General features: G+C 46.6%; 1 protein-coding gene across 2 annotated transcripts; it reads right to left on the minus strand.

Annotated features, from left to right (window-relative positions):
* Window positions 1-28,418: 28,418 nt before the first annotated feature.
* OGDHL (oxoglutarate dehydrogenase L) lies at window positions 28,419-58,216 on the minus strand. 2 transcript variants are annotated; one of them, XM_023240673.2, is made up of 24 exons: window positions 58,154-58,216; window positions 55,713-55,784; window positions 54,446-54,650; window positions 51,743-51,901; window positions 44,988-45,090; window positions 44,478-44,593; window positions 44,176-44,330; window positions 43,195-43,341; window positions 41,297-41,387; window positions 40,054-40,233; window positions 39,716-39,844; window positions 37,948-38,127; window positions 37,494-37,646; window positions 36,852-36,954; window positions 36,206-36,334; window positions 35,095-35,245; window positions 34,487-34,614; window positions 33,683-33,861; window positions 31,867-31,938; window positions 31,653-31,778; window positions 31,477-31,549; window positions 29,951-30,114; window positions 29,623-29,777; window positions 28,419-29,167 (listed from the first exon to the last, which is right to left on the minus strand). In XM_023240673.2, the coding sequence occupies exons 3-24, from the start codon at window positions 54,647-54,649 to the stop codon at window positions 29,044-29,046; spliced, it is 3,021 nt and encodes a 1,006-aa protein (XP_023096441.2). In that variant the 5' UTR covers window position 54,650; window positions 55,713-55,784; window positions 58,154-58,216; the 3' UTR covers window positions 28,419-29,043. The 2 variants fall into 2 exon arrangements, with proteins under 2 accessions (XP_023096441.2, XP_023096440.2); XM_023240672.2 differs by having other exon boundaries at window positions 58,065-58,158.
* Window positions 58,217-60,948: the final 2,732 nt, after the last annotated feature.

Consider the following 60,948-nt stretch of genomic DNA (forward strand, 5'->3'; position numbering starts at 1 on the left):
CCCTCCCCTCCCTCCCACCCCCCATCAACCCTCAGTTTATTCTCAGTTTTTAAGAGTCTCTTATGCCACTCTAACCTCTTTTTTTTTTTCCTTCCCCTCCTCCATGGGTTTCTGTTAAGTTTCTCAGGGTCCACATAAGAGTGAAACCATATGGTATCTGTCTTTCTCTGTATGGCTTATTTCACTTAGCATCACACTCTCCAGTTCCATCCATGTTGCTACAAAGGGCCATATTTCATTCTTTCCCATTGTCACGTACTACTCCATTGTGTATATAAACCACAATTTCTTTATCCATTCATCAGTTGATGGACATTTAGACTGTTTCCATAATTTGGCTATTGTTGAGAGTGCTGCTATAAACATTGGGGTACAAGTGCCCCTATGCATCAGTACTCCTGTATCCCTTGGATAAATTCCTAGCAGTGCTATTGCTGGGTCATAGGGTAGGTCTATTTTTAATTTTTTGAGGAACCTCCACACTGTTTTCCAGAGTGGCTGCACCAATTTGCATTCCCACCAACAGTGCAAGAGGGTTCCCGTTTCTCCACATCCTCTCCAGCATCTGTAGTCTCCTGATTTGTTCATTTTGGCCACTCTGACTGGCATGAGGTGATATCTGAGTGTGGTTTTGATTTGTATTTCCCTGATGAGGAGTGACGTTGAGCATCTTTTCATGTGCCTGTTGGCCATCCGGATGTCTTCTTTAGAGAAGTGTCTATTCATGTTTTCTGCCCATTTCTTTACTGGGTTATTTGTTTTTCAGGTGTGGAGTTTGGTGAGCTCTTTATAGATTTTGGGTACTAGCCCTTTGTCTGATATGTCATTCGCAAATATATTTTCCCATTCCGTTGGTTGCCTTTTAGTTTTGTTGGTTGTTTCCTTTGCTGGTTGGGTTTTTTAAAAAATGTTTATTTATTTATGTTGAGAGAGAAAGAGGGAGAGAGAGAGAGAGAGAGCAAGCACATGAGTGGGGAAAAGGCAGAGAAAGAGAGAGAGAAAATCCCAAACAGCTTCTACGCTGTCAGCACAGAGCCTGGGCTCGAACTCACGGCTTATGAGGTCATGACCTATTTGTGGTTATTTGGATAGCAGTGTGACCAGATGCTCCTGTCCTGGCTGTAAGCAGATGTTCTGAAAGGAAGGAAGACCTGAATTAACCTCCATGTGGGCCAGAGGTCACATACCCCCAGCCCCCACCGCCATCCTGGAGGCCACAGAGTGAGGACAGCACAGGCTAAGTGGCACTAGGCAGGTAAAAAGAAACAAGACGGCTAACAGCATAATGACAACCTTGGACACTGGCCTTGTGAGGGACACGGTGGGGAGTAAGGGCTGGGATGGCCTTACAGGGCCATGCTGCTATGAAGCCAGCGGAGGCAAGCCCCATGGTATCAATGCTCTGAATTTGCCCAGAAGAGTCGAAATCTAGATTTTTATTTAAAACTTTTGGTTTTAAAGTGTGAACTCAGGGCTCCTGGGTGACTCAGTTGGTTAAGCGTCTGGCTTTTGATTTGGGCTCAGGTCATGATCTCGCAGTTTGTGAGTTCGAGCCCCACCTCAGGCTCTGCCCTGGCAGCATGGAGCCTGCTTGGGATTCTCTCTCTCTCTCCCTCTCTCTCTCTGCTCCTCCCCCAATTGCACTGTTTCTGTCTCTCTCAAAATAAATAAATTAACTTAAAAAAGTTTTTTAAGTGTGGGCTTAATTCTTTGAAAAACACAGTCTCAACCAAACACCAAAAAGAAAACAGAAACTACCGCATCTGGCCCATTCATAGGATGATCATCTATCTGTTCCTGGTTGCCTGAAACTCTCCGATTTACACCTTCAGTCTAGCTGTAATTGTCCCCCAAAACGATGAGGCCCACGGCCCTCCTGTCCTAGTGAAACCACTTGACCCTACTATTTGATTACGCAAATGCAAAGCAAAGACTGTGACATGAAGACATTTGAGAAGCTGGGCCTCTTACTCTGTGGTCACATACAAGGGGGCCCAGCTGTGGGGAGAGCTGCACACCCCGGATCACATTTACTGTGGGAAATACTCCTCTAAGTGAGGTATTGGACTACTTTTGCCAGCATCATGATGGACCTCTTTGAAAGTAAGTGTTCCTGTTTGAGCGGCTGTTCCAAAGAGGTCAAGAACAGAGACCCAGAAGACTAAAGAAGAATGGTAAGCCCCAACCTTTGCTTTGCATGGGAGTATCAAGTTAGGGGAAGCTCACTCCAGCCTGTGTTAGTCATGCCCCCAGCATATAATATTTCGAACCAAAACCTTCTGTCTCCTTCAAGGAATCCACTGATGTTGTAGTCTCTGATCCTCTCCTGTGCTCTGATTTAATGAGTTTGCGATGGGACCCAGGATCTGCATTTTAACATAAGCGTCTATTGATTCCAGTGCACATAAGCCAACTGCAACTCTGAGAAAGGCGGTACTGGAGTGTTAGGGAGAGACCACATCACTGTAAGGAGAGGTGAGGACTCCCCCATGAGGGGAATGGAACTTCCCTCCCTCAGTCATGCTGGGCAAGAATAGGAAGGCAAGTGAGGTGGAATTTTCCTTCCTTCTCAGCCTCACAGAGTCCAAAGAGACTAGCAGGGCTAGTCTCACACTCCTGGAGTGTGAGAGAAGCTGGTCTCCAGGGCATGGAAGCAGGTTGGGGGTTAGGCTGGGAAGCATCCTGTGGCCAGTACTCTGTGAGTGTGTCCAATTATCCCAGAGCCATCAGCAAGCCCTTGACATCTGAGCTGTGGTATAGGGAGAGGAATCCATTCTTCTTCTCAGTCTGTGTCTACTCTTGGGCTGTGGGGAGGGTTAAGGGGGAAGGGCATATAACCCCAAGGTGTATACAGCAGCAACAGAGGCCTTAGAAGGCAGTGGCCCTGGAACCTTCTGGAGGTGACTGAATATGGAGAAAAGCCTATTAAAGGCTCAGAGCAGTGGGGGAGAACACTGGGGTTCATCCCCCATCACTCCTGTCTAGAGAAGAGGGCACATTGAAGGGCACTTGTCCTTCAGCCACACAGAAAGACACTTTGGAGCAAACTTGGCCTTTTGTTGCTAATAGTTTAATTGCACCCTTGAACCAAAAAAAGGCAGGTAGCATTTGGGTTATGAATACAAAAATAAAATAAAAAATAAAAATTACTTGCCCTTCTCTATGTATATCTGTTTATTAAAACCCCACACTCACGTTAGTAGGTCTTTTACTCTGGATAAAAAATCAATCCAGGTTCTCCTCACTTGGTGGAGTACGCAGGCTCCAGCCCAGCATGGTAGTCAAGGAGGTTCTGAGGGCAGAGGAGGATGTGAGGGAGAGGCCACACCTCCCAAAGGCTGTAGCAGGCTTCGGCCTTGTTCAATCTGCAGACACCTTCTGTGGAGACTGACGTAGTATGCTGTGTCCCCGGCGGGGCGGGGAAATTGCAGCCAAGTGAACCTCTCGCATTGATGTGAGCATATCCTATATGGGGACACCTCGGTTTAGAGAACCCCAGCCAGAAATGTTTTATAAAGTGCTTCTTTCTCCATTAACATTTATGTTAAACCTAAAAGTGTATTTCTGAACTACAGTAATTACTGTACCCCAAGTTGTGCCCCAGATTCATTATGGTCTTTCACGCTTTTTTAGCCCTACCACCGACCTAGACCTTGCCTATACACACCCAATCTGGTTACCCCAAATTTCTCACAGTTCCTGAATGTAAACTGCGCCTTTCTTGTTTTTGCCTTTTTCGTGCTTCTTTCTCCTTCTGGAATGCCCAGGCTGTGTTCTCTGGCTCACAAAATCTTGCCTAGCCTTCAGGTCCCACTTAGCCATCAAGCCCTGCTCTGAGCCTTCCCTGCCCCCTATAGCAGCAGTACAACCTCATGGGTGCTTCCTGTCATGTGGCGCTCTATCCTGAGGATGCCTGCTGGTCTCCCCACTCCTCTGCAGGAAGAGCCCCTCAATGAAGACTCTCTTTTCTTGCCTGTGTGCTCAAGATGAATGGAATCAAGTTCAGCGGCACATCGGAGACAAACCCAAAGTAACAGCAGTTGAAAGGAGTTAGAAGCAGGAAGCTGTGGTGGTTAATTTTAGGCGTCAACTTGGCTGGGATACAAGGTGTCCAGATATTTGCTTACATGTCATTTTGGGTGTGCCTGTGAGGGTGTTTCTAGCTGAGATTAACATTTGAATCTGTTGACTGAGTACACTGGACTGCTCTCCCCAACATAGGTGGACCTCATCCAACCTGGTAAAGGCCTGAATAGGACAAAACGCAGGGGTGAAGGAGAATTCACACTCTCTGCCTGACTCTTTCTGACATGGGTCATCAGTCTTATGCTGCGCTTCAACTAGAACTTACACCACTGGCTCTCCCGGGTTTCCAGCTTGCAGGTGGCAGATCGTGGAACTTCCCAGCCTCCATAATCACATGAGCCAATTCCTTATAATACATTTCTCTGTCCCATATATGTACACAAATGCATATATATCTCCTCTTGGTCCTGTGTCTCTGGAGAACCCTAATATAGTAGTCCAGGCTGTGGGTGCTCCTCAGTCACCAGAGACCCTGACTCCATCTACCTCCACCATCTTAGCATTGGGTCTCCTGGTCCACAATGGCTTCTGAGTCACAGCCATCAGGTTTGTGTTCCAGGCAGCCAGACAGAGGAAGGGACAAGAAAAAGGGTTTTCCCCTTCCTTTTAAGAATTCTCAGAAGCCTCACATGATCCTCCATTCACATGGACAAACCTTGCTGCAAAATGGACAGGAAAATGGAGATGTTTAGCCAAGCAGTAGCAGGCACTAAAACATCTTAATACTAAGATGGGAAGAACAGCTAATTCGAGGCCTCAGCCACACATGGGCACAAAACAGACATTCACAGGATGTCTGCTAAACACATTAAAGGGGGCTCAGTCATCACTGAAGGGTTATCATGCCTGGTCTTGTGACAAGCTGTGCTGTAAATCCAGGAACATTTCTAGGCAGTTCAAAAGCCCCTCTCCTCATACCTCCCTCCTTGTCCTAGACACTACAGGCAGGCTCATCATAAAACATCAACTCTCCCTAAGTTAATCTATAAATGTCATGTTAAATTAAATTAAAATGCCAACAGGCCTTTTTAGAAACAAGAAAAACTGATTATAAAGTTTATATTGAAATATAAAAAAGCTGTAGTCAAAAATAGAAATCTGAAATTGACAAACAGAGCAATGTAGGGTATGATAAAGGGCTTTTCCAATCAGTGGAGAAGAGTGTTTCTTCTAAAATTGTTATTGCAGACAATTGGGTAGCCATCTGGAGGAAAGCTGGATTCCTATCTAGCCTTATCCTAGAATAAATTCCAGATGGATCAAATATTTAAATGTAGTAAATAAAATCACAAACTTGAAATATTTTTTAAGCTTGGAATCAAGAAGGACTTCTTAAGTATGACTCAAAACCAAAAGACGTAGAAGAACAAATGGATAAATTCAACTCCATAAGAATAAAAATGATTTTGTGTTTTTTTTAAAAATGCAAATAACACTGAAGTTAAAATGCATATAGGAAAAAGCCTTTTCAACTTGTATCTTTTATCTACAGAGAGCTTCCACAAATCCATGAGAAAAAGGCCAGAAACCCAACAGAAAAGAGGCAAAGGACATGAAGAGACAATTCACAGAAAAGGAAATATGAAGGGTCCTTGAACATAGGAAAAGATGTTTCACCTCATTTAATAGATTCCTCATATCCTAAAGACATACATTCCCACATACAAATTTCTACATGTACAAAAATTCTTTGCAGGATGGCTTATAATAACAAGCTGACCCATGTCCACTAACAAGGGATTGATTCAATACATCATGGTTCATTCATACAATGGAGTCCTGTGTGTCCTAGAAAAGATCTTTGGAGTACAGTAATGGAAGAATCTCCAACACATACTGTTTAAGTAAAAAAAAAATCATGAAAAACATGACTCAGAAGAGTATATGTGCTATACTACAATTTGTGAAGAAAAGAGAAAGTATGTATAAGCATATGTGTGTGTGTGTGTGTGTGTGTGTGTGTGTGTGTGTGTGTGTGCATAAAATAGCAAGAACCAGGAAGTAACTACCTTTACATTGGGAGGCCTGGGGTAACAGAGGGACAGCAGTGAAAGGGAGACCTTTCCACTATACAGCCTTTTTATCTATTAACTTTGTATTTAAATTTAAATTTGCATATATTATATTACCTATTCAAAAACATTTAAAAAAATAAAGCAGTTGGGTTTAGATCAACAGAGAAACCAGATTCTAACATAGCAGAGGGTCATTGGAGGCATGAAAACCAAGAAATAACCGGAAGGAAAAAAAAACAACTGAAAGAGTGTTTGGACTAAAGACAGAATTCAGTATAGGGAGAAAGATCCAAAATTCTGTTCCCTTAAGAAATGGTGCTGGGACACTAGATAACCACATGCAAAAGAATGAAATTTGATCCTAACTTCAAACCATATACAAAAATTAACTCAAAATAGATGAAAGGTCTGTATGTTAGAGCCAAAGCTATAAAACTCCTGGAAGAAAACATAGGGTAAATCTTCACTACTCTGGATATGGCAATGGTTTCTTAGACATGACATCAAAAGCTCAAGCAACTGACAAAAAAAAATAAATTGGACATCATCAAAATTAAAAACTTTTGTCTTTCAAAGGACACCATCAAGAAAGTGAAAAGACGACCTACAGAATGGGAGAACATATTTTTAAATCATAAATCTGTTAAAGGATTTGTACCCAGAATACATAAAGAATTCTTACAACTCAATAATAAAAAAAAAACTCCAATTTTTAAATGGGCAGAGAATCTGAGCAGTTTTTCAAAGAAGATATTACGAACGGCTGACAGCCCATGAAAAGATGTTCAACATCATTAGTCATCAGGGAAATGCAAATCAAAACCACGGCGAGATACCACTTCTCACCCATTAGGACAGCTATTATCAAAAAGTCAACAAGTGTTGGTGAGGCTACAGAGAAATCAGAATTCTCAGACACCGTTGGTGGGAATGTAAAGTGGTGCGGCCACTTTGGAAAAAAACCTGACAGTTCCTGAAAAAGTAAAACATAGACTTCCCAGCAATATTACTACTAGATATATATCCAAGAGAAATGAAAACCTATGTTGATACAAAAAGTGGTACGTGAATGTTCATAGCATATTTATGCATGATGGCCAGAAGCTGGAAATAACTCAAATGTCCATCAACTGATAAGTGGATAAAAAAAAATCTTGTATATCTGTATAATGGAATATTGTTCAGCCATAAAAAGGAATGAAGTGCTGATACATGCTACAACATGGATGGACTTTGAAAACATTATGCTAAGTGAAATAAGCCAATTATAAAACACCATATATTATATGATTCCATTCGTATGAAATGTCCAAGTAGGCAAATATAGAGAAATAGAAAGAAAGTATATTAGTGGTTACATAGGGCTGCAGGCTGGAGGATTGAGGGTGTGATAGAGCGTGGGGTTTCTTTTTGACATAATGAAAATATTCTGTAATTGACTGTGGTAATGGCTATACACAAGTCTGTGTATACACTGAAAACCACTGAATTGTATGCTTTAAATGGGTGAACTGTATGACATGTGAATTATACATCTATAAAACTGTTATCAAAAGTGGGGCGCCTGGGTGGTTCAGTTGGTTAAGCATCCAGCTTCAGCTCAGGTCATGATCTCTCAGTTCATGAGTTCGAGCCCCGCGTCGGGCTCTGTGCTGACAGCTCAGAGCCTGGAGCCTGTTTCAAATTCTGTGTCTCCCTCTCTCTCTGACCCTCCCCCGTTCATGCTCTGTCTCTCTCTGTCTCAAAAATAAATAAACGTTAAAAAAATTTTTTTTAATTAAAAAAAAAGTCAGTTGCCCCATCCCTCCAAACTATTTGAACAAATTTAGAAAGAACGAGATTCTATCTACATCCACCTATAGGAGCTGGTTTTGTAAAGATGTTCACATCATATACACATGAACAACTGTGCCATGTGTGTATAGTGTGTGTACATACATTTGCACAAGTAAAAATATGTCAGGACTCTTGACCAGGTTTACCTGAGAAAGGCATACTCTATACACTTCTGTGTTATTTGAGTTTTTTACAATGAGCACTTGCTATTTTGTTAGGAAGCAATAAAAATAAGGAAAGGCAAAAAGTGAGCTCCTTTACAGACAACTGTTAATTATTGAGCCCCTGCTACATGCTATACACGGCTCTGACCTCCTTGTCTACCTGATCTCATCTAATCTTCAAAAGACCCTTCCACAGCCCTACACAGTAAGCATTCTCTTCCTGGGTGGGAAGACTGAGTCCCAGCACTGAGGTGAGGGACTCGGCCAGGCTCTCTTACACAGGCGAGTGGTGGCCACACCTGGGAGCAGAGCACTCACAGATAGGACCCCAGGCCCAAGCATTCCACCTCCACCCGCTCTTTGCTGGAATGAAACTCAAGCTTTTTTTGTTATATTCCCAAAACTGACCTCTTGGGAGTCTACTTCAACAACAGTGGATGACAACAATAACCCAAAGTGCACATATGAAATCAACCACGTTTGTGGAACAAATTACAAAGTTCACCGAAATTAAGCAAGAGCCTAAGTAACAGCAAGAGGCTCAGAGCAGCCGGTGATCAGGCTCCAAGGCTTGACTGATTCTTGTCCTTAAAATGTTCCAGTCATTTAAATATTCATTAGGAATTCAGCATCACTGGGGAAATGGATTCAACGAGATAAACACCACAATTCACAATGGAAAAATATCCGAAACTGCTTGTTGATCCCTGTCCTTTCTGAAGCAAGCAGTGGAGTGGCACTAAAGCCAGGCAGCACACTGGCATTTAAACAGCGTGTGCCTTCTTGGAAGGCGTCCTTGGAGAGACCTCTATTTTTCCTTCTTTTGAAAAATGTTTCCAAAGCACCTAATAGTATCTCAGTGGTTTTCTGTAGAAATTTAAAAAACAAACACTTGCCTTGGAGAAAAGTGCTTAGTACAAATTGTTGCTGACAACTTATCATCTACCTTTGGGGATCAGTTGACCCGCTGGAGAAAACTGCCTCCCTAGGTTTTTTGGGAGCTGGAAAATCTCTGAAACTGTGGAGCAGAGAAGACTTACTTCTCTCGTTTGGCGACCATGGTGAACAGTGGCTTTTCACTTCTGCTGCCTCCCTTCCAGCTTCCTGCAGTAACAGCCCTGTTGTTTTAGGGACCCACCTATCCCCTACTCTTGGTCTATCCGGCCCAACTGGGATGCCACTCTTTGCCCTGTGGCAGCTGAAATGTTATGCCTAGCTAATCAGAGCACAGCACGTCCAAGGCCACAGTGATTGGCTTTTCTTAGGCTAGTGTGAGTTTGGTTTCCTGTCACTTGGAACCAAAATGGTTTTCACTGGATCAGCCACCAAACACAACAGTGCATGCTCAGAAAAATTAAATAGCCACTTCTATAGCAGCTAATGGAAACTGGGGGGTTGGGGAGGGGCCTGGGACACCTCTCGCACATGAACTGGGGCAGCTCCCTGCAGCTCCAGGCACACACCACTCCAGCGTGGGGCTTGACCTTCCCACCCATGCAATAGCCGACTTGTCACTCACCTTATCTTCCTCTTAGGGCACCCCCAAACAAACTCACTCACCCAGAGGTGACCACGTACAAAGTAGAATTTATAGAAGCTTCTCTAGGAGAGAGGGGAGGGCTTCTATCACATACCCAACAACAATGACTTTAGAAGTCTTCATCACTTGTCTGTACTCCCCACAGCTCTTCTCTGTCTCCCCTGGCCTGCACATCCTCCTCTTCCTCCCCCTCCCTCCCAGGAGCTCTGCATTCTTACCAGCCACCCCCCACCCCCACCCCGCGCTGACAGAAGCAAACATTTTCTTATTTTGTCAGGCAGCAAACTCCTTCCTTGTCTCCATTCCAGGCAAAAATGGACCACAGGCTGTGAGGCTTCACCGTGGTACCTGTTTTGAGTTAGGAAACCATGCCATGCTCATCATGTATGTTAATGAGCTCTCAGCAACCTGTGAGCTAACGAGCCATACTATCCAGACTTTTAAAACAGCGTTTCATGGAGTGAGGCAACTTGCTCCTGGCCACAAAGCTGGCTGGGGGTAGAGTCAGCACTCAAACCTAGTCTGCCTTTGCAATCCAGATTAAGCTAAGTAACTGGCATGGACAAGCCATGTGCTGATGGATAAGGGAGAGAGGCAACGGAGGAGGCTGAGAGCATTAGGATCCGCTTCATTGGATGTGAAGGTGTCCAAACACGTTAGGGTTTTGGCAAAGGTAATATATGAAATACATGTCTCATATATGGCAAATATATGTTGTGGAGTTTTTTCTGAGAAAAATGATTGTAACGTTGATATGTTTAGGAAAATTGCATATTTCTCAATTTGTTCTTCTGTTTGTCACAGCAATTGTTGCTATTTTCCAAACAGGTTGACTCATAACGTGAGTTATGCCTGCCCTGGCATGCAGACTTACAGCGTGGATGGAGCCTTTGTTGTTTAAAGTGTACATTTCAACAGGCTGTAAGATCCCAGCAAAAGGTGCCCCCCAAACCCCCTATTGCCATCCATCTCCAGGCCACAGAGTTCCCCCAACTTTGGGGACAGTATTATTTCCAAATCTCCTTTTGACTGGAGCATTCTCTGCACAACCAAGGAGCCCCATCTAAGTGTCTATGGGGACTGGTCTTCAAGGGAAGAGGTAGTGGGGTCTTTGGTTATAGATCTCCCCAGCTCTGACTGGGCCCCAGGTGGCAGCTGTGTAAATTAAATCTCCCTTGGCAAAAAAAAACAAAACAAAACATGCCCCCAATCCCTTTCCTGAACAAGACAACCTTGGGCACACGTGTTTAAGAAAATGCCTTGAAGGTTTGTCAAATAGAAGCATGTGAAAGAAGGAAGGAAGGAAGGAAGGAAGGAAGGAAGGAAGGAAGGAAGGAAAAGAAAGAAAGAAAGAAAGAAAGAAAGAAAGAAAGAAAGAAAGAAAGAAAGAAGAAAGAAAGAAGAGAAAATAGAAAAGAAAAGAAAAGAAAAGAAAAGAAAAGAAAAGAAAAGAAAAGAAAAGAAAAACATGTGTATCATTTTATGGACTGGAGGCATAGAAAAAAGAAAAGATTGCTATTTTCTTTGTCCACAATACCATATGCACAGTTTGGGGTGGAGAGTCAGAGATGGTGTGAAGCCCCCTCTTAGGGTTTATATAGACAAAAATCTACTCAACCTCACAATCCTCAGTTTTCTCATCAATAAAATGGGAGTGGTAATAACACCTTCCTGATGCGACTATTATGAGGATAAAAATGAAAGAATATAAGGAGCTGAGCCTAGATCCTGGCACACTGTTAAGCCATCAAGAAATGTTAGGAATTATTATTCCTTATTATTATCCTGAGTGTCCCTTTTATTCAAAGGTCATATTCTTTCCCCATGAGGAAAAAGATCAAGTTTGGTTTTGAATATCCTCTGCAATAAAGCAGCAGCATCTGTATTCCTTGGCCTTTCCTTTGGGTCCAGTGGTTCTAAGAAGGAAGTGACTGCAGGGTATTTTCATTTTGCACCTCAGCTGGAAATAAAGGTGACAAACAGCATGGGAGGCAGATAATTTGTAACACAGTTCAACTCTGGCCTCCGATTTTGAGAATTCCCTCTTATTACAAAACTTGCCCTGGGGATTCAAAATAAAAGCAGCTCACATTATCTCCTCTCTCTCCTCACATATGGAGCAAACCCAGTGAGCCCCATTGGACCCACAGTGACCAACTTGGTTGGACACTGAACAGTCACCCTAGACCGAGCAAGCACTGCTAGGTATTCTCCCTGCATTGTCTTAATTCTCAGTCAACCATATGAAAAGGCAGTTGAGTCCAGAGGCAGTGTGGCTCAGTGCTCAGGATAAGAACACTAGACCCAACCAACTGGATACAAATCCGAGCTATGTGACGTTAGGAAAGTTACTCAACCTCTCTGACCCTCAACATCTTTATCAGTAGCATGAAAGTTATACATGCCTCATGGGGTATAGTGACGGTTTAGAGGTGCTATTAGGTGGAAAAGACCAACAACAATGACTGGCACACAGTAAGTACGTGAAAGTACTTGATAAATACCAGATGTTATTGTTCTCACACCTACGTCATGGCAGAGTAAGTAAAATGGGCATCTCTAGTTTGTGCTGCCCAACATCTATATTCCTGTCTTCTGGAAACCGTAGTCCAGTTTTATTTTGAAGTTCCTTCTCTATTCATCGCACATGGTCTTGGATAGGCTGTGAAACAAATTACTCCAAGAAAGATATGGATGGTCCAAGAAATGCCAATCAGATATTCTTTTCTGGAACTGACTCAAGGATCGTGAAAAAATGACTGCACATGATTAGAAATCTAGGAATTCATCTTAGGAACAACGTGGACCCGGGTCTCCATTAGTTCCTGCTGCCCAAATCTGCATATCTATTCCGGCCATGTCTTTCTACCCCACGAGCCCCATCTTAGTCTTCCTATGTGCAAATTCCAGAGGTAAGTTCTGTAGCTTACAAGGAAAGAACTCTAAGACATCCTTCAAGATTCTTCCAACTTCAGCACTCTAATATATAACAATGACAGATAAAACTTTAAAAGAGAAGCACTCTAAGATATGGTCAGCTCAAGAAAAGATATATATGTTTGGGTCCAAAAACAAGACGGGAATGCAACACTATAGATAGTACAGAAGGTACAAGTCTGCTGAGCACTGGAGCCCAAAGCAGGCTAGGGATCGGGGAGCTTGGCTTTTTTTTTTTTTTTTTTTTTTTTTTGCAAGTAAGACAACTAAAAATATTTCATGTGACATGGGGGACTGGCTCCAATCCCTGTGCTTAAAGTCAGGTGTCGAGATGTGGATCCCTTGGTTGGGAAATAAGCCTGAAACAAACTCTGGCCTACTCCCTGGAGCATTGATTTGTTTGAGGTTCTGGATCTCAAGAGGATGCTGGACAAAGAACACAGAATTAATTACTGACTTTTGTCTGGACCTGGAATTCCTCTAGCATTACCAAAGAATAGGACATGGAGAAAACAGATAACATTCAAACACAAAGAAAAAAAAATAGAGTAGTTATATTAATAATACCCAAAATAGAATTCATAAGAAGGAATATTAGCAAGAATAAGGAAAGATATTATGATGATAAAGGAATAAGTTCATTAAAAAAAAATCCAAATATGAAAACATCTAATAACAGAGTTCTAAAACATAAAAGATAAATTGATAGAGCTAAAAGGAAAAATAAACTAAACCGCAATTGTATTTGGATATTTTGACACTCATTCATTAACTGACAACAAAACAAAACAAACAAAAAAACCTCTTAACATTATTAACGAACATGTCCTAATTGGTATTTCTGAAAGAGTCTACCCAACAACAGAATAAACATTCTTTTCAAATTTTATGGAATATGACCAAAATAAACTATATTCTGGGCATGAAACAAGTCTCAATAAATCTGAAAAGGACTGAAATAATACAGATATATTCTCTGACCAAAACAGAACTAATCTAGATATCAAGAACAGAAAATTATAAAAAAAAAAAAAAACACCCAACATTTGGAAATTAAACCATAAATTCCCAATTAACCAATGGTCAAATTAAAAAAACACAAAGGATTTAGAAAATAATTTTCACTGAATCAAAATGAAAATATAATATATTAAAATTTGTGGGATGCAACTAAAGCATTGCTTAGAGGAAAATGCATAACATTAGTTATTTATATTAGGAAACAATAAAGGTCTAAAATCAGTGATCTAAACATGTACCTAAAGGAACTTTTTAAAAAGGAGCAAATTAATATTAAAATAATAAGAAAATAAAAAATGAGAGCAGAGGGGCGCCTGGGTGGCTCCGTCAGTTAAGCAACTGACTTCAGCTCAGGTCATGATCTCACGGTTCATGGGTTCAAGCTCTGCATTGGGCTCTGTGCTGACAGCTCAGAGCCTGGAGCCTGCTTCGGATTCTGTGTCTCCCTCTTTCTGTCTCTCCTCCACTTGTGCTCTGTCTCTCTCTCTCTCTCTCTCAAAAATAAATAAATGTAAAAAAAGAAAATTAAAAAAAATAAGAGCAAAAATCAATGACAGAAAATGAAAAAAAAATAAAATCAATAAAACTCTAAGTAGGTTTTTTGAAAAGTACTTTTTCAATTGGACAATTCTAGTCAGACTTTCCAGAAAAAAAGAAAAAAGACACATATTCCCAAAATCAGGAATGAAAGAAGAAACACAACAGAGTCTACAGACCTAGAAAGAATATTAAAAGAATACTGTGAACATTTCTTCCAACTTTTTAAATTGTGGTAAAATACATAAAAGCTATATATCTTAATCATTTGTAAGTCTACAGTTAAGTCATACTTGAATACATTTATAATATTGTACAATCGTTATCATCCTATCATCACTATCATCAGAATTCTTTTCATCTTACTTTTTAAAAGATTATTTAAAGGGGCGCCTGGGTGGCTCAGTCAGTTGAACATCCGACTTCGGCTCAGGTCATGATCTCACAGTCCATGAGTTTGAGCCCCTCATCGGGCTCTGTGGTGACAGCTCAGAGCCTGGACCCTGCTTCAGGTTCTGTGTCTCCTTCTCTCTCTGCCCCTCCCCCATTCATGTTCTGTCTCTCTGTGTCTCAAAAATAAATAAACATTAAAAAAAATTTAACAATTCTCTAAAAAGTAATCTCTATACTCAACATGGGCTGAAACTCACAATCCCAAGAACAAGAGTTACATTCTCCAACTAAGCCAGCCAGGTGCCCCTCTTTTCATCTTATAAAACGGAAACTGGGGGTGCCTGTGTGGGTCAGTTGGTTAAGCATCCGACTCTTGATTTCAGCTCAGGCCATGATCTCATGGTCATGGGATAGAGCCCTGTGTCCATCTCTACACTGAGCAGGGAGCCTGCTTAAGGTTCTCTCTCTCCTCAGAGCACCTGAGTGGCTCAGTTGGCTGGGCGTCTGACTTCAGCTTGGGTCATGATCTCATGGTTTGTGGGTTTGAGGCCCCCATCAGGCTCTATGCTGACAGCTCAGAGGCTGGAGCCTGCTTCGGATTTTGTGTCTTTTTCTCTGCCCCTCCCCCATTTGTGCTCTGTCTCTCTCTCTCTCTCTCAAATAAATAAACATTAAAAAAAATTCTCTCCTCTCTCTGTCCCTCCCCTGCTCATGCTGTCTCTCAAAATAGACATTTTTTAAGAACAAATATTTTTTAAAAACCTCTATATGTATTAAACAATAACTTCCCACTTCCCATCCCTCTAGCTCCTAGTAAACACCATTTTACCTCTGTCTCTATGATTTGGGCTACTCTAAGTATCTCATATAAGTGAAATTATACAGTACTTGCCTTTTGGTGACTTGCTTATTTCATTTAGCATAATGTCCTCAAGGTTCATCCATGTTGTTGTGTATGTTAGAGTTTCCTTCCTTTTTAACGCTGAATATGCCATTACATATATATACATTTTTAAAAATAATTCGACTCTTTTTAAAGTTTATTTATTTGGGGGGGAGGGGCAGAGACAGGGAGAGAGCAGGCTCCACTCTGACAGCACGGGTTGGACACTTACCCAACTGAGTCACTCAGGAGCTCCAAGTTTCTTTTTTAATTCCAGTTAGTTAACATATAGTGCTATATTAGTTTCAGGTGTACAATATAGTGATTCAACAATTCTACACATCACCCAGTGCTCATCATAAGTACATTCCTTCATCCCCATCACCTATTTAATCCATCCTTCCAACATACCACATTTTTCTTATTCATCCATCCACCAATGAACACTCAGGGTCCTGTCACGTTCCTACCAAAGTGCACAATGTTCTAATTTCCCCGCATCCCTACCAACACTTGCTACTTTCTTTTTTTTTATGTTTATTTCTGAGAGAAAGAGAGAGACAGACAGAGAGACAGACTGTGAGCAGGGGAGGGGCAGAGAGAGAGGAAGACACAGAATCTAAAGTAGGCTCCACGCTCTGAGCTGTCAGCCCAACACAGGGCTCGAACCCTCAAAGTGCAGGGTCATGACATGGGCCGAAGTCAGACGCTTCACCCACTGAGTCACCCAGGCACCCTGTTTCTTTTCTTAGTAGTACCCATTATAATGAGGAAGGAGCCAAGATGGCGGAACAGCATGGAAGTTTTTTATATGTCTCGTGTCCATGAAATACAGTCAGACCAACACTAAACCATTCTACGCACCTAGAAAACTGATTGGAGGATTAACACAACAATCTGCACAACCTGAACCACAGAATTCAGCAGGTACGCAGTGCAGAAAGGTGAATTTGGGGAGCAAGAAGCCGCAAAAGGTAGGGAAAGTGGGCAGAGAGAGGACGGAGACTAGGGAGGAGAGGAGAATACGGAAAAAGCACCCCTCCCCAAAAGCAGCTGGAGAGAAAGTGGAAAACTGCAAACAGCCACAGGGACTAAACTAAAAAGGGAAAAAGGAGAAAGGAGAGGGTTTAAATTCCATTAATACTGTAAACAAGGGGAGAGCAAAGGCTGCAACTCCATGGCTCAATACCTGGCGGTGCTCTGGTGGGAAGAGCGAATCCCCAGGAACAGAGTGGGGTCCGGGAGCTTCTCAGGCCACACAGGGAAAAGCGGTTCCACTGCTGGAAGACATGTGGTAGAGACTGTTGAAGCCACCTGGTCCCAGCAGACCCCGGAAGGCAGCCACATTTGCTGGTGCTGGGGCAAGGTCATTAAATGGGTGAAGCCTGGTGCCGGATGTGTGTTGTGATTTTCCATAATCCCTGAAACGCTGCTGCTACACTGTCTCGCGAACTTTTTCTGGGACAGGCTGGCACCTGGCCGCAGTCTCCAGGCTCCGGCAGCAGCAGGGTCCCGCAGGCGTTCCTCGCTGCAGCCGATATTCGGCCATTGCTCATTCAGCCATTGCACGGTGAGACCCTCCCGCAGAAGGGCAGAACTGGTCAAAGCCGCAGTCCTTCGGAAGTAAGGGGCTGGGGGAAAACAGCCGCATCTGAGACAAAACTCGTGAGAGAGGTACTGCCTGGGGCTTGGTCATGAAGAGTGAAAAAGCGGGGAGTGGACCAGAGCTGAAGACAGAGAACGGGTGCGCGATTGCTGATGGGGAGAATGGCCTGGGTAGCTGGGTGGTGCCATTTTTGTCACTCCCGCGCATGTGCATACACACCCCAGTAGGCTAGTAGCGCCATCTACTGGGGAGTGAAGCTGTTACACTGAGCCCCGCCCAACTGGGCCAACTTCGCTCTTCAAGAACACATGTCTCACCGCCAGCTTAATTTATGGACTCTAACGAGCTACGTAGACTGACTTCTAGGGGAAAACGAAGCAATTTCAGTCCTACTTCAATCTGTTAGCAGGTTCATCTATTCAATTTTCTTTCTTTTTTTTCTTTTTTCTTTTTCTCTTTTATAATTCTTTTTTTGAATACATAAAGAGAAAAAATTCATTTTTATTTTCAATTTTTATTAAAAATATTTTTCTTTAATTTTTATTACTATATTTCTTACTTTTGTGTAAATTTTTTCAAGTTCTACTTTACTTCCATCATTTTATTTTAGTCTACTTCAGGGTTTTCACCTTTTCAAATTTTCAAACAATTTCTTTTTTTTCCTTCTTTTTCTTTTTTTCTCTTTTTCTTTCCTTTTTCTTGGATGCAGGAAGAGAAAAACTTCATTTTTACTTTCAATTTCTATTAAAAATATTTTTATTTAATTTTTATTACTATTTTTTTGCTCTTATGTAAATTTTTTCAAGTTCTATTTTACCTCCATCATTTTATTTTAGTCTACTACGGTGTATTCACTTTTTCAAATTTTCAAATGATTTTTTTTCTTTTTTCATCTTTTTTCTTTTTCATTTCTTTTCTTTTTCTTAAATACAGAAAAAGAAAAATTCATATTTATTTTTAATTTTTATTAAAAATATTTTTAATTTTTTTCTACTATATTCTTTACTTTTGTGTATATTTTATCAAATTCTATCTTACCCCCATCATCTCATTTTAGTCTACTTCAGTGTATTCATTTTTTCAAATTCTGAAACAATTTTATTTTTTTTCTCCCCCCCCCACTTTTTTTCTCTAATCTGTCAAACCACTTTCAACACCCAGACAAAACACACCTAGAATCTAGCATCATTTATTCGATTTTGTGTGTGTTTGTGTTTTTAATTTTTTAATTTTAACATTTTTTAGTTTTAATTTTTTTTAATTTTAATTTTTTTAATTTTAACTTTTCTACCTCATTAATTCCTTTTCTCCCTTCAAAATGACCAAACAAAGGAATTCACCCCAAAAGAAAGAGCAGGAAGAAATGATAGCCAGGGATTTAACCAACATAGATACAAGCAATGGTCTGAACCAGAATTTAGAATCACGATAATAAGAACACTAGCTGGAGTCGAAAATAGATTAGAATCCCTTCCTGCAGAGATAAAAGAAGTAAAAAATAGCCAGAATGAAATTAAAAATGCTATAACTGAGCTGCAATCACAGATGGATGCAGCAGCAGCAAGGATGGATGAGGCAGAACAGAGAATCAGCAATAATAGAGGACAAACTTATGGAGAATAATGAAGCAAAAAAAAAAAAAGGGAGATTAAGGCAAAAGAGCACAATTTAAGAATTAGAGAAATCAGTGACTCATTAAAAAGGAACAACATCAGAATCATAGGGGTCCCAGAAGAGGAAGAAAGAGAAATAGGGGTAGAAGGGTTATGTGAGCAAATCATAGCAGAAAACTTTCCTAACCTGGGGAAAGACACAGACATCAAAATACAGGAAGCATAGTGGACCCCTATTAGATTCAACAAAAACCGACCATCAACAAGGCGTATCGTAGTCAAATTCACAAAATACTCAGGCAAGGAGAGAATCATGAAAGCAGTAAGGGGAAAAAAGTCCCTAACATACAAGGGAAGACAGATCAGGTTTGCAGCAGACCTATCCACAGAAACTTGGCAGGCCAGAAAGGAGTGGCAGGATGTATTCAGTGTGCTGAATCAGAAAAATATGCAGCCAAGAATTCTTTGTCAAGCAAGGCTGTCATTCAAAATAGAAGGATGGATAAAAAGTTTCCCAGACAAACAAAAATTAAAGGAGTTTGTGACCACTAAACCAGCCCTGCAAGAAATTTTAAGGGGGGCTTTCTGAGGGGAGAAAAGATGAAAATATATATTTATATAAATAAATACATACCAAAAGCAACAAAGATTAGAAAGGACCAGAGAACTCCACCAGAAACTCCAACTCTACAAGCAACATAATGGCAATAAATTCATATCTTTCAGTACCCACTCTAAATGTCAATGGACTCAATGCTCCAATAAAAAGACATAGGGTAACAGAATGGATAAGAAAATAAGATCCATCTATTTGCTGTTTACAAGCGACCCACTTTAGACCTACAGACACCTTCAGATGGTAAGTAAGGGGATGGAGAGCCATCTATCATGCTAATTGTTGACAAAAGAAAGCCTGAGTAGCCATACTTATATCAGACAATCTAGACTTTAAAATAAAGACTGTAACAAGAGATGAAGAAGGGCATTATATCATGATTAAGGGGTCTATCCACCAAGAAGGCCTAACAATTGTAAACATTTATGCTCCAAATGTGAGAGCACCCAAATATATAAATCAACTAATCACAAACATAAAGAAACTCATCAATAATAATACCATAATACTAGGGGACTTCAACACCCCACTCACAGCAATGGACAGATCATCTGATCAAAAAATCAACAAGGAAACAATGGCTTTGAATGACACACTGGACCAGATGGATTTAACAGATATATTCAGAACATTTCATCCTAAAGCAGAAGAATATACATTCTTCTCCAGTGCACATGGAACTTTCTCCAGAATAGACCATATACTGGGACACAAATCAGGCCTAAGTAAGTACAAAAAGATCGAGATCATACTGTGCATATTTTCAGACCACAACGCTATGAAACTCGAAATCAACCAGAAGAAAAATTCTGGAAAGGTAACAAATACTTGGAGACTGAAGAACATCTTACTAAAGAATGAATGGGCTAACCAAACAGTTAAAGAGGAAATTAAAAAGTATATGGAAGTCAATGAAAATGATAACACCACAACCCAAAACCTCTGGGATGCAGCAAAGACAGTCATAAGAGGAAAGTATACAGCAATCCAGGCCTTCCTAAAGAAGGAGGAAAGATCTCAGATACACAACCTAACCTTACGCCTTAAGGAGCTGGAAAAAGAACGGCAAATAAAACCCAAAACCAGCAGAAGACAAGAAATAATAAAGATTAGAGCGGAAATTAATGCTATTGAAACCAAAAAAACAGTAGAACAGATCAGTGAAACCAGAAGCTGGTTCTTTGAAAGAATTAACAAAATTGATAAACCAGTAGCCAGTTTGATCAAAAAGAAAAAGGAAAGGACCCAAATAAATAAAATCAAGAATGAAAGAGGAGAGATCACCAACACAACAGAAACAAAAACAATAATAAGAGAATATTATGAACAATTATATGCCAATAAAATGGGTAATCTGGAAGAAATGGACAAGTTCCTAGAAACACTACACTACCAAAACTGAAACAGGAAGAAATAGAAAATTTGAACAGACCCATCACCAATAAGGAAATCGAATTAGTAATCAAAAATCTGCCAAAACACAAGAGTCCAGGGCCAGACGGCTTTCCAGGGGAATTCTACCAAACATTTAAGGAAGAGTTAACACCTATTCTCTTGACACTGTTCCAAAAAATAGAAATGGAAGGAAAACTTCCAAATTCTTTCTTTGAAGCCAGCATTATCTTGATTCCAAAACCAGACAGAGACCACACTAAAAAGGAAAACTATAGGCCAAGTTCCCTGATAAACATGGATGCAAAAATCCTTAACAAGATATTAGCCAACCAGATCCAACAATACATTAAAAAAATTATTCACCACAACCAAGCGAGATATATGCCTGGGATGCAGGGCTGGTTCTATATCCGCAAAACAATTAACGTGATTCATCATATCAATAAAAGAAAGGACAAGAACCACAGGGTCCTCTCAACAGATGCAGAGAAAGCATTTGACAAAATACAGCATCCTTTCTAGATGAAAACCCTCAAGAAAGTAGGGATACAAGGAGCATACCTCAAGATCATAAAAGCCATATATGAACAACCCAACGCTAATATCATCCTCAATGGGGAAAAACTGAGATCTTTCCCCCTAAGCTCAGGAACAAGACAGAGATGTCCACTCTCACCACTGTTATTCAACATAGTATTGAAAGTCTTAGCCTCTGCAATCAGACAATACAAAGAAATAAAAGGCATCCAAATCGGCCAGGAGGAGGTCAAATTTTCACTCTTCGCAAATGACATGATACTCTATATGGAAAACCCAAAAGATTCCACCAAAAAACTGCTAGAACTGATTTATTAATCAGGAAAGTTGCAGGATATAAAATCAATGCACAGTAATTGGTTGCATTCCTATACACCCAACAATGAAGTGACAGAAAGAGAAATCAAGGAATCGATCCCATTTACAGTGGCACAAAAAAACATAAAATACCTAGGAATAAATGTAACCAAAGAGGTGAAAAATCTATACACTGAAAACTATAGAAAGCTTATGAAAGAAAATTGAAGAAGACACAAAAAAATGGAAAAAGATTCCATGCTCCTGGATAGAAAGAACAAATATTGTTAAAATGTCAATATTACCCAAAGCAATCTACATATTCAATGCAATCCCTATCAAAGTAACACCAACATTCTTCACAGAGCTAGAACAAATAATCCTAAAATTTGTATGGAACCAGAAAATACCCCAAATAGCCAAAGAAATCTTGAAAAAGAAAACCAAAGCAGGAAACATCACAATCCCAGACTTCAAGCTATACTATAAAGCTGTAATCATCAAGACAGTATGATACTGGCACAACAACAGACACTCAGATCAATGGAACAGAATAGAGAACCCAGCAATGGATCCACAAACATATGGCCAACTAATCTTTGACAAAGCAGGAAAGAATAGCCAATGGAATAAAGACAGTCTCTTCAGCAAGTGGTGCTTGAAAATCTGGACAGCAACATGCAGAAGAATGAACCTGGACCACTCTCTTACACCATACACAAAAATAAACTCAAAATGGATGAAAGACTTCAATGTAAGACAGGAAGCCATCAAAATCCTCGAGGAGAAAGCAGGGAAAAACCTCTTTGATCTTGGCTGCAGCAACTTCTTACTCAACATGTCTCCAGAGGCAAGGGAAACAAAAGCAAAAATGAACTACTGGGACCTCATCAAAATAAAAACCTTCTGAACAGCGAAGGAAACAATCAGTAAAACTAAAAGGCAACCGACAGAATGGGAGAAGATATTTTCAAATGACATATCAGATAAAGGGTTAGTATCCAAAATCTATAAAGAACTTATCAAACTCAACACCCAAAAAACAAATAATCCAGTGAAGAAATGGGCAAAAGACATGAATAGACACTTCTCCAAGGAAGACATCCAGATGGCCAACCGACACATGAAAGAATGCTCAACATCACTCATCATCAGAGAAATACAAATCAATACCACAAAGAAATACCACCTCACACCAGTCAGAATGGCCAACATTAACAACTCAGGCAACAACAGATGTTGGCGAGGATGAGGAGAAAGAGGATCTCTTTTGCACTGTTGGTGGGAATGCAAACTGGTGCAGCCACTCTGGAAAAAAGTATAGAGGTTCCTCATAAAACTAAAAATAGAACTACCCTGTGACCCAGCAATTGCACTACTAGGTATTTATCCACGGGATACAGGTGTGCTGTTTTGAAGGGACACGTGCACCCCCATGTTTATAGCAGCACTATGCACAATAGCCAAAGTATGGAAAGAGCCCAAATGTTCATCATAGATGAATGGATGAAGAGGATGTGGTGTATCTATACAATGTAGTATTACTCGGCAATCAAAAAAATGAAATCTTGCCATTTGCAACTACGTGGATGGTACTGGAGGGTATTATGTTAAGTGAAATTAGTCAGTCAGAGAATGACAAAAATCATATGACTTCACTCATATGAGGACTTTAAGAGACAAAATAGATGAACATAAAGGAAGGGAAACAAAAATAATATAAAAACAGGGAGGGGGACAAAACAGAAGAGATTCATAAATATGGAGAACAAACTGAGGGTTATTGGAGGGGTTGTGGGAGGGGGTATGGGCTAAATGGGTAAGGGGCATTAAGGAATCTACTCCTGAAATCATTGTTTCACTATATGCTAACTAATTTGGATATAAATTTTTAAAAATAAAAAATTAAATTAAAAAAATAGTACCCATTATAATGAATGTGAGGTGGTATCTCTTTGCATTTTGATAAACAATTCTATGCTAATAAATTCAACAACTTGGTGAAGTAGACAAAATTCCTTGAAAGATCTTGTATTACTTGCTAGGATTGCCATAACAAAGTACCAAGACTGGATGCCTTAAACAATATAAATTTATTTTCTTAAAATTCTGGAAGCTAGAAGTCCAATTCAAAGCATCAACAGGGTTGGTATCTTCTGAAGCCTCTCTCCTTGGTCTGTAGATGGCCATCTTCCCCCTGTATCTTCACATGTTCTTCCTCTGTGTGTGTCCCAATCTCTTCTTATAAGGACACCTGTCATATATTTGATTAGGGCCCACCCTAATGTCTCTTTTTAACTTAATTGCCACATCAAGGGCCAGATCTCTAAATACAGTCACATTCTAGAGTACTGAGGGTTAGGACTTAAACATTTTAATTTTGGGGCAACACAATTCGGCCCATAACAAACTATCAAAACTCACTCAAGAGAAAACAGATAATGTGAATAGCCCCAAATTTATTAAAGAAATCGAATTCATAGTTTAAAACCTTTCCACAAAAAGAACGTTCAAGCCCAAGTGGCTTCACTGGTTAATTCTAAAACATTTAAAGAAGAATTAAATGCCATATCTACACAATCTCTTCCAGAAAATAGATGATGGAACACTGATATAAAAATCTGACGAAGACACTACAAGAAAGAAAACTATAGGAACAATATCCCTCAAAAACACAGAAACAAAAATCCTAAACCAAAATTTAATAAATCAAGTCTATCAATAAGCAAATTGATAACACATCATAAACCAATGAGTTTATTCCAGGAATACAAAGTTGACTTAATATTCAAAAGCCAATCTGGGGTGCCTAGGTGGCTCAGTTGGTTAAGGGGCCAACTTCGGCTCAGGTCACGATGTCACATCTCGTGGGTTTGAGCCCCGCGTCAGGCTCTGTGCTGACAGCTTGGAGCCTGGAGCCTGCTTCAGATTCTATGTCTCCCTCTCTCTGTGCCTCCCCCACTTGCACTGTGTGTGTCTCTCTCAAAAATAAATAAACATTAAAAAAAAATTTTAAGCCAATCTACCATATTAACAGACTAAGAAAGAAAAATACGATGTCAATAAATGGAGGGAAGAATTGCTAAAATCCTACATCCATCCCTTAGAAAAACTCTCAGCAAACCAGAATAGAAGAAATTTTACTAACCTGTTAAAGGGACCCAAGAAAATACTTTGGTTAACATCATGCTGTATGATGAAAGACTAAATGCTTTCCTTCTAAGAACAGGAAGAAGGTAACTTCTTACAACTTGTATTCAACATATTACAGGAAGCCCTAGACAGTGCAGGAAGGCTAGAAAAATAAAATATATAAAGATTGCAAAGGAAGACATAAGACTTTCTTTGCAGATAATATGATTGTTTTTGTAGAAAATCCAAGATCTATTTTTAAAAAGCCATTAGACGTTAAAAAAATTTTTTTTATAGGGGCGCCTGGGTGGCTCAGTCGGTTAAGCGTCCGACTTTGGCTCAGGTCATGATCTTGCAGTTTGTGAGTGACAGCTCGGAGCCTGGAGTCTGCTTCATATTCTGTGTCTCCCTCTCCCTCTACCCCTCCCCTGCTCACACTCTCTCTCTGTCTTTCAATAATAAATAAATGTTAAAAAAAAATTTTTAAGCCATTAGAACTAATAAGCATGATCACATCATATAAAAATAAATTTCATTCCAATATAAACAATGAAAGAGTATAAATTTAAAATTTTACTACCATTTATGATGGCTAAAAATATTTCACAGATAAACTTAATTACATATGTGATATACCTGTACACTGAAAAACTACAAAACACTGCTGAGTAAAATTTAAAGATATAAATAAATGGAACATAGATATAGAATATATTCATAAACATAGAACATATTGATTGGAAGGTTTTTTCCTAAAGTTGATATATACAATCAACACAATTCCATTCAATATCCCAGCAGACTTCTGTTATAGTTTATAACAAATCTTGAAACTATATAGTGTTCTTCTATGTTCTTAAATATTTACATATAAATTTTAGAATCAACTTGTCAATTTCTACAAAACAGCTTAATATAATTTAGATGGGGATTGTATGGAATATAGATCAATTTGGGGAGCACTGGTGTTTAACAATATTAAATTTTTTCATCTCTGAACATGGCATAACTCTCCATTTGTTAGATCTTTTTTAATTATCTCAGTAATTTTTTATACATTGATAGTGTGTCTTTTTACGTTTTCATATTCTTGATGCTATATAATTAACTATACTTTCACAAAGGTGTGAAGTTAATTCAATGAATAAAAAGGATAGTCTTTTTAAAGGTGTTTGAGGATCAGTTGGGTATTATATAGAAAATACTAAGGTTTGACCCTTACCTCATACCACCTGCAAAGCAACTCAGAATGTATGTTTATAGACTTAAATTTAAAACTATGAACTTGGGGCACCTCAGTGGCTCAGCTGGTTAAGTGTCTGACTTTGGCGCACGCCATGATCTTGCAGTTTGTGAGTTCAAGCCCTGCATCAGGCTCTGTGCTGACAGCTTTGGATTCTGTGCCTCCCTTTCTTTCAGCCCCTCACACTCTCTGTCTCTCTCAAAAACAACTAAACATACATACATACATACATACATAAAACTATGAACTGTCTAGGAGAAAATCTTTGTGACATCAGGTTAAGGAACAATTTTTTACTTAGAATACAAAAATATTGTAAACCATTAAAAATGATAAATTGGGGGCGCCTGGGTGGCGCAGTCGGTTAAGCGTCTGACTTCAGCCAGGTCACGATCTCGTGGTCCGTGAGTTCGAGCCCCGCGTCAGGCTCTGGGCTGATGGCTCAGAGCCTGGAGCCTGTTTCCGATTCTGTGTCTCCCTCTCTCTCTGCCCCTCCCCCGTTCATGCTCTGTCTCTCTCTGTCCCAAAAATAAATAAACGTTGAAAAAAAATGATAAATTGGACTCCATGAAAATAAAAATATTTAACTATTAGAAAATATTAAACTACCAGCCATAGACTGATGATGTTCGTAAAACATATATCTGACAAAGGATTTGTATCCAAATTATACAAGTTTTCCCAACTTGATAACTAGAAGCAAATAATTCATTTTTAAATGAAACTCCTTTATTTCTTATAATTCTCCAGCTGCATGCAGTTGTAAGAAATATATCCCATGTAGCCTTGATCAAATTTCTCCGATGATAACATCTTGAAAAACTACAGTAAAATGTCACAACCGCACTCTGACATTGTACAGTCAAAAGAATGTTTCCATCACAAGATCCCCTCGTGCTTTCTCCTCCTGGGACTCCTGTTACATGTATGTCAGAACTGCAATCTATACTTACTCTTTAAAGCACTCTTTTAAATACATCTTTGTTCACTGTTCTGCATTTTTTGGAGAGTTCCTTGGCCTCATCTCCAAATGTGTTATTTCGCATTGCAGCTGTGTCCGTTCTGCTATTCAGGCCATCCATTGAGGTTATTTGGGCAATATTTGGTATTTTCTAAATATCTATATAGTCATTGTCTGTTATTGTTTCATAGTAGCAATATCCTCCTTGCCCCCCAGAAGTTATTTCAGTTCATTTGAAGCCTTTGTTTTGTAAGCTCAATTTCACTTCCCAGCATTAGTTCTTGTTTGTGGAGTTTAGACCCCTCGTTTCATGAGGTTGGTTTTCCTCAGGTCAGTGATCTCACTAGCTGGTCTTCACCAGCCTGCGTATAGCCTTTCTACACTTGAGAGTGAAGAAGGGGCAATGTGTGCTATAGGCAGGACAGCCCAACTATCCGCCTCCTGAGTATGAAGGCACTCTGCCCAGCTCAGGTGCATCCCTGCTGGCCACGGCCTGACTGCAGGGAGAGCCCAGACCACTGGGTCTCCACAGAGCCAGGAACACATGATATGGGAAGAGCTGATTTCCCAAGGGCAGCAATGCGGTCTTATGGGCAGAGGCCAAGTCCACTTGGCAAGTGACCCTGGGCAAATAATTTCATGCGAACCTCAATTTCTTCGTCTATAAAATGGGCATATTCCCAGCATGCAAAGCCAAGATGAAGGTTAAACAGTACTTAGTAACATATGCAAAACCCCGGCAGTGGGTCCAGGACACAACAGACACACGATACAGGCAGCTGTAATTATTTTTACTTTATGTCACTTAGAATGCTCCTGTGGTATGGGAATGCCTGGGTGGCTCAGTTGGTTAAGCATCCGACTTTGACTCAGGTCATGATCTCACAGTTTGTGAGTTCGAGCCCCGTGTCGGGCTCTGTGCTGACAGCTCAGAGCCTGGAGCCTGCTTCGGATTTTGTGTTTCCCTCTCTCTCTGCCTGTCCCCTGCTCATGCTCTGTCTCTCTTTCTCAAAAATAAACATTAAGAAAAGAATGCTCCTGTGGTGTGGTTCAAAGCATATCCCAATAAGCTCTATTTGAGGCTGATGGAACTTAACAAACTGTTCTCCAACTTCAGGTTGATTGTTCCTTTAGGCTACCCCACCCCAACTCTGTGGTATTTCTAGGTCTGCTCCATGAGAGGTTCATCTCTCCTGGTTCTCCTTTAAGACTCTTCTTCCTTCAAATACCACCTCCTCTAGGGAGGCCTCCTTGACTCCCACAACCCTCCACAGTTACCTCCAACATAACTTTCACCCAGGCCCCAGAGTGTAGCACAGAGAAAGTACTCTAAGAAGAGATAAATGAATAAATGCTTTGCAGAAAGCAAAACATCCCTCCTGTGTTGCACCTTTCCCAGCATCTCTGCGGGGAAGCAAAACCAACAAAAGCTAGAGTGGACATGCCAACAGATTTGCAAACAACGCCTAGTGCTCCAGAGAAAATCTGTCCAATGGAGACAGATATTTCATCCTCTACATGTTTAGTTTGTTCTCCCTCCGCATTCCCTACCTTCTCTAAACCATATGCCTCTTCCCCAGTTTTACATGAAATGAAAACAGAAAAACTCTCTTAAGCACTTTTTTATTTCTCTGTTATTTGGTTTTCTGCTTTGGTACACTTGAGCTGCGGCTGTATTTCACACAGAAGCTGGCATACCTCATTACGACACGCTCCATAAAACAGAGCACATTTAAATCACCTGGCATGGTTTTGCTTCACCTGGTTGTTATTGCTGAAATCTTTATTTCTAAGAGCACAAAACAGAACATTCCTTGAATCTACAAATGAACAAGGACAGGGTAAGCAGCAACCAGATCTACCAGGATGGGAGACAGGGGCCAAAGACATGGGCTCCTGGGTGGCTGTCTGCAGAGACACGAACAGCACAGATGGAGAAGTCACACAAAAATTTCAGGAAGACCAGGGCAAGCGGGGAAACACTCCCGAACTACAGCCCATCTATCAGAGCCCTGTGGCTTGCTCAGTCCTAACAGATTCTGACATAAACAAACACCAAGGTCCAAGGTAGCATAATACTGAAGCCAGCAGCACCTACCTTTGGCCTTCATCACTTATGTGAGTATTGTTTTATCCTGGGGCTCTGGACAGCCCCTCTCCTGGGCAGGAGCACACCCGTCCCTCCCCTCACCAGCCAGTCCCACAGCAATACCCAGCCAGGCCTTGCCAGCTCTAAAATGTCTTGCCCTCAAAGGCCTGGAGATTAAAGGCAGTATCCAGAAACTTCTTCAGAGAAACCAGGTGAGTGTTCCTGTTTCCTGTGGCTGGTGCAGCTGCTGGGTCACGGCCAACGTACCTGGGGGAGAAGAGACACGTTAAAAGGAGGTCTGGGCCTGGCCTGGCCACTACCCCAGGACTGCATCGGGTCTAATCCTGATCATCATCCTGCCATAGAGGTGAAGAGCCTGAGGTCCCAAGAGGCTAAGTGACTGGCCTATTATCAAAGGAGCTCTGAGATATGCAGCAAGTCTTCTAGTTCAGTTCCGGCTGCAGAATGAAGACAAAGGTTTAGTCTCTGTAAGGTGGAACTGATGGGGTCCCTGGTCTGTCCCCAACAGCCATAAAGCCAGCAGGGACTATGAAACTATCCCCTTGATTTCCAATGTGGTCCAGAGAAGGGCAGTGGCCAGTTCTGGCTCACACAGCAAATGGGCCGGGCAGAGCCAGGACGAAGCCTCAGGCCCTCAGAGTCCCTTGGGCTCAGCAGAGGCAAGGGGTAGGTGGCAGGCACCCGTACCCCAGCCTCGTTACCATATGGGCCGTGCCCGACTCAGGATGGTCATGAAGCGCGGGCTGATGTAGTCATAGTAGCCCATGTTCTTGTGTTCTTCCTGGCACCACACCAGCTCTGCGCCCGGGTACTTCTCTGCCTCTTGCTTGATCAGGTCGAAGGGGAATGGAGAGATCTGGGACAGGCAGGGAGAAAGCAGAGTACAGCCAGGAGAAGGAGGGTGTGCCCACAGCCCCAGCTCCCCTCGTGGGGCCTAGTCCCAGCCCTGCCTGGCATGCTGCCCAAAGCCCGGGGGCCGGTGCTTTGACCTTGTCCACCACTCCGACTGGGTGAGGGCATGGGGTGCACCTGCTCCAGGCGGGTGATGGCCACTTGTTCCTCCAGGCCCTGGCTGCTCCGCTCCTTCACCAGGTCGTAGTACACCTTTCCAGTGCAGAAGATGAGCCGCCGCACCTGCTCAGGAGTCTGCGCCGCAGCCCCATCCTCAGGAATCACCCGCTGGAAGCTGGCCCCTGGAGGTCCAACAGGGCATGGCAGGGACATCACCTCCCACAGGTGCATCAGCTTGGCCAGAACAGCTCGAGAATAGGACCCGCATCCCTAGCCACCTCCATGCTCTCCCTGGCCACTGAGACTAACCCCCCAGGTTTGGATCTGTGGCCTCTTGAGCCAAACCACAGAGCAGGGGACAGATGACACCCTGAGATGTCACAGGAAAGGGACAGAAATGGGCTGGAGCCAAGACGGAGGGGCAGGTATGACAAGGAGAGCCCTTGGAGAGGATAGAGAAGGTGACATCAAGTCCTCATCTGATAGCATCAACATCTGCCCCCAACCTGCTCCCCATCCAGTCACGCTTACCTTCTGCATGCACTCCAGCCACCTGCTCACCAAGCTAGAAGGTGAGCTGTCTGAGAGGCTGCACACATTTCTCCCTTCCTCCCTTAGGCCTGCAGCCAGGCCACCATGTCCCAAGTTCTGAACATTTTTCCTCCCTGGGCTCACACCACGTGCCAGGCACCAAGCCAAGAATGCTCCAAAAACCTCTGAGGAAGACACTATAGTGTCCCCAAATCTCAAGTGAGGACACTGAAGCCCAGAGGGTACCTGGCTGCCAGGCCTCAGGAGAGAAAAGCCAGCACCGGGTGTTCAGCCTGGGAGGTCCGCAGTGCCAAGGCCAGAGCTCTGAACTGCCGGCTCAGTCACCTGCCCACACCAGAGGGGATGCCCCAACACACACAGGTGACAAACAAACACCTGTCCACACTGCTGAGTCCCTTCCTGGCCAGCACCTGCCATTCTCCCTACTACCCAGGACTGTGTTCCAAGATGGCTCTGCTCTCCCAAGCGTCAGGGCCCCACATCTGCCCCTCCCTGGTCCTCCCCTGGGTCACATCTCAATTCCAACACCTGGTCCTTCAGATGCTTTATCTGGCCCTCAACTCCTGGGTAAAGGAGCCTGAAAGCTCCTGGAAGGAGCACTGGGTCCCCAGGGCCAGTAGTATCTATTTGGTTCATGAGTGAAAGAACACTGAATGAATAACTGAATGATACTCCGTGCCCTGCTGTACTGGTCAGACCTCCACCAGGCCTCCCACATCTCAGCTCCCCCAGCACAGTCAGGTGGGCCCTGCTTTGTAGCTGGGGGAGCACTCAGCGCCCTGCTCTGGCCCTGCTTCTCAGCCCAAGTGACCCAAGCCAGACCATGTCAGGCGGCCACCACGCTAAACTCCCAACCCAGCCACCGGTGAGGAATGAGCCAGGAGCTGTTGCAGAGGCACAGACAGAGGCGAGGACGGAAGAGTCCCGGGAGCAGAGGGCCATGGGCCACAGGCCCCCCATCAGCCACCTCCCCAACACACTTGGGCACTTACCAGATACCATTTGGTCAAAGCTGGACTTGGCCTCCGGGTGCCTCAGCAGAGACTTGGGTGTGAAGATGATCAGCTAAGAGGGAAACATGTGCCCAGCTGCCAGCTGCCCTGCCTGGGCAGGGCTCCCACAGCTGGGCCCAGCACTGCTATGGTGGTGAGTAAGACAGGCAGCTCACCGGCTTGCGGAAGGGCAGCAGGACCTGGCGGCGCAGCACGTGAAAGTAGTTGGCCGGTGTGGAGCAATTGACAACAATCCAGTTGCAATCGTAGAGCTGGCTCACCTCGAAGTCCTCGGTGAACACCTGGGGGGGCCGGGGTATGGCTGGGAGGTGGCCGGCCCATGGCCCCCGCGCCCTGGCCTTGCCCCGGAGGAGGGAGGGCACTACTCACGGGGTAGGCATCAGAGTCATCGTTGCTCATCTGCAGGAACCTCTCAGGCCTTGCTGAGGAGTGTTCCGGGCCCTGAAAACAAGTGCTACATGGCACAAGCTGGCCTAAGTGTCACACAGGACAGACCCCTGGCCCTGCAAAGGCCCAGGGCTCAGGGGAAAGTCTGGGTGGCTTCTTGGAGGAGATGCCCTCTCTCTCTGGAGCCCAAACCACAGTAAAGGACCAGGAATGTGGAAGAAGAGTAGAGAGGACATTCTCAGAAGAGGGTCTGGCTAGGGCCAGCACACGTGAATGTGTAGGGCAGGAAGGACAGGCAAAAAGGCCAAGGTGAGATGCTTTTTCCTGAATGTTCTGACCTACAGCAGTTACCATTTACTGAGTACCTGCTGGGTGCTAGGCACAGCTCTATGGACCAAATACACATCACTCACTAATCTTGAAAGCAGCCCCATGGTGTAGACATTTGTTTCCTCGCTTTGCAGATGAAGGTGAGTGGCAGAGAGATGAAGGAACAACCCCACAGTCACTCAGCCACAGGAGGCACATTCGAACCCTGACTCCTGCTCCTGCTCTCGCCCACATGGGCTGCTCCGCTCCATGGCAGCAGCAAGACAACACCACACTGACCTCCAGGAGGTGGCTCCCCATGAGATGAGGGCGACCTGCCCCACAGCCCCAAGGACCCGGTGCCACAGCAACAGGCAGGCCACCGACCCTCCCCACCCAGCCTGGCTCAAGCTCCACCCTGTGCCTCTCCAGCTAAATGTCCTTGGGCAGGGCCAGTCCACTTCTTTCAAGTGTGAAACGGGCCACAGGACTGACCACCCAGTCCAGTAGTGAGAATCCCACAGGACTACACACGGTGCTCAAGACGCTCAGCACAGGGGCGCCTGGGTGGCTCGGTTGGTTAAGCAGCCAACTGTTGACTTTGGCTCAGGTCATGATCTCACAGTATGTGAGTTCCAGCCCTACAGCAGGCTCTCTGCTGTCAGTGCAAAGCCCACTTCGGATCCTCTGTCTCCCTCTCTCTGCCCCTCCCCCACTCATGCAGTGTGCGGGTGCTCTCTCTCAAAAAAAAAAAGATGCTCAGCACAGGGAGTCCTGGCTCTGAACAGCCATTCGGTGATGATAATAGTGATCGGTCCCTGACTAGATGACCAGTCCAAGCTGAACAGGCCCTCAAGGGACATCCACTGTAGCCCAATCATCCAGGGTGGGGAAGGCCCTGCCCCAGGTCACAGAGCCAGGCAGAGGTCACAGAGGCTTCCCTGGAGCCAGTGCAGCCCTCCCATCCCCCCAGCTGGTCAGGCTGAGGGCTCTGCTCCTCCCCTTCCCTCCCTCACGGGCCTGCACATCCTCCCTCTTCCCTGTGGGCGGCACACACACTGGTCACTCAGGAGAAGACCACAGGACTGGCAGGACGGCACAGCGTGACATTCAGACCTCAGCTTCTAGCTGTGTGACCTTGGGCAAGCCACTCGATTTCTCTGTGCCTCAGTTTCCCTCATCTGGAAACCGGGAGCAGTACCTAGTTCGTTAATTTGTTGTAAGCACTGGAAGAGCTCACAGAGAGGGTTTTAAACAGCACCCAGCCCAGAGCAAACCCTCAGATATATCAGCGACTTTACTGCTAGTGACAGCAATGTCAGCACAGCAGCAACGCAGACCTACGCAGGCCCCAACCTGAGCAGACCCGTGTGTTCCAGGGGCCCGGAAGAAAAACACCCCCCAACCTGGCTGGAGGCCAAGGGTCCACCCACCTTCTCCCAGGAGTGCCACAGCCCACCCAGCCCCCAGCCACCACAATGGCCCTCACCATGCCCTCCATGCCATGGGGCAGCAGCAGTACGATGCCGTTGTGCCGCACCCACTTGGCCTGGCCGGTGCTGATGAACTGGTCGATGATGCACTGGGCCGTGTTGTGAAAGTCACCAAACTGAGCCTCCCAGAGGACCAGGGCATTGGGGCTTGCCATGGCATAGCCCAGCTCAAAGCCTAAACAGAAGGCACAGACACAGAGCCTGCCACACATTGCCATCAAGTGGCAGTGGCTCCATTCAAACCCAGCTCTTCTTCATACACTCTCCCTGCCCCCACCCATCCTTCCCAGCGGGCCAGCAAGAGCCAGGGGACTCCTTGGGCCCAAAGGCCAGAATCTTTCTTCCTGGGAGATGACAATACGCCCAGAGATGCCCACCCTCAGCTCCGACCTCACCTATGGCCAGCTTTAGCATTATCTAGACAAGGAGCCAAGTCCAAAGATACCTTGGGGAGGCAGCAGGAGCCATCTGCCAAGAGGAACCCCCCAAAATATTTGCAGTGATGTTGAGGGGAAGGGAGGGAGTGGGGGGCTGGTCTCTTCAGGGTTTCTGCCTCTGGAAGGAGACAGTGAGGGAGGAAGCAGGCCAGCTAAAGGTCAAGCCAAGGGAGAGAGAGTACAGGGGACATAGTCCCAGGAGCCCAGAGCCTGGAGAGGGGCTCTGGAGATAGAACTGTTGGGTGCAGTGCAGGGGTGGTCATGGTCAAAACAATAAAGCTAGGATAGCTTGGGGTGCAAGACCCTGTCCAGTCCCCAGGCATCTCAGGGCCCATCTGACCTGCAGGCAGAGTTCTGACCCACCCAGGACTCCATACTCTGAGAGGGAGCTGTTGCACACAGTGTAGGGGGCCTGGTCAGGCCAAAGGTGGTTCATGGGGACACACGTCCTCCGGTCAACTTCCTGGTCATGGAGAACATGGTGCCGGTGACTAGAGAGAGACAGATGGGGAAGGGATGGAGGGCAGGTGGATTACCACCTGTTCACCCACAGCAGGTGGACCAGGTAACAGGAGGCAGGCAAGCCTCTGTCACTGTGCCAGGAAATCAGACAGAATTCCATAGGATGGCCACACTAAGAAGATCCTGGGAAGCCAGAGCAATCTGGTCTCTCCTCCAGGTAGCCTCCCTTCCCAGTGGTAATCCCACAGGGTCAGAGAGGTGGCCCAGCAACCTTCTGATGGCTTGACCCAAGAGCAGGGGCTGGGGATGCTGATGGCTACCTCAGCCATATAAGGCCTCCCCAGACATGGTCCAGGAAGAGAAGGAAGCGCCAACTCCACTCTGGAGCTCCTGGGCTGACTCAGAGACTCCGAGCAGCACAGACGAGCTCCCAGAAAGCCCGTGGGGTCAATGTGGACAAGGCTAATGCCCATGGGGCCCAGGACCCAGAGAATGTTCCCCACCCTCACCTGAACGTGCCCCTCTCCACATCCTGCCCGCTAAGCCGCACGTGGATACCCTCCTTGAGCAGGGAGCCAAAGGCCATGTACTCTGCCAGTGCCCAGTCCACCGTCCGGTTCTTGATCATATCTGCACGGCCCCGCAGGATTCGAGAGAGGCCTGCGGGAACAAGCAGCTGGCCTGAGGGATTCAGGGACTTGGCGACCCCACCTGGGACAGCCCAGGTGTGTATGTACTCCACAGACATCCCTCCCACAAGGCCACAGAGCAGGGCCTTGGCAGGCCGCAGGAAACCCACTCTATGAGCAGAACTGAGCATGCCATCCCCAGCTTCCCTCCCTTCGGGAAGGAGCAGGCATCACTAGGAGAGCACCTGCCACATGTAGATGCCACATGCACTGAGGAACATTCACCACAGGTCACCTGCCACTCTAGGAGACAGAGGCTCAAAAGAGGGAATTATCTTATGCATGACCACAGCACTATAGAGATGTCTGGATCTGAGCCCAGGCACCCAGCCCAAGCGGGGCTCCTGTTGGTCCTATACCCACATGGAACCCATGTGACACGCGCAGAGAGTGGGCACCCCAAGACGCCTGGGCTGCCACGCACACTGTGGAGGAATCCCCTTGGAACTCCCACAGGCTGGTCCGAGGGTGTACAGGCACCCCACACCATCTTGGGGGCCTTCCAGGCTGTCCAACCAGGATGGCCACAGCCAGGAGGTACAGCTAGGCTCACCCAGGAGTGGCAGAGTCGCCCTGTCTCATCCATCCAGGTCAGCAGCAGGCCCAGCACTCCTGCCCACCCCCCTGCCCACCCCTGACATTCCAGGTCCAACTACCCACTCCACGGGAGCCCCTGCTTCCCTGCTCTCCTTCTGTTTGACCGCAGACACCCCCAGCAAAGGTACTGGGAAAATCCAAGGTGTCCAACGTAAGCCTTGGTCACTGGCATCCAGCAGGGAGCGTGGCTTCTACATCTGCCCACCCTAAGAGCAACTATTATCATGGACACCTCACAAGAGGTTCCAAGAGCTCAGCCGACGTGCCAACAACCAAGTGGGGACACGGCCAGCCCTCCCCGACCCCTAAGCACCATCCTGCACAGCAACCTCACCTGTGTGGATCTTAAAGTCCTTCAGGGGCACGGAGCTGGCCACTTCACCAATGTGGGTCAGCACGTCCTCCGGAATGCCTGTGGCCGGGCACGTCATGCTCTTGGGCTCCCCGTCCACATTGAAGAAGCCTGAGAGAGCGGAGTCTGAGTGCTTCTGGGTGGTGATCGGGCCTCAGACCCCCTGGTCATTGTGCCTCCCCAGGACGCAGGGACCCACATCTTCCTTAACCCCACCTCCACTCAAACCCTGACCCACCCTCGGGACCTGCAACAGCTCACAGCCGCAGCTCAGTTCCTATCTTCCCCTGGGCCCCTGTGGGGACCACTCCCTGGGCCCAGGGTCACAGCCATCCAGCTCTATCCCACGGAGGCCCTCTGAGCACCCCTCCCCCAGGCTCTTTCCACTCTGGAGTCCACCAGCTTTGGTTCAGCCCTCCCTTTCCAGAGAATAGCTGGTTACACATGCCATCTCTCCTGTATCCAGGCCCATCCCCACCTGCAGGAATCAGCCCCCCAACAGCCTCAGGAGTCTCATGGATGGAGCCTGCAGCCTCTGGGCTGGGCAGTGACTGCCCTTACCAGGGCCCACTGCAACCTTGGTCCCAGGCCCTGGCGAATCACTCTCAGCCACACACCACCCGCTCACCGGGCCAGGGGGAGTCCAGCCAGTGCTTTATATGCAGAATCTTTTTATCCTTGGACCTGCCATACGCCTCCTCACAGATCCGGTCATATTTGGCAATTTCTTCCTGAAATCAGGGGGAATGTGGGGATTGAGGTATTGATGGCCCAGACAGCCAGAGGCTGGATCAACCCAGACTCGTAAACCCTGGTCCTCCTCACTACATTCTAGAACTGTCTGTCTGCTGGCCTGCAGGAACCCCGTGGCCAGAGGCCAAAGTCTCAGAATTAAGGGGGATCCCTCCTGCTTAGCAAGGGACTTGGAGGCGGCTCAGAAAAGAGTCACAGTGCTTCCTCTCAGAGCTCCCTCAAGGCGTGAGGACCAATGCATCCACAGATAACTGTGAGGACAAACAGTTCAGGCCTGCCTCCTGTAGGAAGTCTTCTGGACTCCTGCCTGAGGCTGAGCTTCCCCCACATGGCAGCATTCCCTATGCCCCACCAGGCTGTAAATGTCTTTGGTTCTCTGTCCTTGACAGCTAGGGGATGTTAGGGACAAAGGCCATATTGGCTACTTCTTTAAATCATTGCCAACATCACCAACTACCCCAGGGTCCCAGCTCTACTGGAGGCTTATCCCAGGTGTCCATGATGCTAGCCTGCCCACCTCGAACTCTTGCAGGGTGACGGTGCCCTCAGCAATGAGCTTGTCCGCGTACTTCTTCAGCACAGGCACCTGTCTGTGGATCTGCTTGTACATGAGCGGCTGCGTGAACATGGGCTCATCCATCTCATTGTGGCCACGCCGGCGGTAACAGACCTGCAAGGACAGCATGGGGAGGAGCTCAGTCCGTGTCCCCAGGCAGTGCAGGCCTAGTCACTGCACAACTGGGGCACAGCTGGCAGGGTACACCCTTCGAGGCCCCTGAAAGCCCCCCACTACCACCTATCACCGAATGCCCCACCTCCTGGCCTTTGTACAGACTGTTCTTGGGGGCACCAAACCTTCCACCCGAGAAGCACTCCCAGCCCCCACTGCCAAAGATATGGCAGACATGGCCCACGTGGCACAGCAGGGACAGGTTATATACTCCCCACCATGCTCACAGCCCCAAACCCACCAAGTCCACCACAACATCTTTATTGAAGGTGTTCCTCCACTCAGCTGCCACACTGCACACATATATCACGGCCTCTGGGTCATCTGCGTTCACGTGGAAGATAGGCGCGTTAACCACACGAGCCACATCGGTGGGGTATGGTGATGAGCGGGCCATGCGGGGGTCTGTGGTGAAGCCGATCTGCAGAAGCAGGAGGAAATGACAGCACCTCTGTATTCTTAGAGCTAGACAGGCAGTGGGTCAAGGAAACTGCCTGGGAGACCGGTGGGTCAAGGAAACAGGGGTTGTCTTTGCCTTGAGGTCCATTAGGTGTGACCAGGAGATACATGGCACATGAAGGGCTGACAGTCAATGGCCCTGGGGCACCTGGGTGGTTCAATCAGTTAAGCGTCTGACTTCAGCTCAGGTCATGATATCATGGTTGGTGGGTTCAGGCCCTGCATCGGGCTCTGTGCTGACAGCTCAGAGCCTGGAGCCTGCTTCGGATTCTGTGTCGCCCTCTCTCTCTGCCCCTTCCCCGCTCACGCTGTCTCTCTCTGTCTCTCTCTCTCTGTCTCTCTCTCTCAAAAATAAACATTAAAAAAAATTTTTTTAAAGACTAAATGGCCCCTAAATCAGGCGTAGCAGCAGGCCCAACAGGGATGGCAGCAACACCAGGGAAATCATGCTTTTTTTCCTGCATTTTACACAGAGGTAGTAAGAATGCAGGCGTGGGTAACTGCCAGTCCCATCAGTTGCTATGTGTGCAATTCTGAGCAAGGTACTTAAATTCCCAAAGCCTCAGTCTCCTCATCTACGAAAAGGGCTCATTAACTACCACCTCACAGGGTTATTCTGTGAAGATTAAATGACTTAATGCAAATAAGGCAATTAACTCAGGGCTTTATAGGCTCAGAAGAGCTATTAGTAAGCACAGCTGCCTGAAGAGCAAAGGCCTGTGACAGCTGTGTTCTAAGACTGGTTCCTATAGAGCTAAAAGCAGCAACTAGTTTCATGTCCAGCCTCTGTGCCAGTTACACCTGTATACCTGTCCTTACAACGTTCTCCATGGTGCGTATTTATGTATATGTATATGTATATGTGTATGTGTATGTGTATGTGTATGTATATGTGTGTATATGTGTGTATGTGTATTGTATACATGTGCATATGTATATGTATATGTGTATGTGTGTATATATGTATATGTGTATGTATATGTGTATGTGTATGTATATGTGTGTGTATATGTGTCTGTATATGTGTATGTATATGTGTATGTATATGTGTATGTATATGTGTATGTGTATGCATGTGCATATGTATATGTGCACATACATGTATATGTGTATGTATATATGTATATGTGATTCATATACATATGCATATGTATGTGTATGTATATGTATATATGTATGTGTATGTGTATGTATATGTGTATGTGTATACATGTGCATACGTATATGTGCACGTACATGTATATGTGTATATGTGTATGTATATGTACATGTGTATGTGTGTATGTGTATGTGTATGTGTATGTGTATGTGTATATGTATATGTATATGTATATGTATATGTATATGTATATGTATATGTATATGTATATGTATACATACAGACACACACCAATTTCACAGACCAGGCTGGTCTGCCTGAAGTCATACACTGGGGAGTGGCAGAGCAGTGGGATTAAAACCAGGATCACCGCACACTTCCCCCAAAGTGCTACCTGAATTTCAGGAATGGGGGACACTGACAAGGCCTGGCAAGCAGCCCAGGCACTCACCTGGTTGTTGACGACGACGTGCACAGTACCATTGGTGGTGTAAGAGGGCAGGTCACTCAGGTGGAAGGTCTCATACACCACGCCTTGGCCGGCGAAGGCAGCGTCCCCGTGAACCAGGATGGACATGACCTGCAGGGCAGGATGTGAGCCAAGAGGAGCCCAAGCCTGTGCAGCCCATCTCTGTGCACTATACTGCAAACATCCAGGGCCTGTTCCTCAGGGACCATTACTCACTCAGAGCCCGGCCCTCAAAGGCCACTCCTGAGAGCCCAGCCCCCCGGAGCCCATTCCTGAGCCCAGCCCTCAGAGCCCACCCCTTAGGACCCAGGCGAGTTCACCTTCTTGCCCTGGGCATCCCCTCGGTAGAACTGTTCTGCCTTCGTTTTTCCCTGCACCACAGGGTCCACAGCTTCCAGGTGGGAGGGGTTGGCCACAAGGGACAAAGTGATATTTCTGTTGGTGACCCGGTTGATTCTCTCATGGTACATGCCGAGGTGATACTTGACGTCTCCGGAGCCCTGAAAGTTGAGGTGGGCCATGATGAACCCACTCCTCTCAGCCGCACAGGCAGACACGTGGACATGCAAGCTCACAGCGGGGCTGGGACGCTCCCTGGATATGCTCCCTGGGAAGACTGCTATTCCTGACCTACACCCTCGTCCTGCCCTCCCACCCCACATACTGCCCCTCTTTGTGAAAGGCAGGCAGGTTCCCCCAGGCCTCAGAGGCCAGCCAAGGCCCCTCATCAGAAGCCCTTCACATGATCAACTACTGTCCTCAGCATTAATGACGGTGCAAGCAGAGAAATGAAGGGGGTGTTGAGACCGGTGGCAAATACTGGAGCTGGACCCCTACCTAACTCCTTGCACCAAAGCAACCGACAATGTACACATGACAGATGAGCCTACAGTACAGCAGAGAAAAACATTATATATGTTTCAAGACCCTTCAAAAACAACGTACAAACCTCAGAAGCCATAAAAAATAAGGCGGCTAAAATTTAATAAATCTGCCATGAAGGAAGCAAATCCATGCAGTATTAGGGGGAACAAAATCAAGCTGAGAAAAGTAACTATAAGACAAATGGAGGCAAAGGCTAACACCCTCAATATATAAAGCACTTTTACAAACCAGTAAGACAAAGCCCAAAATCCCACATAAAAATGAGCAGGGGCACCTGGTTAGCTTAGTCGGTTAAGCATCCAACTCTTGGTTTCAACTCAGGTCATGATCTCACGGTTCATGAGTTTGAGCCCCGAGTCCAGGCTCTGCACTGATGACATGGGGCCTCCTTAGGATCCTATCTCTCTCCCTCCCTATGCCTTTCCCCCATGTGTACTCTCTGTGTCTGGGCCTCAGTTTCCCTGGCTGAAAAACAAGGAGGTTGGTCCAGATTACCTGAGGACTCTCCCAAGTTTCAGAGATCATAGCACTCACCTTGGTGGCCTCACAACATACCCATTCTCTCCCCATTCTTCCACATATCCATCCATCTACAGATCTGTTTGAGCCTGGATGCTTCTGGTCCAGCCCCTCCCGAATCTACCTCCCAGATATCTGGGACCAGGGCTTGACACCTACCTCATCTGCTGCCTCCAGCTTGGGGTCAAACTGGCAGAAAATCTGCTCCAGGTCCTTGCGGATCACATTGGCCAGCACATTCAGCCTGCCCCTGCAGCCAGAAGTGGTAGGACTTTCATCTTGCAGAGCCCACCTCCTGCGACAGGCCCCAGCATCCCCCCACCTGGGCCTACCAGAGCCCAGCATGGCGGTCAGGGGAGCCTTCCCAGTACAGCCCAAGGGAGGCCCGGCCCTCTCGTCCTGTCTCAATCTACAAGGGCACATGAGTGGCTCTGGTGGGCCAGCTCCCCTAGACACCCCTGTACAACTCAAGACTCTGGAGGTCCTCAAGCAGGAGCTACTCAGCCTCATGGCAGGATGCACATGCACCATCCCCCGGCACCTCCACCCCGCTGTCCTCCAGCCAAAAGCTGAGCCTAACCCAGCACCTCAGCCCCAATCTGCTACCCACAGCTGCTCGTACATGACTCCCAGCCCAGCCAGCAGTGTCTTGATGCAGGATGGGGATGAGGGGACTGGACTGATCCTAAGGGCAGGAGTTATCAGGGGACCTGTTCGGGAAAGCTGAGGTCTAAGGGTGGTGGGGACAGGAAAGCAGCCAGAGACCAGGGACTCTCTAGTTCAGCCTGGACTTCCCATCAGGCAGCGGTTTAATTCAGGGGTGGGCACCAGGTTGATCGGGACATTGGGGAGGCCTCAGAACTCACCCCCCATAGCCCACCAGCAGACATCAGCCCCAGGCCTGCACACACCCTGGACAGACCTCTGGCCTCACAGAAGGGCCATCTTCCAGGTGGGCCTCTCTCCTGTTCTGTGGGTCAGGGCTATGAGGCCACAGGAGCTGAATGAACAACCCTCAGCCCCTCTCGGACAAGCCCTGTAGCCTCAGAGTCCCCTTAACTCCCACTATGGAAGCTTGGCGTACAACAGTCCTTTGGCTCCCAGGGCACTCCTCAGGCCAGGAGCCACCCCCAGCACCACCCTACAGTCCCACATCTGCCCTTGGCTGCTCAGTGCCATCCTCCCCAAGAGTTCCACTGAAGCCATGTGTGGGGGACCTCAGACCACTGAGCCAGCTCTTCCTGACCCTCTGATGAGACACTGGGCATTTCTGGGCCCCTCAGAGCAAGGAGCCATCAGACAAACCCCCGGCTCCTGGCAGCCAGCCCACAGGAGGGAGACCCTCTCACACCGCATCTGGACACCTAGCCACCCCCCGTGCTAGTGTGGCCCAGGACTGGCCCACCCACAAGCAGGTAGAGACGGTCGCAGGAAATGCTGCAGCCCCTGAGACTGCTCTGCATGTCCTCTTATGCCACATTCCACAGGACCCCTGATCACCTTGGTCTCTGTCCCCAGGCTGTATTTCTCACTAGTCCATAGGCTCTAGCTCAGAGGTAACCGCCCAGCTGCCAGGCCAGCCTTCCAAGTCTATCAAGGTCTCAGGGAAACATGCAGTCAGCTTGCAGCCAGGGGAAAAAGCCCTCAGCTCACCTCCAGAGATCCCCCTCCAGAGGGTGCCAACCCACAGCCACCTGCCCAGGTCCTGCCCTCACTTCCCTGGGACATAACCCTTCACATCTCCTTGTCCACAGGAACCTCCAGAGGTATGACACCCCTTTTCTGAAATCCTGACCCTCCTGGGGACAGCGGCAACATGGGGAGAGAAAAACTGAGTCTGAGCAAACCTGGTTAGTCCCTGCCTCCATGTGGCTTTGGCCAAGGGCCTGACTCTGTGCTGAGCAGGCCCTGGGGCCCAGCGACTCTGAGAACTTTCTAGGCCATCCTGCCTCAAGTTCCCCCAAAACCCCTGCTCTGATTTTCATCCCCTCCCTTCCATCTCATTCTGCTGGGCCTGGAGAAGAGATGGGCTGTGGAGGAGCAGGAAGGGGGCCCACCTGTGTGGCATCCCCAGGATGACATTCTCGATCCCCATCTCACTGGATTTGTCTATGATGGTCTTGAGGGCAGGAATCATGACCTCACAGCCCTCCAGGCCAAATCGCTTCTCCGAGGACCATTTCCGGGCCAGGAAGTCTTCAAACCTGCTTGGGGAGAGAAGGGAAAGGATGGAGAGGCTGGGGGTCACAGAGGCTGTTGATGAGGGCCACAGCGGGATGCCCGGGGCAGAGGGAGCAGCAACATCACCTTCCTCTGCAGTCAGGACCTGCCATCAAAATCCACCAACCAGGAGCATAGGCCAGAAGGAGACTGGGCATCCCCCCAGCCTAAATAAAGACCTCTGCTTGCACGCATCCCCAGCTGTTACCCCCCTCCCCCTTCCAGTCAGACTGTTCCAATAACCCATCTCCCCCTGCTCCCAGCCCATAGTCCTGTGCATGCATACATGCACGCACACACAGACGCGCACACGCGCGCGCACACACACACACACACACACACACACACACACTCCGCCCTTTCCATGACACAAAGACCTCCTCAGTACTCAGCTCAAATTCCATCCTGTACCTCACCACCACAGATCCACTCTGCACCCAGCAGCTGAGCCCCGCTCTCTTCTAGGCCCCTGCCAGCCCTGGACCCAGCTTCGGACAGCCAGTGGGCACAGCCAGGTGGTGCCCCACCTGCAAGGAAGCACTGCTACACTCACTCCATGTAGGGACACCTTTCTGCCCGAACTCCCACAGCCACTTTCTGCCACTTCTGCCCCTGCTGTCATGTTCTCCTGGAGCCCATCCCTGCCACCTGGCCCCTGATGCTCCTATGGACCTCCCCTGGGCCAGGGGTGAGGCCCATCCAGTCCTGACTTCCCCTACCAGTTATCCTAGTTTCTCAGCCACAGCCCGGGACATCTCATGGCCCTGCAGCAGACCCACCAACCACTGCAGCCACCCTGCGTGGTGCCGGGGCCTGACCTCATGGAGCGCACCAGCCGGGCCAGCAGGGTCCGCTTCTCCTCACTGGAGAACTGCATCACACCAGGGGTCTCAAACTTCTGCCGGATCCACTGGCACTGCTCCACGTCATTGATGAACATGAATTCCAGGCCAATGTGCTGGCAGTAGGTACTCTGGGGGAATAGGTGGGGACTCCACAAGGAGCCAGGAAGAGGGGCAACGGTCCCAGCATCTGCAATACAAAAGGCAGCATCCTCCCTCCCTCTAGCACACTCCAGAGACAGCCGGCAGGTGTGCCTGACACACTTGTATGTGCTCACCTCCAGGCGCCGAATGATCTCCCGCAGAGACAGGGTATGCTCAGATCCCCCGATGAAGGTGGTCGTGGGCAGCTGGAACTCCTTATCTAGGTCAGCCTCCCGCAGGTCATAGAACGCTGAGGAGATACACACAGCCCAGGCAGCAGAGGGGAGGAGAGAGGGATCAGGCCAGGTGGGGTCCAGCCATATCCCCAGACCTTCCAACAGTGCCCCCGGCACTCTCCCACCAGTTCCAGCCTAAAGCTCAAGGACTCTGTCTGCAGGGTGCCAAGGGGTAAAAGAACTCAGCCTGTACCACAAGGGTAAGCTGGGACACAAGCTTGCTGCACATAGTGCACGGGCTAGGGATGAGGGAAGATCATATGAGGTAGCCGGGCAAAGGTCAGAAGAAAGCTTCTGGGGCTGATTGCTGGACCCCAGGCCCTGGAGGCAAGCTATCTCAGAGCCCCTCACAGGGCCACAGGCACCACCAGCCGGCCCCGGCACTGCCAGAGCAATACGAACTCTCACCCAGTTTATCGATGGTTGTGATTAAGTCCGAGGGCACAAAGGAGTCCAGGTCTGCATCCAGAATGCCCAGGGGGTCCAGCTGGGCCACATGGTGGCCTCGAATCTGGGAGAAGGGGAAAAAGGTCAGGGCTAGGCTTGGACCCAGATGGACACACCCTCACCAAAAGCAAAGTTCTGGGCCCTGGCCCCTCATTTCCCACTTCAGAATTTCAACTTTCCACATGTCTCCAGCACCCAGCCACTGCACGCTGCCTTCGCCATGACCACTAAGGTGGGCAGGAGCTCCACTCAGCTTAAAAGTACATCATGCCACTTTCAAAAATAAGAAAGCATGCATACACAAAAGTGTTCACTACAGTACTATTAGTAATCGCAAAATTCTAGAAGCTTCCAAATGTCCATCAATAGAAGACTGGCGTGTGGATATGGGAAATCCCCACGGGGAGTACTACAGAGCTGTTAAGAGTAATAAAAAAAAAAATCCCTATCTGCTACTAGGAAGTAGCCTCCCCAAAATACTGTTAAGCAAAAAAAAAAAAAAAAAAAAAAATTATAGAAAAGTATGTGTGGCAAACTACCCGTTATCTAAGAAAGAGAAGATTCAAGTAAATATATGCATTTGCATGTATTTGTGTATATACAAATGAACATAGGTATTAGAAAAATACATCATAAAACAAGAAAACCATAAAGTAAGAAAAACCATGATCTCTGGTAAAAGGAATAGAGTAGAATGCCAGGGCTGGAAACTAGACTTTTAAGGATACATTTGGCTTTGAAAATTTGATTTTGGAATCTTGTAAATAGTTTATATCGCTATAAAACAAAATGAAGTTTTAAAAATTAAAGTAAAACAAAACCAATGGATTCATGCATCCATTGGTGGCGTAACTACACAACTGACTAACAGAATGTCTCCAACAGACAAACAGAACTCCAGGAAAAAAATATTATAAATTCATTTCTAATGAATATTTATTCATTTCAATAGTGGCAGCAGTAGAATTATATTTTAAAACCACAGTGTGCAGGCTGTGGGAAAATCAAATAGTCGTTGTATTGATGTCTTTCAGACCTCTATTTCTGGCATCTTTATTTTTTTTTAATTTTTTTTAACGTTTATTTATATTTATTTTTTTTTTTAATTTTTTTTTTCAACGTTTATTTATTGTTGGGACAGAGAGAGACAGAGCATGAACAGGGGAGGGGCAGAGAGAGAGGGAGACACAGTATTTATTGTTGGGACAGAGAGAGACAGAGCATGAACGGGGGAGGGGCAGAGAGAGAGGGAGGCACAGAATCGGAAACAGGCTCCAGGCTCTGAGCCATCAGCCCAGAGCCCGACGCGGGGCTCGAACTCACAGACCGCGAGATCGTGACCTGGCTGAAGTCGGACGCTTAACCGACTGCGCCACCCAGGCGCCCCTTTATTTATTTTTTTTAACGTTTATTTATTTTTGAGACAGAGAGAGACAGAGCATGAACGGGAGAGGGTCAGAGAGAAAGGAAGACACAGAATCCGAAACAGGCTCCAGGCTCCGAGCCATCAGCACAGAGCCCGACACGGGGCCTGAACTCACGAACCGTGAGATCATGACCTGAGCCGAAGTCAGACGCTGAACCGACAGAGCCACCCAGGCTCCCCACGTTTATTTATTTTTGAGACAGAGAGAGACAGAGCATGAATGGGGGAGGGTCAGAGACAGGGAAACACAGAATCTGAAACAGGATCCAGGCTCTGACCTGTCAGCACAGAGCCCGACGCAGGGCTCAAACTCATGGACCATGAGATCATGACCTGAGCCGAAGTCGGCCGCTTAACCGACTGAGCCACCCAGGCGCCCCTATTTCTGGCATCTTTAAAAGAAGACACTTGGCACAAAAACAGACACATAGACCAATGGAATAGAATAGAAACCCCAGAACTAGACCCACAAACGTATGGCCAACTCATCTTTGACAAAGCAGGAAAGAACATCCAATGGAAAAAAGACAGTCTCTTTAACAAATGGTGCTGGGAGAACTGGACAGCAACATGCAGAAGGTTGAAACTAGACCACTTTCTCACACCATTCACAAAAATAAACTCAAAATGGATAAAGTACCTAAATGTGAGACAGGAAACCATCAAAACCTTAGAGGAGAAAGCAGGAAAAGACCTCTCTGACCTCAGCCGGAGCAATCTCTTACTCGACACATCCCCAAAGGCAAGGGAATTAAAAGCAAAAGTGAATTACTGGGACCTTATGAAGATAAAAAGCTTCTGCACAGCAAAGGAAACAACCAACAAAACTAAAAGGCAACCAACGGAATGGGAAAAGATATTCGCAAATGACATATCAGACAAAGGGCTAGTATCCAAAATCTATAAAGAGCTCACCAAACTCCACACCCGAAAAACAAATAACCCAGTGAAGAAATGGGCAGAAAATATGAACAGACACTTCTCTAAAGAAGACATCCGGATGGCCAACAGGCACATGAAAAGATGTTCAGTGTCGCTCCTTATCAGGGAAATACAAATCAAAACCACACTCAGGTATCACCTCACGCCAGTCAGAGTGGCCAAAATGAACAAATCAGGAGACTATAGATGCTGGAGAGGATGTGGAGAAATGGGAACCCTCTTGCACTGTTGGTGGGAATGCAAATTGGTGCAGCCGCTCTGGAAAGCAGTGTGGAGGTTCCTCAGAAAATTAAAAATAGACCTACCCTATGACCCAGCAATAGCACTGCTAGGAATTTATCCAAGGGATACAGGAGTACTGATGCATAGGGCCACTTGTACCCCAATGTTCATAGCAGCACTCTCAACAATAGCCAAATTATGGAAAGAGCCTAAATGTCCATCAACTGATGAATGGATAAAGAAATTGTGGTTTATATACACAATGGAATACTACGTGGCAATGAGAAAAAATGAAATATGGCCTTTTGTAGCAACGTGGATGGAACTGGAGAGTGTGATGCTAAGTGAAATAAGCCATACAGAGAAAGACAGATACCATATGGTTTCACTCTTATGTGGATCCTGAGAAACTTAACAGGAACCCATGGGGGAGGGGAAGGAAAAAAAAAAAAAAGAGGTTAGAGTGGGAGAGAGCCAAAGCATAAGAGACTGTTAAAAACTGAGAACAAACTGAGGGTTGATGGGGGGGTGGGAGGGAGGAGAGGGTGGGTGATGGGTATTGAGGAGGGCACCTTTTGGGATGAGCACTGGGTGTTGTATGGAAACCAATTTGTCAATAAATTTCATATATATATAAAAATAAATAAATAAAAATAAAAATAAAAATAAAAAAGAAGAAGACACTGACATAAGATTGATGAGGTCAAGAACAAACCTTAAGTCCTGCATTTGGAGTATCTGGAAACATCAGTATAAACCCATACATGGGTTGTCTGTTAGGGGCACCTGGGTGATTCAATCTGTTAAGCATCCGACTCTTGACTCCAGCTCAGGTCATGATCTCACAGTTTGTGGGTTCGAGCCTTGTTGGGCACCATGCTGACAGTGCAAAGCCTGTTTGGGATTCTCTCTCTCCTCTCTTTCTCTCTCAAAATAAATAAATAAACTTTAAAAAAAATATTAAAAAAAACAACACATATTTCCTGGCTCTAACCGCTGAAAAGGCCCAGAAGTCATGACCAGACCATAGCAGTGACCCTCCCAGCACTCCGTGAAGAACTGGCTGGTCCAGGGCTAGACAGAAATGTACAAGATAAGCTCAGAGCGTCTTGTCATACCAGATAAGAAAGGGGTCCTCAAACACTGCTGGGGCAGGGAATAAGGACACATTTTGACAATGAGAAGGATGGTATCTATAACAGATTAAAACTCATCAAATAGGGGTACCTGGGTGGCTCAGTCAGTTAAGCATCCAACCTCAGCTCAGGTCATGATCTCATGGTTCATGGGTTCAAGCCCTGCATTGGGCTCTGTGCTGACAGCTCAGAGGCTGGAGCCTACTTCAGATGCTGTGTCTCCCTCTCTCTCTGCCCTTCCCTCACTCATGCTGTCTCTCTCTCAGAAATAAATGAACATTAAAATTAAATAAATAATTCATCAAATAGGTTTAAATTCACGCATTCATATCATACTAAATAATAAGAAAAACCTTCATTGGCCACCTTTGGAGTTCACTAAGGAACCATGTCATACTTTTGAAAATCAAGCATTGATCTTGCCTTTCCTATACAATTTGCACCTCAGGAGAAGTGGAGCTGACAAAGGTAAGTTTCTCCTGACAGAAGTACTTCAGGTAATAAACAAAGAAACAAAAGCAGAATTAGAATATCATCACCATTTTTACCACTCCTAATGAATTAATGTGTCCAGGAAATAATCATCCAAAGCTGCTGACTGATGAAGTACCCATCACCACCAGGAAGCTGATTTTGAAACAAAAAAATTAAATCTATATTGGATAAAGCTTCTAGATCTAATTACCAATTTATAGAAATTACATGGGACAAAGGGACAGATGAAGTGACACCATGGGGATGCAATCAGCACAATCCAGACTCAGGAAAACTCTACAGCACAAACAACCTGGTTTGTTCCACATAATAAATAAATAAATAAATAAATAAATAAATAAATAAATAAATAAATAAATAAAATGGCAAACACAAAAACAGAGAGGAATCTGTAGACAAACAGGCAAACATGAATACCAACTGCATATCTGATGACATTAAGGGTGATTGTTAACATTTTTAGGTGTGACGGTGCTATCATGGTACATTTTTCAAGAGTCTTACCTACAGAAATGCATCCTAAAATGTCTGGTGAATGAAATGGTATGTCCAGGATTTGCTTCAAAATCCTAAAGGGCCAACAGGTGAGGGCCAGAGGTGGTTAAGAGAGGAATCAAGACTGGCCCTGTATTTATGGGTGTGGGGTTTGCGACACAATTCATCTACCTCTTATATGTTCGAAAATGTCCTTAATAATAAGTCTGAGGATTTTTCAGTACTGTGTGTAGATGAGCCAAACAAGAACTCTGCCTCCTCCAGGGCTGTGAGGAGCTGCAGCCCACCCAGTGGGAACTTGCTCACATCACGCATAACCTTTGGCAGATTTTTACCCTACAAATACACAGTAACATGCCTGAATCCAGACACTACTCCGCTGGAAGGACTCCAGTGCTTAGTCTCGGCTGAAGAACACAACGCAGCTGAAGAGCTGGGAACGGTGGTTGGAGAATAAGGCCCTTGAGCAGCACCAATGCTATCTTGTATATTATGTGGAGTTTTACATTCTTTCCTCTTGGTTTTCAAAGTCAACGGCTAGATCATTTTCTGGCTCTTTCAGCCAGTCAAGAAGAACAATTATTACTCTTTGCTTGCAAGTGGCCCACAATCCATGGGTCCTCAGGCCTGCTCACCTCCCGCTTCCCTCCCAGCATAACTGGTGCACAGGAAGTGCAGCTGCCACCCCACAGAGCGCCTCATTCAGAGGCAAGGCACCTTTTCCATTTGCTAAGGCCTCCTCCTCCCCCGGCTCCTGCGGTGGCTTGCTGTTCCTTCCCACGGAGTCTCTGCCAAGGGCCTCGGGACGCCCTTGCCCTTCCTTCAGCATGTCTGCCTGACATGTTTCTCTCATGAAACACTTTCAGCCAGATTCCCAGAGAGATCCCAAATGATTACACTTGTTATGGAAGGAACACCCAGAGCAGCCCTCCAATTAGTCCTGTTCAGTCAAGACCAAGAATATGGAACGTCATCAAGATGCTTTGTCAGAGCAGGGGCGCTGGGGACCCAGCAGGGAAGAGCCTAAGTCTCCAGAACAGAGCAGCTGATAGAGGAAGTGCTGCTTACTGAACTATCCATCCATTCATTCCGTAAACCCTAATTAGGTACCTGCTGTATATCAGCCTCAGTCCTGTTGGAATGCTCAGTCAAGAAGAGAAAACAGAAGGGGCACCTGGGTGGCTCAGTCGGTTAAGCATCCAACTTTGGCTCAGGTCATGATCTCACAGTTCTTGAGTTTGAGTCCCACGTCGGGCTTTGCACTGACAGCTCAGAGCCTGCTTCAGATTCTGTGTCTCCCTCTCTCTCTCTCTGTCCCTCCCCCGCTTATGCACTCTTGCTCTCTCTCATACATAATGTTTATTTATGTAAGTAAACATTTAAAAAAATTTTTTTAAATTAGAGAAAACAGGGGCACCTGGGTGGCGCAGTCGGTTAAGCGTCCGACTTCAGCCAGGTCACGATCTCGCGGTCTGTGAGTTCGAGCCCCGCGTCAGGCTCTGGGCTGATGGCTCGGAGCCTGGAGCCTGTTTCAGATTCTGTGTCTCCCTCTCTCTCTGCCCCTCCCCCGTTCATGCTCTGTCTCTCTCTGTCCCAAAAACAAATAAACGTTGAAAAAAAAAATTTAAAGAAGAGAAAACAGACATTATTAACAAGGGTCAATCTACTCAACTTTCATTCAACATTTACTGAAACTGATTACTTACTAAGTACTCCTCTGGAAGCTTGGGGCATAGTGGTTTCTGAGACCGCACTCCATTAAGAAAGACCACCAACAAACAAAATACGAGTATGCACAAAAAATACCAGGGGGTGGTTAATGACATAAACAGTAACGGACAGCAAGTAACCGGAGGAGTGAGAGTCACCCAACAGAGGACTCAGAGAAGGAATCTCTGGGGAAGATGACTCTGGAGCTGAGCCAGTCCCCTTCCGTCAGCACCTGGCCATATCCCAGAAGCCAATCCAGCCTCGAAACCTGGGCCCTCCCAGTCACTTACCTGGTAGGCCCGGATCAGGGACTGCACAGCTAGGTGGTCCTCCACCAGCTTGCTGGTCTTGGTCCGGCTCGAGACTGATGGCCTGCTCTCAGGGAACCGTGACTGAGCTGGGTCACAGGCGGCTTCCTCACTAGCTTTCCGGAAGAAGCTGTCCCAGGACTGGGAAGAGGCAAGAAAACAGCCATGTCAGGGTCCGGGAGGAGTGGGGGGTGGTCCTGGTTGGGGTCCCCAGCGGGTGCTGGGTGTTCTTTCACCACCATAGCTCTTTGGGCCTTCCCAGAACCCTGCCGAGAAAACCCCTTGCAACCAGCCCAGGACCCTCCAACCTAAAGCCTAGATCTCTTCAGTCCCCAGCCTGGAAGGCTGTCGGGGGAAGGCTCTAACTTGTGACTCAGATGCTTCAGGTGTGAAAGGGGCTTCTAGCCCTGGGGGAAACATGCCTTCACACATTGTGGGTTGGCAGGAGGGCAATTAGGCAGGCAGGCCCTCTCAATATTTTCAATGAATGTATCTTTTGAACCAGCATTTCCACTGCTAGAAATGCATTTATACAGGAGTGCCTAGATATACATACAAGGATGTTCCCTACAGGATTGTTCATAAAAATGACAATGTAGGGGCGCCTGGGTGGTTCAGTTGGCTAAGCGTCTGACTTCAGCTCAGGTCATGATCTCATGGTCTGTGGGTTCAAGCCCTGCATCGGGCTCTGTGCTGACAGCTCAGAGCCTGGAGCCCACTTCAGATTCTGTGTCTCCCTCTCTCTGCCCCTCTGCTGCTTGCACTCTGTCTCTTGCATTGTCTCAAAAATAAATAAACATTTTTTTAAAAAATGACAATGTAAAAAAAATCTAGGGGCACCTGGCTGGCTCAGTCGGTGAAGCATGTGACTCTTGATCTTGGGGTTGTAAGTCTGAGCCCCACGTTGGGTACAGAGATTACTTAAAAATGAAAATAAATAAAAATAAGACCTTAAAAAAATCTAAGTGGTGACCAATAGGACACAGGTTAGATAGATGATGGTACATTTAGATTCTGGAAGATAATGCAGTCTTAAAAAAAATAAGGTGCATTTATTATTGTGGAACAGGTAGAGTATCACCAAGATATGTAACTATAAAGTGAACCAAGCAGAGGCCACCTGGGTGGCTCAGTCAGTTAAGCATCCAGCTCTTGATTTTGGCTCAGGTCATAATCTCATGGTGGCTCATGAGTTTGAGCCCCATATTGGGCTCTGCGTTGACAGAGCAGAGCCTACTTGGGATTCTCTCTCTCTTTCTCTCTCTGCCCCTCTTGCTAGCACTTGTACTCTCTCTAAATAAATAAACTTAAAAAATGTATATATTAAAAAAAAAGTGTACTATTCATGTAGAAGCCAAAAGCAGATATGCATATGCCTAAGCACCTCCATGTTCAACGTTTTTTTGTTTTGTTTTGTTTTGTTTTTTTGGGGGGGACAGAGAGAGAGACAGAGCATGAACGGGGGAGGGGCAGAGAGAGAGGGAGACACAGAATCTGAAACAGGCTCCAGGCTCCGAGCCATCAGCCCAGAGCCTGACGCAGGGCTCGAACTCACAGACCGCAAGATCGTGACCTGGCTGAAGTCAGACGCTTAACCGACTGTGCCACCCAGGCGCCCCAGCACCTCCATGTTCTAGAACACAAGTGTTTTCTTCGCACCCTTCTTCAAAAGAACAAGTGGCACAAGCCCTCTGGAAAGCAATTTGGCAAGGCCCATCAGAATTATATACACAGATCCTCTGTGACCCAATGATTCCACTTGGGGGAATTTATCCTACAGAGAGCTGCAATGTACAAGATGACAAATGTATGAAATGATGCGCGGGAGCACTGGTCGTGACAGCCAGGGACTGGAAATGAGCCAGATACTGTCAGTGGGGACAGGCGTGGCACATCCATACAATGGAATACTACACAGCTGGGAAAAAGAACAATGAGGCTCTTGATGCAGTGACATGGAAAATCTTGGAGTTGTGTGCTAAGAGAAGAAGGCTGGAGCAAAGCCACGGATGTTACATGTTGCTTTTGTGTGAAGGGAGGGAAATTGAGTTATACTCGCAAAAAAATTACCTAAAGAAACTCTCTGAAAGGATACAGAAGAAACTAAGAATAAACTGGGGGACAGACAGATGGGAGCTGAGTAGACAGAGGATGGGTGGGGAGGGAGCCTTTTTACTGCGTAACTTCACACTTTTGGTTTTTGAATCATGTGATCACTTTCCTCTGAGGAAAATGAGTCAAGAGAAGAGCAGCTTCACTTCTCCCTTTTTGCCCTGTCATCTGATTTTTTATTTATTTATTTTTTCTTACCATCAGCAGGTATTTATTTTGTCAGCTCAGTGCATATATAAACACTTAGGCCCCTAACTACATAACAAAGAGCCACCTGGAAACAGCACAGCATGACCAGGGGGCAGGGGCAGATCTCAGACCAGGTGCAGGTGAGCAGGACAGGCTCAGGGCTTCTCAGGCCAGACTACCACCTACTGGCTGGTTCCGAAACAGGAAAGCAACAGACTCTCCTCACCCAACACCAAGGGCAAGGCTTTTATAAACCAGGACGATGGAGGCAAAGAAACCTGTCCAAGATCAGACAGCAGGCAAGCTGCTTCTCGTCACCACTCCCTCCACAGCCCAGCTCCAGGAGCTTCCCCCCTCCACAGCGGGCGGAGAGGGGGTGCTGACCTTGTGGACACTCTGGGGGTTTTCCAACCAGGCGAAGTACATCTCCTCCATGTAACTGGAGCTGCCTCCACGTTTGCTGCTTGGGAAGGGGGCCGGTGGCCCAGACGACCTGCTGCGCCGGCTGAACATCTGGATATCATGTGGGGCCAGGAGCCTCGAGGCCTGTGCCCCAAGCCGGGACGGCAGCAGCCTCAGCTGACTCATTCTGGACACAGGCAATGAGGGAGAGGTAAAAACCACAGGACCAGAACAAAGGCTCTGGCAGCCACCATTCACTCATCTGGTATTTTTGGTTCTACCGGGCAGGGGGCCCTGAGCTAGGCATTGATGAGACAGAGGAGAAAATGGAACAGTCTGCCAGGAGTCCTGGATTCACTGCCTAGTGGTAGGTCACAGCTCAATTAACTTCACCAACAGCTATTCAGCATTCTGAGCCCCAGTCTTGCTGAGCCCACCCACCCAGCCCACATTCCCTCTCTGCTATCCCCCTAAGCCTGATGTAGCAACTATCACCAGGGTCCTACCAAAGGGAGCACTCAGCCAAGGTCCTAGAGCCCACTGTGTGGGTCACAGGGCATGTGCAGGAGTACACCCAAGAAGGAGCGAGCCACACAGTTGGCCACCCTGGAACTCGAGCAGGGGAGTCCTTCATGGGCTGGGTGTACCATGGCTGCTCGGGAAAAAGCCTGAAGAAAGGGGGGCTGACTGAGCTACACCATCTCAGGGAGCCCATGGCACTGCTGGGTCTCTGGTCCCTGTGACCAGAAGCGGTCACAGTGGCAAGCCCTGGGGCTCCCTCTCCAGGCAATATGGGAGCTTGGCAGGGTCCACTAAGGCCACCTCCCCATACACAGGATTTGTAAAGTAGGACCTCCGTTCCCCTACCCCCATCTCCACCAGTGTGAGCAGAGGCCCCTCCTCTGCTCCAGCCTAGTACTGCCTGGACACAGAACAGCTTCCCCTGAATCCTCACCAACACGCCTCTGCCCAGAGAATCCCAGCCTGTAAGTGGGGTGCAACACCAGAGCCACCCCACCAGAGGCCACACAAGCAGGAGCCTGCTTCCCCTTGCACAGCTCAGTCCCAGAAAACATGCCTTCTGGGGCAAAACTGACTCCCAGGTCCTATCTGGTCCTGAGCCAATGCCCCTAGACAGGATTCTCCCACCCTACCCCCACCCATCAGCTCAACCAAATCTCCAGAACTATCTGGCTGGCCCTTCTACAAGCCCTTCCATCCTGCTTCCTCCCTCTCCTTCCAAACTCACTTGCGGTAAAGAGAAGAGGGTGGTCTTCTCAAGCGAGGGAAAGTAGGCTCCTCAGGGCAACCAGCAGGAACTCTAAACAGAGTAAAATTAAAAAGCAAAAATATAGTCCAGTGAAGGGAGGAAGGGGGTGGGTTCAGGTGGAACCTGAGCCCCAAGTGCCCCAAGCTTCCCACATGCCCACCCCCACCAGCTGATGAGTCCAGGTTCCAGAGCAAGGGCCATTAGGGGCTAGATCTCCCTAGAACAGCACCTCTCCAGGTGCTGGGTTGGGGTTCAAGGCATGGGCTCTGGGATCAGAGTGCCAGGGTCCCAACCCCTGCTCTGCCACTGACTGTCCCTAGGCAAATACAGGGCTGACCCTGCCCATACGGCTCTGGGCGATGATGGAGAGACATAGGACATACTGGCCTAGAACATCAGAAGAATCTAAACAAGCCAAGAAGCTCTATCATCCCCATTCTAAGGCAAAGGAAACCAGACACCAAGACCATCCATTGTGGGAATAAAAATAAAAGCACACAGACTGTGAGCACTGACTCTGGGGTAGGCACTGTGCTTATTTAACCCTCTCAGCAATCTCATGTGGTGGGCACTTAGATTAGCCCCACGTTATAAAAGGGAAACTGGTGAGTGATGGGGCTCAGTATGGTTCCAGAACTTGTACCCTCCTCACTAGAGAGTCAGGATGTAAACCCAGATTTCTCAGAATGACATGCCCTTTCCAATAGCAACAGCCAGAAGTGCTCTCTCTGCCAGCACCCACCCCCACCCTCACAGGGGAATGGGATGGCTCAGGGTGGCAGTGACAAAGACTGGCTGTGTCCAGCGTGGCCTAGTACAGGAATACTGTGTCACAAACACTGAATGGTCTGGAGTGGCTGCTGGACACTGCTATGACCTTCACCTGGCCTGGAAGGAAGGCAGCCAGCTGGCTACCCCTGCCCCCATCCCAGCAGGGCTTGAGGACCCAGGAACCCTGGAGGGCTAGAGACAGAACCAACCTCAGTATCTGGAGCCAGAGCCCCAGCCAACCCTACCAGGTCCTGTCCACCCAGGCGAAGGCAACAGCAAAGAGTCAGTCAGGCATGCTGTGGACGCTCTGCCCAGCCCAGTCCCCAGTGGACTAATAACAGGTAGGTTGCTCGGGGCAACTCTTGGGGGTCTCTTCTCTAGGGACAAGGTTAGTACCATCCCCACCCCCAACCCCACAACCGTAACAACTGCACACATGCTGTCCAGGAAGCCTCCCACATGCAAGGCCCTGTCTGGGCTGTGCTGGTGAGGACTCCTCCTGCAGTATGTCCATTGTTAAGATGAGTTAACAGAGATCGAAAGAGGGGAAGGGCCCTCCCCAAGACCTTGAAGCCAGGCAGCAATGGAGGCTGGACTGGCAATGCTGCAGGCCTACTCTGGCCCCACATTCTAAGAACTGGGTGGGCTTTTCCCTAGTTTGCTGAACCCAAGAGAAGGCAGACTCCAAGGTAGGAAGCAGGGCAGGGAGGGGTGTGCTTATTTCACTGGCAGAGACAAAGGGCCTGAGCTAAAGCCCAGAGGTTATAAAAGTACAAAGGTAGTCAGGACCTGTTCCAAGAGGCTGTGGTATGTGTGGGGAGGAGTCGCAGGGAAGGGGACGCAAGGGCGGGCTTGGGCCCATGGTGGAGGGGGGTCAGAATGGGGCCCCTAAGGTCCGGTTTATGCCCATTGTACCCCGCTGCACCTTCCCGTCTCCCCCAACATCTCTCGGGGGTATGGGAGAAGCACTTCCCAGGCTGACTGCCACCTCACTCCCCTCCCGGCCTCTCTCACGGTCTCAGTTTCCTCATCTGTAAGCAGAGACCCTGGTTAAAGCTTTCTGTAAGGGCCCTGCCCCCACGAGGTCCTCAGACTTGGAAACTGCCTGGTGTGTCCCGCCAGGCACCTAACGCTGGACCCTCCCCATCCCCAGCTCGGCAGCCCTCCAAAGCCTGGCCTGTTGAGGGTGACGAGCAGCAGCTCACACCGCCTCCCTCCCCCACAAGGCCACGAAAGGCAGCATGGACAGTATGCAGTCTTTGAGCTGAAGAACCCACGCTGATGCCTGAAACCCCACCGTTAGCAAGTCGCTCCTTCACGCAAAACACTGCATTCACAGGGTCGAACGTGCGCGAAGGGCTGGGGGTCCTTGGAGAGACCTTGGCCAGATAAGGGCGGAGCCAAGGTCACGCTCACTCCCTCTCCCACCACCCCCGACGGGGCCTGGCTCAGGACCCAGTGCAGCGGCGCCCCGGGACAGGGGAGCAGAGGGGCCGCCCCCCAAGACGGCAGGAGAAAAGGAGGCGCAGGGACCCGGAGTGGCGAGGCAGCCGCGCTCACCGGGCCGTCGGGTCCGCGCGGCAGCGCAGTCCTGGAAGCTGCAAGTCAGGGGCTGCGCGCAGGGGGTGAGCCCGAGCCCAGCCAATTACCTGGGTCACGTGATGCTGTGGCGCCTGCCGCTCGGGAGCGCGCGCCCCGAGACTCCGCGCGTCGTGGCGTCACTGTGTACGCCCCGCCCCTGCACCCGTGGCGCTGTCCGCGGTGCTGACGGCCCAGGCCAACCCAAAGCCTCCGGGGCCCTGAAAAGCGAAGATCCGGAAGACCACGGGGGTCAGACGACTCCGAATGGCTGGGGTACCTGGTGCACTGTTGAGTGGCCTTGAACGAACACTAAGGAAAATGTACCAGAAAATAGGCAGCCGTTTGTGTGCATGGGAGGATAGTTTCCCTTTTATCTCCTGTAAAACTGCATGCTCTCGGTTAAGTGTCCGACTTTGGCTCAGGTCATGATCTCGCAGTTTCTGAGTTCGAGCCCCATGTCCGGCTCTGTACTGGCAGCTCCGAGCCTGGAGCCTACTTCGGATTCTATGTCTCCCTCTCTGCCCCTTCCCAGCTCGTTCACTCTCTCTCTCTCTCCCAAAAATAAATAAACATTTAAAAAATTAAAAAATATATAACATTGTCTTGGGGAGCTTGGGGAGCTCAGTCAGTTGAGCCTCCCCCTCTTGGTTTCCACTCAGGTCATGACCTCACGGTTTGTGAGATGGAGCCCCCAGTAGAGCTCTGTGCTGACAGCGAGAAGCCTGCTTGGGATTCTCTCTCCCTCTCTCTCTGCCCCTCCCCACTTGTGCTTGTGCTCACAAGCGCTCTCTCTCTCTCTCTCTCTCTCTCTCTCTCTCTCAAAATAAATAAATAAAACTTAAAAATAAAAAGTACCACTGTCTTAGGGTTGTTTTGAAGAAAAGATGAGATAATGCATATAAAGTGCTTATCACAAAACCTGATACACATTTTACCCTTTCATTGACCCAGTGATAGAGACCTAGATGGCCTTCAACTCCCTGTTGCCACAAACAATGCTGCAATGAACATCTTCCTACATATTCTCTTTTGAACCTGTATGAAAGTTTCTCTCAGAAGTTGAATTGCTTGGTCATGGGTATGTGTATACTTAACAACTCAGCAGTGTCACATTGGTGTTCAATTCTATATTCGCATTAACAGTGCAAGAGGACTTTTAAGTCCTTCTGTCCCAGCCAACACTTGGCAATACGCAGCTTTACAATTTTTTCTGGAATAACAGATTCAATGTCATATAGTTGTTTTCATCTGCATTTCTCTGATTATCAATGATTTGCATTTCACATTGTCTGTTAGTTTTGAGGGTTTCCTGTTGTATTTCTCTTGGGTTTTGTTCTTGTTTATACACAGGAGTTTGTCATGTAGGTGGTGCACACCACCATCAAATCTCCCATAGATTATTGCCAAAGCCCCTGAACTGGCCTCCTTGCTTCCACACTTGCATCCCTGAATTTCAGTCCCAACACAGCAGGATTTTCTTGTAAAATATCAGTTAAAATCATGTTGCTCTCTGCTCAAAACCTTCAAATGACCTCCCATTTTACTAGAAGGAAAAGTAAAAATTCTTACATTTGTTTTTAAGGCCCATTATGTCACCTCAATTATATAGGCATGCCATCATGCTTAATGAAGAAAATTGGAAAATTACAAAAATATGTGATGTAATACTCTGTGTTAATTAAAAGCACACATTCACAAAACTATGCTATACTTTTCACAAGAACACAAATACTTATTAATAAATGAATATAATTTCCTGTTGTGGGATGTAGATCTGAGGTAATTAACTGATTGCCCATGACAACCCTGATAAGATGCCATAAATGGAGGAATATGATTAACTCTACAGTCTATACCTGAAATTCCCCAAAAGTTGTTTATTTGGAGATATTTTTAACGTTTATTTATTTTTGAGACAGAGAGAGACAGAGCATGAAGGGGGGAGGGGCAGAGAGAGAAGGAGACACAGAATCGGAAGCAGGCTCCAGGCTCTGAGCCATCAGCCCAGAGCCTGGCGCGGGGCTCGAACTCACAGACCGCAAGATCGTGACCTGAGCTGAAGTCCGACGCTTAACCGACTGCGCCACCCAGGCGCCCCAGGAGATATTTTTATTATGTTTATTTATTTCATTTTTGAGAAAGAGAGAGAGAGAGAGCTGGGGAGGGACAGAGAGAAATCCCAAGCAGGCTCCCTGCTGTCAGCACAGAGCCCAATGTGCGGCTTGAACTCACAATCCATGAGATCATGACCTAAGCTGAAACCAAGAGTCAGATGTTTAACTGACTGAGCTACCCAAGCACCCTTATTTGGAGATATTTTAAGGTCTGTATGGTCAAAGACCATACATGTTCAATTTATGATCATATCCCCAGCACTTAGCATAATGCCCAACTTATAGTATGTTTTGAGTAAAAATTTGTTGGGTGAATAGATGAATGAGTAAATGGACACTTAATTTGGATCCTGAAGGATAAGTAAGTTTGCTGCAGAAAGGCAGGGTTCACTGAAATTTCTTTGATTAAAAGCATTAGAAAATTACTTGGGGGGCTTATGTCAAAAAGGAGTTGATAGGAAGACTGTCAACTCATAGATTCAAAGGGAAACTGAGGAATTAGTCTCAGGAAGTAGGGCTGAGCCAGAAATGGACTATCTCATCAAGCCTGTTATGATGTTCAAAACTCAAATTCCAGGAACAGGGAAGCTAAACGATCTGGCTTGTCCTGAAGTGGGTGATGGAGGCCTGGACTCACTCATCTGAAACACACGTGGGTTGAGAAGCAAAGCAGATAGTTCTTGGGATGCTGGTACAACAAGAAGTAGGAGTGGGTGCTGTGGAAGAAAAAACAACACATGTGTAACCTT

Source organism: Felis catus, chromosome D2 (assembly GCF_018350175.1).
Source record: "Felis catus isolate Fca126 chromosome D2, F.catus_Fca126_mat1.0, whole genome shotgun sequence".
Taxonomy (NCBI): Eukaryota; Metazoa; Chordata; class Mammalia; order Carnivora; family Felidae; genus Felis; species Felis catus.

Bases quoted from the DNA above. Each gene is read 5' to 3' on its own strand.
- OGDHL (XM_023240673.2), bottom strand. From the start codon at position 54,649: ATGAGTCAGCTGAGGCTGCTGCCGTCCCGGCTTGGGGCACAGGCCTCG. The intron at 36,955-37,493 runs GTGGGCAGGCTA...CCCTGATTTCAG, and splicing joins TCACCCTGCAAGAGTTCGAG to GAAGAAATTGCCAAATATGA. The intron at 36,335-36,851 runs GTGAGCGGGTGG...CCGCTCTCTCAG, and splicing joins GCTGGACTCCCCCTGGCCCG to GCTTCTTCAATGTGGACGGG.